The sequence below is a fragment of the Halichoeres trimaculatus genome, unplaced genomic scaffold, assembly GCF_033239565.1.
Source record: "Halichoeres trimaculatus isolate MK-OKI-2021-1 unplaced genomic scaffold, fHalTri1.1 fHalTri1_scaffold_5, whole genome shotgun sequence".
Lineage (NCBI taxonomy): Eukaryota > Metazoa > Chordata > Actinopteri > Labriformes > Labridae > Halichoeres > Halichoeres trimaculatus.
In genome coordinates, this window is record NW_027437183.1 from 38,853,964 (window position 1) to 38,926,052 (window position 72,089).

The window sequence follows — 72,089 nt, forward strand, 5'->3', positions numbered from 1 at the left end:
ACTCCCGCGACACCATGACCAGCCTGTGTCTGTGTCGCCTGGCATCTAAGCAAAGACCATGGATCCACCTCTGCAAAGGGCGCAGTGCAAGCAAGCCCAGCTGAATCACTGGGGCAGCTGCCGTCAATTTGCCCATGAGCTGCAGGAACCGGGCATAAGGTAACCTCCTGCCCCCTTTGAAGTGGGACAGTGAGTCTAGGATGCTGTCCACATACTGAGGGGATAGCTGGGCCTGCATACAGCTTGAGTCCAGGTCTAGCCCCAAATACATTATCTGCTAGAAAATGGCCAGACAACTCTTCTTCATGTTCACTGTCAGCCCCAGGCGGGACTCATGGGTCAGCAGACGGGCTGTATCATGGACTGGCTGAGTCTGAGATGGTGCACAAATCAGCCAATTGTCAAGGTAGGGCGGGACCTTTACACCCACTGACTGCAGAGGTGCCAGAGCCGCTGCCATACACTGGGTAAAAACCCTCGGAGAGAGGGACAGCCCAAAGGAGAGAACCCTGAATTGAAAATGCTGCCCCTAAAATGCAAACCGCAGGAACTGCCTGTGAATCGGCACAATTGGAATGTGAAAGTATGCATCCTTGAGGTCTACTAGTGTGAACCATTCCTGATGACTTACCACAGGCAGCACCTTGGCTGTAGTCAACATTTGCGACGGCAGGGTCTTCAGGAACCTGTCGAGTCCCCTTAGATCCAGGATCGGGTGCAACCCTCCGTCCTTCTTTGGTATGAGGAAATATGTGGAATAGAATCCTCCCGGCTGAAGGTGAGGGTCCACTGGCTCGATAACACCCTTGGCCAGGAGGGTGGATAACTCCTGGCTCAGCACCAGAGCTTTTGCCTGGTCTCTCATTGTGGTGACCCTGACCCTGGCCAGAGGCTAAGGGCCTGCGTCAAAACTGCAGAGCATACCCCTGGGTGAGGGTGGAAATTACCTAGGGGTCCGGCATGCATGCAGCCCAATAATCGAGCTGCTGCCGGGAAAAACAGCTGACCACTGGCCCCAGTCAGTATCTGCATCCCTGTCCCTCAGAAGTCCTGGGAGGGCGGGGGGCAGACGTGGTACCCCTAAACTGTTGCGGAGGCAGGCTGCTGGGGACATGGAAATCATGTGCAGGCCTCTGAATGGCCTACTGAGGCTGTTGAAGGCTACTAGAGGATGATGACCTAGCACAACGCCCAAGAGCCGCTGGGGTGACCCTGGCCCTGTGGGCGAATGCCGTTCTCTGGAGGCTAGCCAGCTGCTGCGCTCTAAGACCTCCACTGCTGCAGTGCCAAAGAGCTCCCCTGGCTCCACAGGCACCGAGCAGAGAACTCTCCGACATGAATCTGTCAGGCGTGACTGGGCAAGCCACACCTGGCGCCAAGCCTGAATCAATGTAGACATCAAACGCCCCAGCTCCCTAGTCATGAAGGCAAAAGCCTGCAAAGAGGCCTCACTGAAGCCCAGCACAGACGCATCCACAGGCGCCTGCAGTAAAGAGGAGGACAGGGCCAACATAAGGTGGGAGAGGGAGTCCCCGATACAGCCAATGCGGGCCCCCGCATCATACGCCTTGGACAGAAGTTTGTCCGTGACCCTGCACTGAGGTTTAGGATACCTGGCATCTGACCTTAGAGTCTCATCAGGAGAGACTATCAGAGATGCAATAGCTGGGTCCACCGCAGGCATGCGACCCAAGCCATGCCTAGCCGCATCCTGCATAGCTGCTAGAGCCTGGGCGTCAGAGGTTGAGTGGGAGAAGGCCTTAGAGTCTCTCCAGTAGGCATGCAACTCCCTAATGTAGTCCTTGGATGGAGGAACAGCAAAAGTAGTCTGAAGAGGCTGACATCTGAAAAAAGTACTGACTGGTACTCGCCCTTAGACTTTTTCTACAGCGGGGCACCCAAAGCCTCTGCGGCCGGACGCTTGGGCCCCTCAGTCTGCCCGGAGGAACCGGGCCCAGAGAGGGAGTGTCTGCACCACCTGACAAACACTCCACCTCCTGCAACCTAGCTACTCGCACAGCCCAGGGCATACACCCACAATTCATGCAGGGATCTCCTGAGATTCCTGCCCTCAAATGATCTGTGCGAGCCCCACCTACCACTGACAGCTTGAGCAAGAGCACTGCTGCCGACCGCGTCGTACCCAGTACAGGTCAAAGGGGCTGCACCAGTCCACCAACAAAAGAGGGCGTAGGCGTGAACACCGTAGCCTCCTGTCAACATGTTACCACAAAAACTAAGGGCAAGCGGGAGCACTGCCCCAATCAGAATAACTAAATTAAAAACAGAACCAGGCTAAGGTAATGAGGTGTACTCTACCACCGCACAGTAGCAGAGCTCGGACGCGAGCGTCTACTGAACAAAAAAGCAAAATACATGTATTTACGTGTATTAATAAATTAAGTCATTATCAAATAATGATAATTATATAGAATATTTAAAATCACAAATAAAATTGGCTACTGACAAAAAATACAACTAACAAGATAGGCTCACTCACCATAATTGATTGGAGTAAGAACATTGTAAATTCTACAACAAGTTGCATGACGACGACAGAAGGCCAGTCCAATGGGGTCAAGGTGTTGCAAGCAACGTCTCAGATGCCAGGGCTGTATTCTGGTGTTGCGTGAGTGAAGGCTTCCTAGAACATACCCTTCTCCTGCATTTGGTGTAATTTGAAGGATCTCATTGGTAATATCAGTCAAGGCTTCATCAGACATTGCTGTGTAGGCCAGTGATCCAATCTGAAGCTGGTGTCTATGGCTGTACCATGTCCTCCTACTGATTCCAAAGCATACAGCTGTTCTTTGCCAACTCATTCCGAGGGACAAACAGTGGGTAATTTGTCCATGCAATATATCGTATTGAGGGTGGCTAGGATGGCCAGTTCTGATTGTTGGTGGGACTCTTGTGGTAAAAATATCCCTTTGTCTCATTTCAACTGGTCTTGAGTTTTCATATTAATTTAAAATGGAAGAAAAACATGTATAAAGTGCCTCTATACACACCTCAGTGTATCCATGAAAACAGCAACATCCTCTTTATTATGTTGAAATGCTGACTCAGCATTTCAACATATTGTTATCCTGTGACTTTATTATGTTGAAATGCTGATTCAGCATTTCAACATATTGTTATCCTGTGACTTTATTCCACTACTTCTTCTTCTTCTTATTCTTCCGTACGTTTTTTGGACCTTTTCACAGCCTTCAAATTTTGTCCGATTTTCACCGTTCAACTTTTAAACTATTCAGCTTGTTTAGGACATGTGTGCTATATCTTTTCACTTTTCTAACTATTAAACTTTTTTATTTATTCAGCTTTTTCCAAAAAAATTTCTCTATGTTAAACAGATGGGAAATGTCAGCTCCTTCCTTTAAATCTCCTTCAACTTTAACAAGCTCTAACTTCAGCTTACTTCCACTTACAGACTTCAATTAAACTTTAAAATGTTCAGCTATCTTTCCACTCTTCAGGTTTTTATCTGCTCTTCAACAGCTTTTACTGTTTTTGAGATTTCACTCTTCAAGCAACATAAACTTTGCCCACTTTGCCCTAAAATCGAAGCTGCTAGACTGCGGAATGTTTTCAAATAGAGTGAGAGAGGCTGCTGCAGTAAGGTTGTGCTAATCTCGATCGAATTGTCATAACTTCCAAAATCTTCACAGCAGAAAAATAAAAAGTACATGTCAACGTTCACTGAAGGCTCCTGCTTCTTACAAAGGCAGTATTTTACCAAAGAAATGTACAGTTTTGCCAAAAAACACCTCAGTGTGAGAGTAACGCTCATATCCCTGTAACCTGAAGTAATGTTAAAATCTGACCTATATTTCTCATCAACTTGATTCCTAACTACTTTTATACATCACCCTCCTGCGGTCAGTTTTAATCCTACTATCTTGTAAAGCATATCATCTTGTTCACCAGAGTCTCCAGATTCTTACAATGTTTTTGTTTTTCTTCTAGCCCATAGGGTTTCAGCATAAATGCAGTTTGTTCGGACCTATGTCTAGCCCAAAAATCCAGCTTAAGATCAGTGGATACAGAGGAGTTCCAAAGTTCAACTGCCATGTCACACTCATTATGACATCATGATGATCACCATGGTAACCACACAGCTGTGGATAATCACTGATTAGGTCTTTGAAGGACAGAGAAACACATGTGTTTCTTTATTATGCCTAAACAGCCAACCCAAACTCTCTTACACGAACACATACAGCCAACCCAAACACACACACACAAATACACATACAGCCAACACACACACACACACACACACACACACACACACACACACACACACACACACACACACACACACAAACATTTTACCATCCAAAACGGTGACAAGGCAGCAGAAGATTCAAACATGACAACCCTTTCATCACACACAGCTGGTAACACGAAGTAATCAAAACATCCAGGAACAAAGACACACATGTACTTCAGTTACTTATAATACCATACCTCCCCCTTTGACTTAATCTACATGCTCCACTATTTATACAGCTTTGTCCCACACCTAATAATTGTCAAACTGCTACTTTTTCTTCTTCTTTCTTCCTTTCTTCTTACTAGTGCTTCATTAATCTCTGTACTGTTTTTTCCCCTATTTCTTCTACTTCTTCTCTCCATTCCACATTTTCAGCTCTAGTTCACATCATAACCCCCTTTTTAACTTTTAAATGATTAAACTTTATTTAAAACATTTTACCATCAAAAACAGAGACTGCAATAATATTCTGATCCCCTGCAACTCCTTCAACTTCAACTGCTTCTACCTTTTGCAGACTTTGACGAGAGACTCTGTTCACACATTAAACTGGTCCTATTCTCTTCATCCCATTAACACATTAGTCATAGATTTCTGCTGTCTTCTACATTTTTGAGATTTCACTGTTTGGTTTCTCTCTCTTTGTATTTATTTATTTTAACTTTTAAAGGCTGATTTACATTTCCACTGTATCCACGTTCTTAATCCACTCCTTTATTTTACATTTTCAGCTTTTTCCACTTTTATGCAAACTTTTCCAGCTTCAGCATTTCAACGCATTTGCTGCAAGGAAATGCAACTTCTCTAGTTATGTTGAAATGCTGACTCAGCATTTCATTATGTTGAAATGCTGACTCAGCATTTCAACATATTGTTATCCTGTGACTTTATTAAACTTCTTATTCTTCCGTACGTTTTTTGGCTCTTTTCACAGCCTTCAAATTTTGTCCGATTTTCACCGTTCAACTTTTAAACTATTCAGCTTGTTTAGGAATAGTGTGCTATATCTTTTCACTTTTCTAACTATTAAACTTTTTGATTTATTCAGCTTTTTCCAAAAAAATTTCTCTATGTTAAACAGATGGGAAATTTCAGCTCCTCTGACTAAAATCTGCTTCAACTTCAACAAGCTCTAACTTCAGCTTACTTCCACTTACAGACTTCATTTTTGCTTTAAAATGTTCACTGATCTTTCCACTACTGATATCTGTAATAACTTTTTTAATATCTTCAACTGTTTTTGAGATTTCACTGTATAAGCGACACAAACTTTTTACTCTTTTCACCTCTCCTCCTGCTCTCAGAGGGCGGAATGTTTTCAATTTGACTGAGAGAAGCAGCTGCTGCTACTGAAAAAAACTGCCGATTAACCTGCCATAAAATTCTCAAACTTGACTCAAATCAAACAAAAAAGGCTGCTACTCCTTCAACTTCAACTGCTTCTACCTTTTGCAGACTTTGACTCGAGACTCTGTTCACACATTAAACTGGTCCTATTCTCCTCATCTCATTTACACATTAATCATAGATTTCTGCTTTCTTCTACATTTTTGAGATTTCACTGTTTGGTTTCTCTCTCTTTTTATTTAATTATTTTAACTTTTGTAGGCTGATTTACATTTCCACTGTATCCACTTTCTTTATCCACTCATTGTCTTTTCCTCATTTCTCTTAACATTTTTTTTTTCCTTTATTTTACATTTTCAGTTTTTTCCACTTTTATTCAAACTTTTCCAGCTTCAGCATTTCAACGCATTTGCTGCAAGGAAATGCAACTTCTCTAGTTATGTTGAAATGCTGACTCAGCATTTCAACATATTGTTATCCTGTGACTTTATTAAACTTCTTATTCTTCCGTACGTTTTTTGGCTCTTTTCACAGCCTTCAAATTTTGTCCGATTTTCACCGTTCAACTTTTAAACTATTCAGCTTGTTTAGGAATAGTGTGCTATATCTTTTCACTTTTCTAACTATTAAACTTTTTGATTTATTCAGCTTTTTCCAAAAAAATTTCTCTATGTTAAACAGATGGGAAATTTCAGCTCCTCTGACTAAAATCTGCTTCAACTTCAACAAGCTCTAACTTCAGCTTACTCCCACTTACAGACTTCATTTTTGCTTTAAAATGTTCACTGATCTTTCCACTACTGATATCTGTAATAACTTTTTTAATATCTTCAACTGTTTTTGAGATTTCACTGTATAAGCGACACAAACTTTTCACTCTTTTCACCTCTCCTCCTGCTCTCAGAGGGCGGAATGTTTTCAATTTGACTGAGAGAAGCAGCTGCTGCTACTGAAAAAAACTGCCGATTAACCTGCCATAAAATTCTCAAACTTGACTCAAATCAAACAAAAAAGGCTGCTACTCCTTCAACTTCAACTGCTTCTACCTTTTGCAGACTTTGACTCGAGACTCTGTTCACACATTAAACTGGTCCTATTCTCCTCATCTCATTTACACATTAATCATAGATTTCTGCTTTCTTCTACATTTTTGAGATTTCACTGTTTGGTTTCTCTCTCTTTTTATTTAATTATTTTAACTTTTGTAGGCTGATTTACATTTCCACTGTATCCACTTTCTTTATCCACTCATTGTCTTTTCCTCATTTCTCTTAACATTTTTTTTTCTCCTTTATTTTACATTTTCAGTTTTTTCCACTTTTATTCAAACTTTTCCAGCTTCAGCATTTCAACGCATTTGCTGCAAGGAAATGCAACTTCTCTAGTTAAACTTCTTATTCTTCCGTACGTTTTTTGGCTCTTTTCACAGCCTTCAAATTTTGTCCGATTTTCACCGTTCAACTTTTAAACTATTCAGCTTGTTTAGGAATAGTGTGCTATATCTTTTCACTTTTCTAACTATTAAACTTTTTGATTTATTCAGCTTTTTCCAAAAAAATTTCTCTATGTTAAACAGATGGGAAATTTCAGCTCCTCTGACTAAAATCTGCTTCAACTTCAACAAGCTCTAACTTCAGCTTACTTCCACTTACAGACTTCATTTTTGCTTTAAAATGTTCACTGATCTTTCCACTACTGATATCTGTAATAACTTTTTTAATATCTTCAACTGTTTTTGAGATTTCACTGTATAAGCGACACAAACTTTTCACTCTTTTCACCTCTCCTCCTGCTCTCAGAGGGCGGATTGTTTTCAATTTGACTGAGAGAAGCAGCTGCTGCTACTGAAAAAAACTGCCGATTAACCTGCCATAAAATTCTCAAACTTGACTCAAATCAAACAAAAAAGGCTGCTACTCCTTCAACTTCAACTGTTTCTACCTTTTGCAGACTTTGACTCGAGACTCTGTTCACACATTAAACTGGTCCTATTCTCCTCATCTCATTTACACATTAATCATAGATTTCTGCTTTCTTCTACATTTTTGAGATTTCACTGTTTGGTTTCTCTCTCTTTTTATTTAATTATTTTAACTTTTGTAGGCTGATTTACATTTCCACTGTATCCACTTTCTTTATCCACTCATTGTCTTTTCCTCATTTCTCTTAACATTTTTTTTTCCTTTATTTTACATTTTCAGTTTTTTCCACTTTTATTCAAACTTTTCCAGCTTCAGCATTTCAACGCATTTGCTGCAAGGAAATGCAACTTCTCTAGTTGCCATTTACTTCCCCAAACAATAACTGACCTTGAAAAAAAAGGTACAAATATCATGTTAATCTTTCTAATGTTCTAACAAAGCCATTGTACTTACAATTACCACTGTTTTATTTAAGTGCTCCTTGTGATTCCAAATTAGCCAGCCAGCAGTGCCTTCAGTGGATGCAGGTTTGTTTTGAGGGTTGCAAACACATGTGGGAAGGCGAATTCAGACTTCCTGTTGGATCAAACTAACTTCCTGTAGAGTTATCCAATAAGACTACGTTTTTTCGGTATGAAGGGAAGAACTTCTCAGACATACGTTTAAGTAGTAGTGGAAATAAAAAGGAGGGAAAACCAAAACCATTTGTCCTTAGAGCTTGGATGCGGTGACCCGTTTATTATTCACCAAAAAAGAAAACAAATAATCCACGATAAAACAAATAACTAAAACGTTCACCGCCCGTTACAACAAACCATGGTCGAAAACTGTATGCCTCCCATTCCATACACACCTGGCTCAATCACTCAGGCTTCTTAAATTCATTTAAAACACCACCTACAGGCAAAAAAAAAAAATGCATACACAAAATGTTCTTGAACAAACAAACAAAAGAAACCAAGAAGAAAACAAAACTAAATTACCGGCTTTTGGGTCTTTTGGCTCTGTGGGCAGGTGTCAAACCCTGCTGGAAGATGAAATCAGCATTTCCTAAAGCTTGTAGCAAAAGCTTCAACTATTCCTTGTTGATTTTGAAACTATTTGACCCAAGTCTGTACAAAGCACACAGAGGAGCAGGCTCCCCAGTCAAAGCTGGCTGTTGAAAGAGACCAGGAAAGGCTAGAATTGCCTTGGAGAGGCAGAAAGTAATTAAGAAAACTAAGTTCAGTATTCAGGTTTCTGTTTTAGACTTAAGTATGGACTCAAATTTTTAAAACAAAGTGTTTAACTATTCGATCATGAATAAAGTAACACAGAGTAACGCCGAGCTCACATTGGCTCCGGAACGGTTGCAGTCCAGATACAGTGCGGATTTTCAGCAAGCTGCCACTCACATCAGCTCCAGATAGAGGCTCCGGCTGGCTCCGGCTGGCTCCGGCTGGCTCCGGCTGGCTCCGGCTGGCTCCGGCTGGCTCCGGCTGGCTCCGGTGCCGGGTGCGGAAAAGGCACTCGGGAGAGTAGAAGCTCACGTGGGTTCACATTCTTGTCTGGACTTGCGCGAGAGCTTTATTCTTCTAATGTTTATTGTTTTTAATGTTACTTTTTTCTTTTCTTTTATTATCCTTATAATAGTATGGGATGTGTCATATAAAATGGGATGACTTTCCACTTCAAGGATGAGTCTCTCGTCGTCCCTTGTTGTCAAAATGTGTCACCGGGTGTCATGTAATGTTTACATTTGCTACTAACGCAACTGTGCTGTCAAAGAAGAGTCAAGCTACATTTGTTTGTTCACTGATTTTAATTAAAAAATCATGCCACCCGGAAATTCACTTCCTGTATAGCTCGTCATATTTCATTCAGCTTGACGCAGACCCTCTTCGGCATCCAGAAAAGATAGACTTCTTGCGGAATCTTTCCGTTGTGCCGTACTGCTCCGGCAACTGGACTCGCACCGTGCAGGGCTGCACCGGATTCAGTGTGTCCCCAGGCTCGGATTCAGTGTGAGCCTGGGGACACACTGAGTCCGGTGCGGCTTCTGCATGTAATCCGTATCATTAAAATCACTGTTGTAGGCTCAATTTAGCCCCGCGCGGTGCAGACAGAACGTGAACCCACGTGAGCCTCTACTCTCGAGAGTGCCCTTTTGGCACGTGGTGCCGGAGCCAGCCGCAGCCTTTATCTGGAGCTGATGTGAGTGGCAGCTTGTGGAAAATCCGCACGGTACCTGGACTGCAATTGTTCCGGAGCCAATGTGAGCTCGGCGTGAGCCTGGGGTAAGCCAGAAAGGCTTCACAGTTTGGGGGTGCTGACAACAAAAAGTAAAATTCATATTAACATCTGTTTTGAATCTTTTCATACTATAGCTTTGAGCTGGATGAAATCTACTGATGAGCCTAACCCTCTATGGTATGCTCTATGATGCCAGCTGGGGGAAAAAAAAAAGAAAAGATTTGCGTGTTTTTTAGCATAGTTTACCGTCTACCATAATGGTCAGTAACAAAAAAGAGAGCTTCTCATTTAGATTTTCAACACATTTTATTTAAAAAATATGAGTAATACTTGATGGCCTCAACAGTTTACAATGCACGCCATATAAAGTGTAAAAAAAACTTAAAAAACAATAACTCCTTATAAGATTTAATGTCTGAACATTGCCTGCAGGCAACACTTCACCCCTGTGGAGCATTGTAGCTGATTTAATGTATCAGTGAGTCTAAACATATTTCATCTAACTTTACATGGAACAACTTCACAAATGTGCTGTCAGAGTCTGCATCAACATCCTCCTTGTCACCAAGGCTCACAGTCACTTTCACTTTCTTTTGTTATGTCGCTGCTCCTTGTCCTCACTGACATCACCTGAAAGTGCTAGTTTCCCTCCTGTCTCCTTGAGAAGCCACAGAGTGATGCGAGGCTCATTCTGCATATGCTGGAAAAATGTGTGGAGGATATAGGCATGTGCTCTGCAAGGAGGGATCACAGAGTTCACTGTAGGTAGCTAGTAGCTGAGAGCAGTGTACATTATTAGCCTGAACTTTACTAAACCTAACATCATATTAAGCCTAGGGGGGTAATACAATGACTGGTATGCATTGTAACCATTTGTGTACCAAAAGACACAATACCAAAATGTTGTCATGGTGAATCTGTAATACAATGTTGCCTCAGTGATGCTTTTTTACATGTTTCCATTAATTAATTATCAACTAAAGTACATTAAACTATTAGAAATAGAGCTTTACTTTTGTATTAATATGCAAATATTCTCTTCTAGACTGAGAAAGGCCCAGTAAAAATAGTTTACAGTTTTGGAGAAAATTGGCCGAGGTGGTCCTTACAAATGAAACAAAGGGATTCAGAATGGCCTCCAGAGGGTCATAAGGCAAATTCAAACACAGCTATTAGTCACTCAAGGTTTTTTCTTCATTTTTTAATTTTTTTTTTTTTTTAAGTATTTTATGACAACTTTGTAATGTGTGATTGTAAAAGGACAGAAATGGGTATGTTGCCATGAAGCAACAAGGCAGCTCCGTCCGTGGGTCATTGTGAACCCCGTCTCTGGCGCCCTCCAGTGGTCTGTGGTTCTTACTGACTCAGGATCAGGTGGAAAGTCAGCTGATCGATTCCTCCACAAACAGGAAGGGGAAGTCACAGTTTAACCAGCAAGTCATGTAATAATAGCTCAGTGGTTTTGTGCTTTTCTTTAATTTAACAGAAACGGGTTTAAGACTCGGAAGATGTTTGCCGGAGACGACGAGGACGGGGACTTTCTGTCTCCTGCTGGAGGGTGAGTTTAACCCTATTATTTATTTATAAGGCTGCCAGCCTCACAGCGAGCTAACTAGCTTAGCCACTTGACATATGTGACAAATTTCAATTGAATCTGCTGAATTATGCGACTGTATTCTGAGGTTTTCCTCTGGGTGAAAGACTCAACACCCAGATGTCTCCTCCAATGTCACTTTATGCGATTTGATTCACACTGACGTGTGAAGCGTTTTATGTAAGCATTTCAAACAATTGTTGCTCCCCCTTAAATTAGTCTGTCGGAATAAAGACAGAATTAATGAGAAAATATCACGTAAGATTTATTGAATTCATCTTTATTAGGAAATTTATCCCTGAATTTACGGTTTAATGTTCGATCAGACGAAAAATAAAAAAAAATAATAATAGAATATTAATTTGTTTTTAAACTAGGCTACATTGTGCGGTTATTATCAATTAATTTCTTAACGCTCCGTGTTGTGTAAGCCATTACGAATAAATCTAATTCTGAAATGAGTTTAAAAGTATTGTATCTGTGTCAAATTTATGAGTGTTATTCCATGGGTCATTATTCAGATTCAATCCAGTGATTTCATACGGTCTGCATGAGCTATCACATGCCTGCCGTCATCCCCTGCAGCCTAGTTTTTTTGTGTTCAGGTCTGCCATGAAATTTAATCACTAAGCATCTAAGCCTTTCGTTCCTCTTGTAAATGCAGTTATTTGATGTTAATCATGGCCAAACTTTGCTGAGAGATTGAGGAACAAGTCAGATAAATGTCAGGTTTACATGTTTACTTCCAGTTTGTCTGCAGAATTGGAGTAAAAATCGAAGCTGTAGTGGTGTTGACAAACAAACAAGATGTTTTATGAATGGTAACTGGGCTCCTCTTGTCTCTACACTGACTCACTAGTAATACAACTCCACTATAGACTGTGAGGCATTCAGTCACAGCTTTGCCACATTTTCAGCCAGACCATGATGTGTGATGGCATTGTGTGATAGCAGCAGCCTCAGTGTACATGCTCGGCCTGAGGGAGGGCTGCTATGGCGGCTAATTCCTCTCACATGCTGCCAGTTAGAGGAGTAAGGTGAAGGCTGCCACAGCCCAGCTCTGCTCAGTGGAGAGGAAGAGGGAGCTGCTTGGACGGTTTCTCCCTCTGCTTTGCTGTTGAATGTACCATGGTGGTGTGAGAGCACCAGGGGACGAGAGAGCAGCTCGAGACGCAGGGTGTTGGAACAAACATTAGGAGGATTTTGACTCACACATGCAAAGGGACTCCCTGTTTTCATCCCAGCTCCTTACCTTCAAGGATGAGGGCCTGAAGGCTCTCAACATGGCTGTTCTTGGAGATCCCAGCGATTACCATTGGAGGGAGTTACCGGGGTCAGTACGCTGAGCCAGGCAGATTTTAAGCGCTTCCTTTTTTGTGGAACAATGGAAAAGTTTGCAGAAGTTTTCTTGTCTGGTGCTCTTTGATGCATGGAGTGTAGTCCCATAGTCACAGTTACAGCGTGGCAGTGTATTACTGCGTGGTATGACTCTGGTTGGCTAACTTTGAGGGAAGCCAGGTTTTCACTACTTGCAGTTCCCGAAATGAGCGTGCCCTCTTTGTTTCAAGCCATGCAAATGATTAATAAGAATCATTAGTGCATAAAAGCCCATAATGATGTGGATAACAGGAGTTTAAAGTGATGCTGGTTAGCAGTCATGATTCATTTTCATCACGACTCCCCCTGCAGATAAGTTTTGTGCGCATTTGTTTGGAAATTGAATGCAAAAGGAGGCAAAACAAATATTTTGATAAACTAAAACTTTGATTTATTAGCCTTTATTTTCACCCCTAGCTTCCAGCTAACAGATTCAGGTGATCGGTATTAGAAATACTTTGCCAAAGCTAAAACTTAACATTCCCAGAAAAGTTAGGACTTTATAACAACACGTCAGCTCTGATGTAGCTCTGTAGCAAGGCCAGTGTGAATATTTGATTTTTAAAAAGTTGTCAAAAGAAGACAGAAAACCTTGCAGTGAATCTGATCAATGAGGAGAGAAATCACTGACCAGTGGAGAGCCAGGGGAAGGATTCCGGGTCATTCCTCCCCACTCAGGCTCTACTGCAGCTTTGTGTTTTCTTCTGTGCTCTACATTTATCCCTGTCTTGGTTCCCTTCTTTACATTTACTCTTCATGTGTGATTAGTTTTCTCTTCAGAAGAATCCCCCTGCTTCATTTTAACAGCACCACTGACTCTGGAGCTAGGCTGAGAAAATGTAAAAAAAAGACTCTTCAGTCTGCTGTGTATCTCCTCACCAGTGTCTGACCCAGTGATGGCGTGCAGAGGCAGTCCTCCTCCATGATGCCTGTCTCAGTTAGTTGTTGTTTTCCTGCATCATATTGTAACTGACAGCTTCATAACTGGCTTAAAACTCAACTTGAAAAAGTCAGATAAGTTATTTCTGGCAGAAGACTATCCCCAAATCTGAGAGATGAGATTCATACCTCATTTTTTACCCTTTCACACAGCTAATGAGGTTTGTCATGGAGCTGAGCTGACTCTGTCAGCTGAGAAAGAAAGCTCCTGTTTTCTACCTGAGAGTGTTTGCAGGGTAAGAAGGATTTTTAAAAGTTTTCATTGCTTCATTCAGATCTCTTATTAACATAAAGGAACCATGATAAAGGAAGCAGAAAAAGGAGTTTTGTTTTTTTTTAATGCCAAACAATCATTTCTTGGTTTGTGGTGGCACAGTCATGCAGTGGTTAGTGCCGTTTCAGTGTTAACTTCCATTTCCCAAAACTGAAAGCCAGCTCCAAAACAGATCCAATAGAACAGTCACACTACATTCAAAAGTGGTTCCAGGTTTGAATTCCTGGTTGGACAGGGGCCTTGCAGTGAGAAGTTAGCAGGTTCTCTCCAGTTTGGTTCATCAGTCCAAAAACATGCTCATCTGGAAATCTCTGTATTCAATGGTTAACCAAGATGCACAGTGCTCACGTTGTTTATTTTCTTCTTCCATTTATGAAGGGGGGTAGCAGTAATGAGAAAGAAGTCCATCTAAATTCTTATTCATACAGTTTAGTTATTCTGAAGATTTAAAAAACATTGATGAATCCTGAACTAAGGAACTGATGAAGCTTCTTTTGTGAGGCTCTGTGCAGTCCAGTTGCCTTGTTTTTTTGACTCTTCAGGATAATGAGTGAGAAACGCTGGTGAATCTTTTCACTTCTAGGTGTTAGAGTACAAAGCAGGATTAAGATAAGATTAATCTCATAAATTTATGTGAATAAACTCATCATCTCAGTCTACAGCTATAGACTATCAGAACATCTGAGAAATGAAGTCTGAAAATGTGAGATCACATGTGTAAAATGATTCTGGTGACCCTGCCCCTCTCCTGGGTGAAGTTATTTAATGTTTCTAGATCATATTTTATCAGTGCTGTAATTTGCACAGGTTTCATGGCACAAGAGCCACTTTGCATAGAGGACAATGTAAGTTCCCCAGCACTGAGGACTGTTCATTTAGAGGAAAATACATTTGTAGCTCTTAGTCTACCTTGCTGTGATTCCAGAGAGGTGTGGATTTGTAAAATCAGTGTTCATCTAATGAGTTATTGATCAAGGAAAGACCAATCTGTGAATGTCTGTTTAACTTTTCATAAATCAAGCCACATTTTTTTAGCAATCCTTACAGGGTCCTTATACTAATGCCAGTGTTCTTAACAAAGCCCCAATTTCTGATCTTCTTTTTTAGGGCCCTTACTTATGACAATATTATACTGATTAGCCAAAAGATGAAATATTTCCTTATTTGTGAAACCCATACCCATTTAACCTATATAACTTGACAAGATGCTCCAAGCTCCTCATTGTTGTACAGGCAGCCGCGGCTAGCTGTAGAGAAAAACAACCAGTTTATTCTTGTAAATTTATGACTTTTTCTAAATTTAAGAGATTAATCTGTAATTTTTTTTTAACATCGCCCTAATCCTCTGTTCTATAGGGGATACCCATCTCATAGGTAAATGTTTATTTCTATAAAAAAGTTTAAAGCCCATGAAAATTACACTTATTTACTCAGAAGTTTTATTTCAGCTTTATCTCCAAAACTTCTAAAACTGAAAACAAGGTCGCAAAATGACCTCCAAAATTAGAAAAACCTAGTTTTTTCATTGTAAAAGTATATCCAAAAATAGGTTTTAAATTTGATATAAAATAATGATTAAAGAAAACGCTTTATCTGTTTTCTTTGTCAAAGATCCTGAGATTACTGAACCGGGATAATGATGGTGCCAGTGGAGACAGATTAATTTAGAAACACAGCAACACGTGACCATAAGAAGTCTTATCGTATGCAGAGCAGCTAAATTAAGTAGCACTTTTTTGTTAAAGTAAAAATCAAATGATCTATTTTAATCAAAGTCCCTGTGAGGAGTTTTTAAGTGATCTTAAAAAGAGTCTTCCTTCTAGATACATGCCTGATCATAATCCACACGTTGAAGTTACATTTTCAGCACCAATATAGATTATTTTAAAATCCTACTTTGTAGCTTCCCAATCGGGTAGAGCAGGACTGGACTGATTTACGGCATGTCTAAATTTCTATGACAACACCACGCCAGCTGAAGAAGTTTAGTAGTGAGAAAAGAGATCTGTGTTGTTTTCTGCTGAAAACAATTACTGTGATTAATTTTATAGTGATAGTGGACACTGGAGCCTAACTGTCAGACAGAAAAAGGACAAAAGAGCAGAAGAAAGCTACACAGGAGAGAGATAGAGCACAAGCTACAGGCTAACACAGGGGCTAAAGGCTATAACATGGGTTAATCTGTTTGTGCTAATGTTGATTCCAACCCACAGTCAGCAGTTATTCTGCAGTGGTCTCTTCAAACTTGAGAGTCTATAAATAAAACAAAGAGCCAGGTTACGTGTCTTGTTGTGAAAGATGCTTGGTGTACATGATGTGTCTTTTGGTTTGAAATCAGGCCTAGCGTGTGAATTACACCAATGAGAGCATCAACTGTCTCTGCAATGGAGATAAAAACAAATCGTGAAAGTGTATCCAAATTAGTAATGTCGAAAAATAAGTCAGAAAGTTTTCACAACCTTATATTGACCAGAAAAAAAGCATTTTATTTTATTCTAAAGCTTTGTCTGACATTATCTTTAGAGCCGGAGAAGTGACGTGGTCTTTTAAGAAATATTTCTGGAGCCTTATGACAAAAATCACATATTTAAAAAAAAACAAACAAACAAACAAAACCAATAATAACTAAAAATAATCATTTATTGTGTAGCACTTTTTACATAGGTAACAAAGTGCTCCACGGGACAATTGAAGCAGATCATAAAAGCAGAAAAGCAATAACCAGAGAGAATGATCGAGTATCTGGGCTCAGATGTGGATGGATGTGTTAGTTGCAGGTTTTTTCAACCTGATTTGAGTAGACATTTTGCACATAATGCAGCCCATTGTGACTTTTAAGCCTGAATGGGGATTATTTCGGTTAAGGGGCTCGTGAAGTTTGGAGGGCAGCCACAGAAACCAGAGAGATCCCTGAGATGAGAGTGAAAGTGTAAAATATGAGCAGCTTTAAGAGGCCGTGCCAAAGGCTGGATCTTATTCCTGAGGCTGGAGTTTTTCCTCTTATCTACCTCTGTCCATAAGGTGTGTATATAGGCATTTCACGACAAACTATAAATATCTGAGATCGTTCCACTTGTTTCCATGACAGGGCCAAGCTGGCCTCTCTGTTCGGACTGGACCAGGAAGCCAGTCAGGGGAACGACTCGTTTCAGTACACGGCTCCAAAACAGCCCAGAAAGAGCTCCAACGCAGGTAAATCAGAAGAACCCGTTACCTCAGGATAAGCTCCGGGATCATGGGGCCAAACTGATTGTCTCCCCTGTCTGTTTGCAGCACCACTCACCCACAAACCTGCTCCCCCACCTGGGGCTCCTGCCGTTTTATTCGCCACAGCAGTCCAAGCCTTCAGATAGTAAGCATCCCTGGTTATGGTTTCCATTTTTAACCCCCTGACTAATCCATTTGTCTTAAAAAAATGTTAAGTTTCCAGGCTGCAAATAGCCTCACATGGTCTGGAAAAAGCTGAAAAGCCTTTAAACAAATCAGGTATAGAGTCGGATTCACATCACCCTGCCTTCTATCCCTCTGCAGCATTAACGGACAGTATGTAAAGCAGGGCAAGCTGGGAGCAGCTGTACTGGGCAGCCACACAACTAAGGAGGTCTGAACTTTCTATAAACTGGTCATTGGTTTGAGATTATTTGTATGGCTTTTGATTTTTTCCCCCTTTTTTCCTGCAGTACAAACTTCTTCTGTACTTGAGCCAACAGAAGCAAGTGACCGCTGCCAAGATTCACGTGGGCTTTGTATTCACGGTGAGTTGAGATGTAAAGGATAGGGAATGCATACTGACAAACACGTAACATGATGCTTTACACTTCACACTGAGTACATTATGCATCGGTTATGAGGTTCGACAAGGTATGGAAGTAGATCGAGATCATATCTAGAAGAACTGTATCCCTGAAAAATGTCCTCTTATTTTATGATTTGGCTCTAAAAGAGGCAGGTGCATGTTATTAATCTCTAACTCCAGCCAGATGGTAGTAAGTGCCACCAGCTTCTCTTCCTGTCCTCCTCCTAATCCTTCTCTTACACCCTCATCCTGTTAGACACAGACTGGTAAGAGCTGATGTTTCATATTTAAAGATTACAGCAACACTGCTGCTTATTTGTTAGGAAAGTTGTATTTTTGATGATTAGTTTGATTTTTGTAACAACCTCAGCCTTTTTGACCAGTCCAAAATGTCAATAAAGCTCAACCCTGGTTATTCAGAAAGTAAAAGTCAGGTTTTGTCTTTCTTCAGAAAATATCTTAGTGTGCACAGATATTTGGCTAATACCGGTACACAGAACTATTAAGCCCTTTTTCCACCGAGCAGTCCAGTTCACTTTATCTCAGTACAGCAGGAAATTTGTGTTGTTTCCTCCAACTAAAACTAGGACAGGTCCCCAAATTACGACCCCCACTTTTTGGTACCCTACTGCTGGGGGGTCCAGACATAGCGATCCGACCCCAAAAGGTGGAGTAAGAACACTGCAGTCCATTGATTGGTTGAAAGAATCGTCACTTCCTGTGTGACAGCGGTAATAAAGAACAACTCATAACCCTGCCATGTTTTGATCTCTTGTCCACTCCCCAAAGAGAACTTTCTGTTTGTTTGGAAAATGGCATCATGAACAGTGTGAAACTGCTGTTTAAACCAAACTGTGTCACATTTTTCTTCTTTTTTTGGATTTATTAGCAGTGTTCATAATAATGATAATAATACATTTTATTTAAAAGCGCCTTTCTCAGCACTAAAGTACACTTTACAGTTCATTAAAAACACAGTTAAAAAGACAAGTACCACTAAGAGACAAACAGGAGTGACAGGAGGCTAAAAGGAATCAGAGAGGTTGGAAAATAGCTGATTGGAACAGATGTGTTATGAGTTCACTGTCACGCTGCTATGGTGTCTCTCTGTTATGTAGCTAATGCAGCTATCAGCACCCAACTTACACGTCCCCTACCAAGAAGGGCATGGTTGGCTGTGGAAACACAAACAGGGTCAGGCTTTACTGATCTGACCCGTACCAAACTGTACTGATCCAAACTGTCAGACCACTTGATGGAAACAGGGCTTTAGGCTAAACAAAGAAAAACAAATATTTTTCCACTGCACTGGGTTATTTTCATCTTTTAAAAGGTAAATAATGAACAGTCAACTAAAAATGTGAAAAGTAACATTTCCAAAATTTCTACCAAAAAAAAAGAAGAAAAGCAGTGATCAATATAGCCGCCCTTTTTTTTAACAACCTTAACAAGCCATCCATCTATGGAGTTGGTCAGTTTTTTGCAGCAGAAACCACAGCCTGTTTTTCTTTATGCTCAATCTCCTGTTTTAGGAAGAGCCTACAAGTAGGGTTGAAGTCAGGTAAGGAGGGAAGCCAAGACATTTTCCTGCCATTGTAAGGCCTTCACTGGCGAGCTGTGCAGTGGCGTACTGGGGTACATGTGATAGAGGGATGTCCTGCATCATAAATCATGGTCTTCTTGAAGGATGCAGGTTTTTATTCTGAACCACTGCCTGAGGAAAGTTTCCTCTGAGCACTGGCAGTTGTTCTGGGAGTTGATCTCAAGTCAACCCGAAAAGGTCCAACTGGCTCATGTTTAATGATACCTGCCCATACCAGAAGCCCACCTCCAGCCTGCCTGGATGAGCTGCATGTGAAAGAGTTCTGAGCATGCTGTGATAGAAACGAGCAGAAAGACTCCCTGAAGGTGTGTGTTTTATCTCCTGCAGGTACAGCCAAACAATTACTGCACCTTTTATGACGACCAGAGACAGAACTGGTCGCTGATGTTTGAGTCGGACAAAGCTTCATCAGATTTCTGCAAAGAGGTAAAAAGGACAGAAGCAGACCTAACTGTGAGGTGTGTGAGATCCACACTGTCACAGGGTGTATCATGTGACGTCTGAGATCACCTCTTTCACTCTCCAGGTGTGTTTGGCCAAAGCCAACAGTGTGGCCTCGTTGGACATCGTGGTGGTACAGGATCTGAGTCTGGGTGAGGGTCAGATGGTGGAGAATGGAGACTCTTTGGAGGTAGTGTACACAGGCTGGCTCCTGCAGAACCACAGCGTTGGACAGGTCAGGACCTATTACCTTTTATCCTTTGGGCTCTTTCTTTCCTGCTCTTTCTCTTGCCTGTTTGAACAAAACTCATTCAGTCTGAACTGTTTCAGATGTTTGACTCTAACCAGAACAAGGACAAGCTGCTACGGCTGAAAGTTGGGGCGGGGAAAGTGATCAAGGTAAGTTCAAACAGCTCAAAATCAACCCCAGAAAACAGCTTTATGAGAAAATATGAATGTCTTTGCAGAGAGAGACATGGATGTAGGGCTGGGGGATATATCGAATATACTCGATGTATCGCGGGCTTTTGCACGTGAGATGTATAAAACAGCAATATCGCAATCATTGAGTATAAAAAGATAACTAAATGTTTTCAGTTGTGAGAACGTAAATCTCTTCGGTGATTCGCTCGTTTCACTCTCTGCTTCTCAGCCGGTGCTCCTCTCACAGCGAGCACCACGCTCCCCCGCCCACCCAGAAGAAATTCTCCTGCGCATGCGTGTTGTGATAGGAGAGGACAGAAGAAAAGTCGCTTGCACGTCTTATCAGTCTTGGGTTGCAGGTTCCCGGGGCTGGTTTTCCAGAGTTTTGTTGCTTATTTGGGTTTGCTTTGCTGCCTGTATGATCCCTGATTCTCTCCCAGCCCCCCACAACGAGAAACAAACGCAGAATGTTCTTAACTTTCACCTTCGCTTTTCTACTCACTCTGCCCCCCCCTCTCTGAGTGCCTTCGATCTCAGCAATCAGCTGTGCACTGCTCAAAACATGACTGCAGATGAGTTTGATGCTATTTTACAGCTGAATACCAAAATGCTGCAAGCTGGGAAATTATCAGAAGACAAACCCAAATCCAATACAAGTCAACCAGACCCCAGGCTCAGAGACAGTAATCACTAGAGTCCTTTCAGCATGATCAACATTATCCAGGTAGCTGTTTTATGGAAATAAAAGTAATATTATCTCCAACTCTAATTCATATTTTGAAAGTATAATATAATGTAATAGAATATAATACAATATTATATTATATCATATTATAAATTATAATAAAATCAGCCAGTTGAATCAATCTGAATGAATTATTTTACTGGAACTAAAAACATGGAACTACATAAAGTTTGGTTAAAAATAAAAGGTTTGCTGATTGAGATTTCCCATTCTTGCATTTAAATTTTAAAAATCCAACTAAAAGGTCTGCTTAAATCATTATACTGATGTCATTTTATGCATCAAAGGGTTGGATTTAACATTAACATAGTGATTTAGAGGAGAAATCAGAATATCGAGATCATGTATCGAGATATAGCCTACAAATATTGAGATATTGGATTTTGGCCTTTTCGTGCAGCCCTACATGGATGTGTGAGTTGAAACCTGGTCCTTCTTTCTGTTTCAGGGCTGGGAGGAAGGAATGCTCGGGATGAAGAAGGGAGGACGTCGTCTCATAATCATCCCACCCAACCTCGCTTACGGATCCAAAGGAGTCCCAAACCGAGTCCCAGCTAACAGCACGCTTATTTTTGAAGCAGAGCCTCGGCGGGTAAAGCACACGTTAAAAATTACAGCAGCTCTTCCTCGCCTGCTCCTTTCTGAAGAGCTCTAAAACCCCCCTCTAGGGACATCAACTGAAGATCTTTTGTTCTTTAGGTCAAGTTTGCTCGGGACAGCGGCTCTGACCGAGCCAGCGCCTGCTCCAGAGACTCAGCTGCCCCCTCCCTTGCTCCCTCCCTTGCTCCTTCCCCAGCTCCTAGTGTGGAGAATCTGGCTCCAGAGCCCCCAGCACAGACCCCCACCACAGGCCCAGGCAGACCAGGGTAAGATATAAGCCTGAGGAAAGTTCTGACACATTATCCTTGCCCTTCTATCCTATTGATGTGCTTCAACTGTTTTTTTTCCAGGGAGCCACCAGTTCGTGTGAAGTCGAACTCGCTCAGTGAGCAGCTAGCTGTAAGTTTAATTTATGCAAGGACAGTAAAGCTCCCGGAACTGTCTCTAGTTATTTTCCAGCTCTATTGACCTTTGGTTTCTTTTTTTTTTGACCTAAGAATCCAGATGCCACAAAAGCAAAGCTGATCTCTCGAATGGCCAAGATGGGTCAGCCCATGTTGCCTTTCCTGACAGGAGCAGCAGGCCAGCCTGAGTCCAGCGACTCTGAGCTGGAGGTAAGTTTACAGAGTTCTCTGAAGGACGTTCATCAGTCAAAATTGAAGAAACTTTGAAATGTTTCTGATTAAGATGCACTAGATCCGACACCTCTTCCTTCTTTCAGCAGGACACCAGTGGCAGCCGGGCGAAGGACCAGCCTGCAGCCCCCTCCCCAGTACCCATCTCCACGGCTGCTCCTGCTCCTGTTCTTACTTCAACTTCAGGCCCAGCTTCTGCTCCTGCTCCAGCTCCAGCACACGGTAACCCTCGACCCTGTGAGTGTGCTGTAAAGCTTCTAGAGAAATCCCCTGAATCTATCTGTGTTCCTCCTGCAGCACATCCTCATCCTCACACTGCTCAACCCTCGACCTTACTTCCCATTTTGAGCACTTCTGCCCCTCAGTCTGGGCTGCCAGGCAGCAGCCATGCCTTTCAGGTAACATCCCATCACATATTGTACCAACAAATGTGGCCAGTGAGTGTGTACCTGACAAGCTATCTGTTTTAAATGTATCTTGTTGTTTCATAGCCTTACCTGTACACACAGACCTCTGTAGCTCCATCTCAGCTGCAGCCTGTCAGCCAGGTTTACCCTGCACCAGCTGTATCCTACATGGGTAAGAGTCCATCTCTTTTACCTTATTTTAAACACACAGCTTTAAATCCTGGTGTAAAGGTTTACAGTGCTTTCAAATTGGATCAGCAAATAAATTCAGTTGTTAAATCCATTTTTTATCACCTTAGGCTTTTATCCAAAATTAAGTCGGTTTATTATTTAACGACTCTGAGCAAGTAATTCATGTTTTTTTTTCTACATGGTTGGACGACTGTAACACTCTGTACGTTGGTGTCAGCCAGGCTTCTCTTGCCATTACAGTTAGTCCAAAATGCTGCTGCTCACACACAAAACCAAGACCACATCATGCTGATCCTGGCATACCTCCATTGGCTCCCCATTCATTTGAAAATTCATTTAAAAATGTTATTGTTTGTTTCTAAGTCTTTAAATGGATCAGCACCCCAGTGCATCTGACCTTTTAAATGTCTACGGTCCCTTGTGGTCCTTAGGGTCTGCTGATCGCCTTCACCTTGTTGTACCAAAATCCACAGGTGATTCAACCTTCTCCTGGTGGCTCTCAAGTTCATCCCTACCCTACTGACTTTTAAATCGTAGCTTAAAACTTATTTTTACTTTTCTGCTTTTAGTTCAGCATGAAAGTTGTGTGATCTCTGTACTTGTATATCTTTTACGGTCCTAACCCCTGAGTTTTTATGGCTTTTATTTGTTTTTATTACATTTTATTTGTTTTATTGATGTTCTTATTTGATTTTACTGTGCAGCGCGTTGTTAACTAAACTTGATTGGTTTTAAAATGTGCTGAATATTAAAGTGGAATGGATTGGATTAGATTGGCTCATGCGTCAGTCCAACCATGAGGAATACATTAAGATCAAAGACTAACATGTTATTCTTCCTGAATGCTTTGTAAACCCGACGAGTGCCAGTATTTTCTTTTCCCTGATGCTACTGATGGGTCCTAAGCACTCTGAAGGTTTAGAGACAGAGCTGTATGAACACTGTCCATTTGACATTTACTCTTCAAGGCCAGTTTAACCTGAGAAGGTGAAAAAGTGTCTCATTAAATGAGAGAGAAAGAAAGTCCATGCTCCTCAAACTGTAGCAAACAGGATATCTACAGTGGTGGGAAAAAGTTGTTTGGATGCTCTAAAAGTTTTAATCTTGAGATATTTGTGGATTTTTCCTTTGTGTGTGTGTCTTTCAAAAGTTGTAGCTGCATTAGACAGATACAAGCAAACAAATACACCCCTTTACTGTTTGTAAACAGTTACGGCTGTGCACATTTTAAATGCAGAAGCATTGTGGAGGACAGTGGTTTTCCAAGCGACTCTAGAAGTTTACCACCAAAAAATTACAGTTTTGTAACTCGATATCACCAACTTTGGCGGATGGGAAACAACTCCAGGTTGGTGAAAAATCTGTGAGCGGATGGAAGAGTTTGGCAAGTGGTCAGACATTTTAAGTGGAAAAATCCAGCATCAGAGCTCTGATCCTGACTGACATGTTCCCACTGGCCTCTGCTGAGGACTCATCTGGTCCCAGTCTTCTCAAATTACTGCTTCAATTCTTCTTTCTTCTTTGGTTTATGCTTTGAAACAGACCTTCACAAAAGAGGATTAGAGAGAAAGAGAAAACAGTAAATTACAGACAATAAAGTCATGAATTTATGAGAATAAACTCATTATTTCAGTCTTTATCTGAAGGCTATCAGAAGATCTAAGAAATGAAGTCTGAAAAATGTGAGATCACATGTGTACAATGACTTTGATGATCCTACACCTCTTCTCGGTGAAGTTATTTAATGTTTCTGGATCGTATTTTATCAGTGATTCCAGAGAGGTGTGGATTTGTAAAAACAGTCTTCCTCTAATGAGTTATTGATCAAGGAAAGACCAATCTGTGAATGTCTTTTTAGATTTACAGAAGTCAAGCCCCAGTTTCTTAGCTATCTTTACAGTGTCCTTATACTGCCAGTGTGACACTGTTGAGCCAAAAGATGAACTATTTCCTTATTTGTGAAACCCATAGTATAAAACTTTACAAGAAGCTCCGTGCTCCTCTTTATTACACAGGTGGCTTGCCCTCCTGTCAGCAGCTATAGAGGAAAACAACCAGTTTATACTTGTCAATTTTTGACATTAATCTTGTAAATAAACTCTTTGCCTTTTAACGTTGACCTAACAATCCTCAATCATGGTTCTTAAATACTCCTCCACAGATATATATATATTTATATATTTTTCTACTTCTTTTTTGTTTTATAACAAATACATGACAGAAAACTTAAGACAGACAGCTTAAGACAAACAGGCCCATCATAAGTGAGATGGGTTCACTTGAAGTCTTTAGAGTGATTCTAGACAGTAATTTACAAATGCATGGGGTGTCTGAAAACTTTCATTAATCACTGTAAAGACTTTGCTGCAAATTATCTCTATTTTTTTTAATGCGAGTTTATTTTTCTCCAACTTCAATAAGGCATATAAAGGTCATAAATAATTCAGCTCATAAACAGCCTGGGCACAACACGTCTGTAATAATTCTTCCCTGGACACCAAACATCAACATGTGGAAGTGACAGTGTTATACACCAGTAAACACAGAAGGTGGAGCTTTGTATCAGTCATATTTTTATTTTGTTTGTGATGCTGCACAAACGTTTAGCATTCCAACTCAAACAAATAAAAGTGAATCTCTATGTAAATATGTTTCCAGGCTCCAGCGAGGTGACCTCATTCCTGATGACAGAGGCCCGACAGCACAACACAGAGATACGGTTATCAGTTGGAAAAGTGGCAGATAAAGTAGATCAGCTGGCCTCAAAGGTACAGATCAGTAAGACCCAGTAATAAATAAAGAGAAAGGAAGTCATACTGTCCTCATACCATTGCCTTTTTTTCACCAACAGATAGACGAGCTTCAGAAGCAGGGAAGTCTCTCCATTGGTGTGCCCAACATGTCGATGGAAACCTCCATGATCATGCACAATATCCAAAGAATAGTCCAGGTAAGCACACCTTAAACGGCCTGGATATTCTTATCACAGCAACACATCTCTCTGTGTTTCTCAACTTCTCAGAAATCCAAATGTGTTTTTGTGCGTGTGTGTGTGTGTGTGTGTGTGTGTGTGTGTGTGTGTGCTTCTGTTTCATAGGAAAATGAATGTTTAAAAAAGGAGGTGTTTGAGAAAAGCTCTCGCGTTGAGGAGCAGAACCGTAAGATTGGAGAGCTCATCAATGAGAACCAGAGGTCAGTCCCATTCAGGAGATTATTCACGGCAAAAAAGTCCAGTGTGTAGATTTTTTTACTCATTCCCAGTAATTCAGGCATCATTTTTGTCTTTTGGTGTCTATAAATAAGACATGCCTCTGAACTTGTCCAGTGTAAGTGACTCATTTAAGGTGTAATAATACATCTTTCCTGAAAATAAGACTCAGCACTAGCTTAGAGTTTACTTTAAAATAGAGCTGTCACTTTATCGCCCTAATTAATTAATTTATTACACCGCAAATTAATGTGTTATGACAATTAACCCATTGGCTACCAACCATTTTCAGAGCATCTTGATTGATATTTCAAGACCCAAATAATATTGTTTTCTATGAATATGTTAACACCAATATTACCTAAGGAGAGTGGATTCTCCTCTTTCATGTCCCTCTTCCTGTTCTTGATCAAAAATGAACAGACCTAACAAACTTTTTTTTTATCCTGTTCATCTCGGCGCTCCATCCTTTGATCCTCTCCATGATCTCTGTCGTCTTTTCTCATCATTGCGCTGCTCTTTCTCACTGAACTACCGTGACACATGCTTAGTTGGAGTGTGAGCTGCCTGAACTTTTCTGACTTGCAGCACCTTGCTATGTCTTTGTCATCTTCTCCTCATACCCATGTTAAGTATTCAGTCCTGTTCTGTTTATAAGCAAAAGGGGGCGCACCTTGCTTTTGCATATTGTAGCTCTACTTAAAACTTCATTAAGATCCAAATGTGCAAAAGATAAATTCTAGCAAGTTTTCAACTGGTCTTAAGATTTTCAGGTCTGTACTGTTTGAGATTTGGTTTGGATCTGGTTTTTGTTCTTGTTACAGGTGTATGGAGCAGAGCCATCTGCTGTTGGAACAGAGGAACGACACCCTGAAGTCATCCAGTGAACAGAACCAAGCCAGACTGCTGCAGGCTGAGCAGGACAAGGTGACACTTGCTCTTTGTTTCATGAATAACTGAGCTGAGTGCTCGCTGTTCAGCAGCACAGAGAAGAAAAAGTACTCATGAAAAAGCTTCACTCTAAAACTCCAGCTTTCAAATAAGAGCAGAGTTGCTGTTTAAGTGACTTAATGAAAAGTTTAATTCTATGCTCGACGTAAATTAAACTGATTCAGCATGCATCCATCCTCTGAGCCTGACATTTGAACATTTCCAAAGTTTTTCTTCTTGGTACTGAATTAGCCAACTGTTGAGGAGCAAGGAAATATGCACATCAGTATGAGGACAGTGAAAGAATGGCTTGCACCTGATAAGCAGAGTATATGACAAGGCACACCTCTGTCAGGCACCTAGCTGGCCCTGGCCTATCTGTCTGTTTTAGCAGAGATCTCATGTTGTCCATAAAGAAGAGAGACACACAGCTAATATCTACTCTCCAAAAACCTGACCCAAGCTCTCTTCCTCGTAATTTTCTTGCCTTCTCTCAAATGTGTGATTCCGATGTGAAAAACAGTCTACAACTCTCTCTAAGCACACATCCAGAGAGAAGACAGCTCAAAGAAACCCCCAGAGGCGAATTTGGCATGTTGTGTAGAAAAACACAGAGTCAAATAACAGAAAGAAGAAAGAGACTGTAACAGGCTTGGATCATGGATGGTGCACATGTGCATCGTCAGAGTTATTTTGTATTTAGGTCAGTATGTTTTATCATTGGGGGTGTGGCACCCTTAACAGCACAGCTGGTCTGGAAACATAAAGATAGTTAAAAATGGACGACTTAAAGAGTCTGTGTGAAGGTACCTCAGGGGAGACAGGTTGAAGTGTTTCTCTGGCTGAGCTGTGTGTCAACTCACAATACGTCTTTGGTTCACAATATCACAGAAAAGATTCTCATTTGAAAACACAGCAGCTATTTTCTTTTTCCCCTCATGCTTGTTCTTTCACTACTTCCTCTTGCTAACAAAACTGGCATCGTTTTATTTGCAATTAGGAATAAAATTCAGATTTATGATAAATTCATTGTATTACAGCACAAAGGTACGATAGAGGATTAGGGCCATGTCAAAGGGAAAAAAGAGTAAATTTACCAGATTAGTGTCATAAATTTACAAAAAAGGACATATATATATATATATATATATATATATATATATATATATATATATATATATATATATATATATATATATATATTTATTTATATATTATTTATATATGTAACCCTGGAACTCCTTTTGTAAAAGAGGCAGAATGGTGTTTTTGTAATATTCAAAGCTACCCTTGTGCCTTTTGATCCTCTAACGCTGTTTTCTGAATCTGAATCTCTTTATTGTCACCTTAATGGAAATCAGTTTTGCGGCAGGAATACACAAAAGCCAAGGTACACAATGAGAATATAAGCAGTAAGAATACAACATGATCAAAAGTCTGAAAGTCAGACATAATAAGCAACAACACAGTTCTATCAGAAACCCTATACACAAGATCTAAGTGAAATAAGTGTTTGGTCCAGAGCTCAAGCCAAAAATGGAAACCATGTTTTGCAAAAAGTCCAATGTGCGAATAAGCGATGGTAATGCTAGAGGAACATGGACAACTCGGGGACTAATTGCCATTAAATAAACAAGTTGCACAGTACATAAATGAGACCTGAAGTCTTTTGGTCCTCCTTAGTGGAGCCCTGAAACAACAACCTGGGGACAAAAGCTCAAACTGGTTTTAATGTGGATGATTGGAACAATCCAGAATTTTAGACCCGTGGCCTCGTCTTGAATGTCATGAAATGCTTTAAAAAATACATGGTATCCCTGCCAGGAGCCGAGGTCAACTCAACACTTGAACCACTCCAGTTCCCTTACAGGCAGGGCAGGGGCACTGATGATGCTATTAATAGCATCACCACCTCACTGTTAAGCATTGACAATGAACAAGTGTACTCATATAAGTATCTTGGTGTGCTCCTGGACTATACATTTAGCTTCCAAAGTCATGTCGACACTGTGTGCTCCCGTCTACAGCAGAGACTTTACTTTTTGCGTAGACTCAGAGTGTATGGTGTGGTCCAGAAGATTGTGTTTTTATTCTGTTAGGCTGTATGGGAAAGTGTGCTCAGATGTGGCATGTCTGCATGGGAACCTCACGCAGTCAGAAACTAAGCTAGCCCATCTGGTTCACACAGCAATGAAGGTGATAGGGAGAAAGGAATACCAGCCCCCCCAGTCAATCTATGAGCAGTCTGTTCTTCAGCAAGCTCAGAGGATTGTGACTGATTCACCACACATCCTGCACATGGAATATGAGCTTTTTGCCCTCTTTCAGACAATACAGAGTCCCCAACTGTAAACTAAACGGATATAAAAACTCATTTGTTCCTTCTTCCATTAAGCTTTTAAATAGTGCTTTTTAAGGCTGCAGGGATTGTGCAATATTTACATGGTTTTCTTTATTTTATAGCTAGGTATGTGCAATATTTGCAATTTCTGTAATGTGTAATATGTGCCTGTATGTGCAATACTGGCAATGTGCAATTTTGTGTACATCACACGCTCACACAGTATAAGAGAGCTGTTTGGTCCAAAGTTTAAAGGGGGCACAGCAGCTGAACTTCTTCTGAGCACTGTGGAGCAATCTGTGTTTAAAAGTAAAATGTTTGATTGACAGAGTATCTGGCATGTTTGGAGAAAGCTGGAAAGCAGGATTCAACAGAACGTGTCATCAGACGGATAGAACCCAGTATTTAGTGATTGCTCTGAAAGTAGAACCTGATGTTTAACAACAGAGGACAAGGGCCAATAAAAAAAAGGTAAATTTACAAGAATAGAGAAAATAAATAGAAGAATAAAGCCATAAATGAATAAGATAAACCTCATACATGTACTAGAAAAAAAGTCATACATTTACGAGAATAAAGTCATAAATTCATAAGAAGATCTCAAAATCCTTATACATATGCCAGTGTTCTGCTGATGTGCCAAAAAATGAAAATAATTCCTTGTTTTAAATCCTATACTAAAGTTTAACTTCACGAGATGCTCCATGGAGATCATTTTTGTACAGGCGGCTGCTGCTCTCCTGGAAGTGTATAGCTTAAGAGTAAAACAAGAAGTTATTCTCATACATTTATGACTTTTGTCTTGTTCATTTACAACTGTGTTCTTGTAATTTTATGACTTTATTGTCATAAATTTGTGAGATTAATCTTATAAATTATCTTTTCCTTTTTTCTTTTTTTACGTGGCCCTAATCCTCTGTCGTAGATGTATAACATGGATGATGCTGAAGGCTGAGTTTGGTTTAGAGATGTCGAAGGTTTGTTGCAGATGTAGAGTTTGTCCACCACAGATCATTGTTGTGTCCTTTTAAACTTTGAGATTCCTGCTCTGAGCAGAAGTTAAAATTCAGAAGCTAACTTAAATTTTAGGGTCTGCAGGAGTTTTTGTTTCTTGTTAGTAAACACAACATTCAAACTAGGATCAGTAAAGCCAACTTGTGTCGCTCTTTGTCCCATGCTACTCTCCAAGTTCCTGAAAGTGAGTGAAAGTCAAGCCAAGCTTCACCCTCATTCAGTAATAAGCTTTATCTGTTTGGTGTTTTGTTTCACTTTGGTTGTTTTTCTTCCTCGGTGCTAAATCCACTATTGTAATTGCTCTGATTAGCTTCTTCCACTTGCTATTATCAAAATGCAGAGTCACTTGTGCACTGGGCGGCCTGTGATTGGCTGATGTAAGCACGCTTACTAGCCGCCCAGAAACATCCTGAAACAACCAAAACATCAACAAACAGCATGGGGAGGGGGTTGAGGCAGACACAGACACTGACACACGTGTATAGAGGCCCGGATGAGACGATTGATTAGGATTATTCCTGTAAAAGTTCCCTTTTTACTTTTTAGGAAAATCCTGCAGACTCTACCTTTAAATGACCTTTAGGTGGTCTTTTAAAAAATGTGTCACAGCTCCTTTTTTAAAATAGAAAATGTATCTCTGTAGACACTTGTGTTTAACACGATTCTGGTGTAAAATAAGTTTGTAAGACGAATGTGTCCGCACATTTACGTTTTTTATGTTCCTAAGTCTTCCTCCTTTTTTTCTGTTGAAACCCTGAGCCCATATTTTGGGTTTAAAAAAAAATAGTGACCTGGGTCGTGCTCTTGGTAATCATGGCTGTACCTAAAAACTGGTATCATGTGTTTCCTGATACAGATATGTATTAAGCTTGATGTGCCTCGCTCTTTGTAAATTGCTCTCTGCCCTTCTGAGGAAAATCTAGCCTTTCCTGGTCTCTTTCCCCAGCAGGCTCTGCCTCAGGACCTGAGCTCCGGCCAGGTGAGCCTGCTCCTCTGTGTGCCTCTTCCAGACTGGGGTCAAATAGTAGCCGCTGGATAAAAGAAGATAACAGTGGGGGAGTAAAAGCGTTGTGAAATGTATTCTTTAAAAAAAGCCCCTGTTTGGAACAAAGAAAAGTCCGTGTGACGCTGAATTTGTCATGAAGTGTGGATACAGATCTCTTTTAGTGGGGGACCAGCGCAGACTGGTGCCCGTGAGAGTAAAGATGAGTAAAACTGGTGTCCAGAACGTGAGGCATCTTGTGAAACTGCTATTTGACCCCCTTCTCCTGGAATCATCCTGTTTAAAGCCACATGTCATTCAGTTTGACTAACTTTATTTGACCTTCTTTTCCTCTTATGGCTCTTTTTCCATCAGCCATCACTCATTGTTTTACTCCCACAGGGTCATAAAACTAGCACCAGTAGACTCCATCCAGGCCGTCAGTCTGTTGTTCTGTGTTGTCAGGCTTCAGTCTACTGCCTTCAGGTTTCACCCCTCCCTTCCTGTTTCTCTATCAGGTTCGTCTGACTGAGGATCTTGCTTCGACTGCAGCTCGGCTGTCTCAGCTGCAGCTGGAGGCTACAGCTCATCAGCAGAAGGTTCTGGAGCTGCAGGGGAAACTGAGCTCAGCGCTGCAGGACACAGAGAGTCAGAACCAACGCAGCGCTGCTCTGGAGGCCCAGCTGGAAGGTTTGAAAACTTCAAAATAAAAGTTGCTTTCAAAATTACGTTGGATAGACACTTGCTGTTTTCCTGTGTTCTGATGACCTTGGTTAACCTGATTCCTGGACAGTGTTGCCTTGCAAAAGGAAATGTCTAAAAGTCACACCATCAATAACATGACATGAATAAAAATGATATATAGCAGAGAATACAGAACTCACTGAGGTCAACTTTTACTCATTCTGAAGTAAATGTAGTGATGCATATGGAGAACTGGTTCCTGTTAAAAACTGATTATAAATGGTTCAGTCCATCGACATCATTAGCCTTAATGTTTGATGATTCCTCGGTGGATTATGTACATTATACCGAAGCAGCTGGACCCAAGCTTAGCTGACAATGACAGTTTTCAAAGAAAAGTCTGACTCAGGATTTTTTTTCTTGAAGTTTGACTGAAGAACTGAACACACAATGAAATTATTCTCTCACACCAGATTTTTATTATATACACTCAACAATCAACATCTTCTAATGGACCAAAAACCATAGAGCAAACATAGCACTAGCTTTATGCTAACAATTTGGGAAATTGCATTGATATCCTAGGTTTTAGCATACAGCGGTTTAACTTTAGTTATAGAATAGAGTTTCAACTTTCATCACAGAAATGGATCACAGTTAATGTCTGCTCTGTGCCACTTCCAGACACTAGATGGCCTACTCCAGTCAGTAACATATAACAAAACAGTACTTCGACATCAGGTGACTTTTACTTATTTTTATTTAATGATGTCCAGACATGTCCAGATCCACTGACCAATTTCATATTTATTCAATTGTAAACTCATAAAGCCAAATCAAATGCCGATTTTTTTTTTAAACTTCACATCTTGATGTCACTTCCTTCTTACAGTGGAGAGAATCTTAGAGTGGAGCCAAGAGAGTTGGTTGTGAGTGGAGGTCTGCAGCTGGACTCCTTTCACTTCATAGTCAAAGTCCCTGTGAGGAGTTTCTTCTTGAAAAACACTCCCTTTTAGATATAAACCTTATTGTGATCCACACTTTAAAATGAGATTATCAGCTCCGAAATGTGTTATTTCTGAACACTAGTTCTGAGCTTCCCCATTGGGTGGGACAGAAACAGATTGATTTGCAGTGAAAAGTTGTCTTGAACAAAGAATAGTGGAGTTAAAAAGATCTGCTCTCCTTTCATTTGCTTCAAGACACACACATGCCCCGAGGGGAGTCACGTCTGTATGACAGTGGGTGCAGGTGTTCATGGGAAACAGAGTCTTTAACCTGGAAAAACTCTAGCATTCCACATTTTCCTCACAGCCCCTTTAAAGTCAGCACGTGTATTGAAATGAGAGTGCAGTCCAACAGGGTGAACTTGATGTGTTTGTTCAAAGATGAACTTTTATTTTATCTGGTGTTAAATCCAAGGGAATCCATGTTTGAGGAAAATTACCTTTTTTCTATCCTACACTGACTCAGAGCAGTGATTATAAGTTGAATTGATTCTTCTTTGTGTGATCTAGAGCTGAAGGAGGCAGTAGAGAGGTCTCAGGCTCAGTATCGCTCAGAAAAGCAGAGACGCAAAGAGATGGAGCTGAGACTCAGCAACTTAGAGGAGGAAACTCAGGACCTGAGGAGCGACAAAGAGAGCCTAGAGCGAGTGAGTAGACTTATTGTTTTTGGTCCCTCCATCCTCTGAGAGGAGAATCCGGCAGTCACCAGGCACACAGTGGTCATATCTACATGACATCTTCACCAAACAAATGCTGAAGGATGTTCATTTCCTTAAACCAAAGAATCTCTTAGAGAGGAAGAGGAAGTGGCAGGATGAGCGACAGCGTCGGGATGAGGAGATGGAGGAGCTCCGCAGGAGCAGTCAGCAGGAAGTGGACAGTCTCCGAGCTCAGCTACGCAAGGCCAGGATCAGCACTGACAGCGCCACATCTGAACAGGTTAGCTCCCTCAGAGGAACCGCTCAGCAGAGGATGTAGAAACTACTAACGTCATTTTATTCTGCTGATAATTATAACGCTACAATATTTCAATCAGGTATGAGATAAAAAATAACTATCAAATTATTCTAAATTGCATTTGCAGCAAAGTCTTAAGCCCTATTTGCACAAGATTCGTTTTAATGACTGTGGAGGAACTCTGTGTTTTTTAATCCTGTGTAAATCGAGAACGCCCATAATCTGAAGATTAAAAAATCCAAGGAAAACCATATTTCACCAACCATGTTTCAGACACACATATGTCCTCTAATAATACTGATCCAGTCTGAATCTGTACCTCTGTAATTTGACCGTCCCTGCAGCTTTTTCAGATCATCTTTTGCTGAAAATGGTGAAGGCAGTGTCGGTCTAAACGAAGGTTTCAGCACCAATTTTGATCAACAAGAAGGAAGGACACTAGGGTTGCACAATATATCGATAATGAGAAAGTATCGATACCCCCTGTTTTCTAAAAGTAAACAATTCCATGTGTTTTAAGTATTGATACTCCAAGGCAATTTTTCGTTGAGAAAAAAAAAATGAGTTCAGGTTCCCTCTAGGAATTGATTCTGCATGTAATCTATAAAACTTTGTGAGTGTGTGTGTGTGTGTGTGTGTGTGTGTGTGTGTGTGTGTGTGTGTGTGTGTGTGTGTGTGTGTGTGTGTGTGTGTGTGTGTGTGTGTGTGTGTGTGTGTGTGTGTGTGTGTGTGTGTGTGTGTGTGTGTTTTCTGAAATATAATCCCAATTAACAAATCTCCCTTAGCCCCACAGACACACAAACAGATGTCATAAAATCACTTGAGGCAGCCTTCTCTTCAAGCTGTTTATTTTATTAGTTTTCTGATGTTTTAAGTTTGCGATGGTATCGATTAAGTATTGATATTGAAATTTTTTAGGCAGGTATCATATCGAATCTTACTTTTGGTATCGTGACAACACTAAAGGACACTGGCTATGTGCTCCTTTATCATCAGTTAATCAGCTCTGAATAGCCTAATCTATGGACGTAAATATAACAGTGAAAAAAAAAAAGCACTTCACAAGCTGCCAGGTGCGGAAGAGGATTGGGGCCACTGGAAAAAAAAAAGTCAAGGTTCTTTTTTTACTACTTATTTTCTGAGATTTAAGCCAGAATTCTGATTTTTTTTTCTCAGAAAGTATTAACTTTTTTGACTTTTTTTTCTGTGGCCCTAATCCTCTTCCATAATTAGACAACACAACCATGATAAGAACAAATGAAACACACCACAGCCAAATATTTAAACAGCTTCATAACCTGCAGTGCATGTCAAAGCTCCAAAGTTCTATCCTTCCTTCCTCCACCTGTGTCTTTCACTTGCGTTGTTCACTAGTGTTGTTCACCAGCGTCGTTCACTTGCGTCTTAGTCCCTCCCACCAGATGATGGAGAGACAAGAAGAAATGAAGGAGATTTCTTTTTAGAGAGGACATCCTCTCCTCTGGAGCATCACATGAAGCGACGTGTTTCATTGATGATGGCATCAGCTGATCACCTCTGGATCATCTGTCAGTCAGCTCTAACAGCTGTTTGTGTGTCTGCACATGTGCGCTGTAATAACTGATAAAACATACACAGTAACAGAGCTTTGTCTTGTTCCATTAATAACAAACACGTTACCATGAAGAAAACCTGCTCCCTGTTTATTCTGTGAGCTGTTTAGAAGCTCACTGATCACTTTCCGGGTAAAATGTGTAATTGTTAGATTATTTATGAACTAGACAATTTTCACGGAAGTTGCGTGAGGGGTTCGGGCGGCGGCAGACCTTACACTAGCATTGACATGCTACAGGCTGCTAACAGCTGAGTTCACATGTAAACAATGCTGCCATGGTTACATGTAGGATCTCCAGACAAACACAGGAGAAAAGTAGTAAAAAATATCACTGAAGACACAAAAAGTTTGGTGTCCATGACCAACAAATGAACCATACAAAGTAATGATCCTCTCCATGACCGAAAGCCCAAAAGAGCATCTGAAAACAATGAGCTGTGGTTTCCAAAGCATGACAGGAGAGTGTGTGAAAGCTTTGGAGATCACAATCAATGCCTGCTGCCTCTCCCTGGTAATCCACCTCCACCAGCCCTGCCTGGCTGTTCCCTACGATCTCATCCTCGATCCCCCGAACCCTCGACCACCCGAACCCCTGACCCACGTTCCCGGAGGTCTCCCTGGGGGTAATTAAGGGGTTGAGGAAAGAGAGGACCGCAGAGAACTTCCATCTTTTTCCTGGCTCTGCCCCTGCCCCACTCTTTCCTCCTCTCTATCAGGCTCAAAACTCCGCTGAGGAAAACACAGTCGGACTCAGTTATAACCCGTGCAGGCAATTTATTTATTTTTTTTTCCGTTGCTAGGCGCTGCCCAAGTAGCTGCCTGGTGCAGCAGCTCTCGTCTTTGTCCGTTTCTTGTAATTTTTTTCGTCTCTTTTTCGTCATCAATGTATTTGGAGTGGATCATCAGTTTGTGTCAGAATCAGAATCAGAATCAGTATCAGAATCAGAATCGGTTTTTATTGCCAAGTATGCAACACATACAAGGAATTTGACTCCGGCAGTTGTTATCTCTAGCACAAGAGGTACACACAAACAGACATATAAACATGACAATAAAAAAAAGATAAATAAAAAGATGTGGGTGTAAAAAAGGGCTAGGATAAAATGTGCATCAGAAATATTTACAGAATAATGGGATATTTACAATTGAAGGTGGAAAAGTGCAACTGTGCGGTCCATAGTGCAGCTGTAAACTGTTTTAAAAAGGTGCCAGTGTTAATTGCAATTTTTATTATTTAATATGGAGACTGCAGACGGATAGAAACCACTCCTGTGCCGGCTTGTCCTGGTCCGCAGAGCTCTGAGGCGCTTGCCGGAGCAGTTCAAAGAGTCCGTGAGCAGGGTGAGTGGAGTCCCTCACAATGTTTCCTGCTCTCCTCTGAGTCCTAGAGCAGTAGAGGTCCTGGATGGAGGGCAGGGGGACACCAATGATGCGCTCAGCAGTCCTCACAGTGCGCTGCAGTCTGAATCGGTCCTGCCTGGTGGCAGCTCCAAACCACACAGTGATGGAGGAGCACAGAACGGACTCGATGACTGCAGTGTAGAACTGCAGCAGCAGCTCAGGGGGCAGTCCATGTCTCCTCAGGAGGCGCAGGAAGTACATCCGCTAGTGAGCCTTCTTGAGGATGGAGCTGATGTTCTGCTCCCACTTCGGATCCTGCGTGATGATCGTGCCCAAGAGTCTGAAGCTCTCCACAATGGACACCGGGCTGTTGAGGACTGTGAGGGGGGACAGGGCGGGGGGATGTCTCCTAAAGTCCACTATCATCTCCACCGTCTTGAGTGAGTTCAGCTCCAGGTTGTTCTGACTACACCAGAGCACCAGCTGATCCACTTGCTGTCTGTAAGCAGTCTCATCACCGTCCTGGATGAGACCGATGATGGTGGTGTCGTCTGCGAACTTCAGCAGCTTCACAGAGGCGTCTGTGGAGGTGCACTCATTGGTGTAGAGGGAGAAGAGTACCGTAAAAAAACAAATAGTAGCCGGGGCGTTTATTTGTTTCAATCACTGAGCAGACCAGGCGTTTATTTGGGACGGGCGACTATTTGGGACAGGCGTTTAATTCCTTTCCCAGAAAATAACATTCAGCGGAAGTGGTAACATCTTCTTTTTTAACTCTTCAAAGCCTCCTCATCTTTACGTTGTCATTGCATAATTCGTCCTGGCAGACTACCTGCGTTTGTTCATATCTGGCACGCCACGCGTGGACTGATACACTAAGCGGCGAGCGCCTCGTACCCAGCTGTGGCTATGCAGCAGAGGTAGCGCCGTTTTACGACACGATGAGAACTAGAGCCTTATTTAGCGATGTTTTTGTGTGAAAGTAACACGCTGAAAATTCTCTAAACAAAGCGTGAATGCAGACAGATATCAGACTTTTTCGGTGGGAGTCCATTTATTTGTGTTTTGGGTCAAGTAATATATGGCCCCGTCTGAGTCTGCACTCAGACGGGGCAGACAGCAAACGAGCAGGGAGGGGGTGTTTGGTGCGAGTGCTCTGGGCTTCTGCTGCACAAAAACACTGCTGTAGGGTCATGTGTGTGCCCAACCGATTACATCGATCCGAACGGATCACAGATCAATCATGATCCGTTGCACCACTACTAATAAGGTACAGTCTGATTATGTTTCTTTTACAAAAATCAGTTTCAAAGAGTCAACTGTCAGATGTGAGCTCCGCGTTTGCATGTGTGTATCTACGACCGTGGAATGAAAAAAAAAAAAAACAAAAGAAATTGACTGTGGCTCGTAGGCTGCGCCGAGTAACTTACCATACCCCCGGCGTTTATTTGGAACGGGCGTCTATTTTTCTAAACGTGCTGCTTCACCCGGCGTTTATTTGGAACCCGGCGTTTAATTGGAACTCGGCGTTTATTTGTTATTTTACGGTAGTGGAGAAAGGACACATCCTTGGGGAGTCCCTGTGCTGGTGGTCCGAATATCCGAAGTGGCCTGCCCCAGCCTCACCTGCTGACTTCTGTCAGTCAGAAAGCTGTAGATCCACTGACAGAGTGCAGGAGGCACAGTGAGCTGGGCCAGTTTGGAGCAGAGGGAGGGGGGGACCACAGTGTTGAAGGCCGAGCTGAAGTCCACAAAAAGGACAAGTGCATAGGTCCCAGGACGATCCAGGTGCTGCAGGATGTAATGCAGCCCCAAGTTGACAGCGTCGTCCACTGATCTGTTTGCCCGGTAGGCAAACTGCAGGGGGTCCAGCAGGTCCTTTGTGAGGGTCTTCAGGTGGGCCAACACCAGCCGCTCAAAGGTCTTCATGACCACAGATGTCAGCGTGACAGGCCTGTAGTCATTTAGTCCTGAGATGGTGAGTTTCTTGGGGACGGGGATGATGGTGGAGCGCTTGAAGCAGGAGGGGGCCACACCCAGCTCCAGGGACCGGTTGAAGAGCTGGGTGAAGACAGGAGCTAGCTGGTCTGCACAGGCTCGCAGACAGGAGGGGGAAACCTCGTCAGGGCCTGGAGCTTTCCTGTTTTTTTGTCCCTACTGCAGCCGGGTCACTTACGGGTCACTCCTCGCTCACTTGGAGGGTCTGGGGGGTGGGTGTGCTGGAGCCCTGGGGGTGAGGTGGAGTTGAGATGAGGGGCTCAGTGTCAGTGGGTGGTGGCAGAGTGACTGCAGAGAGGAGAGGGGCAGGTGTGAAGTGGTCCCTTTCCAATCTGCAGTAGAAGGAGTAGAAGGTGTTGAGGTCGTCAGCCAGGGCTTTGTTGTCTGCAGCAGTGGGGGCTGGGCGTCTCCTGTAGTTGGTGATCTCCTGCAGGCCTTTCCACACTGACGATGGGTCGTTGGCTGAAAACCTGTTTTTCAGCTTTTCAGAGTAGCTCTTCTTGGCCACTCTGATCTCTTTGGTCAGTGTGTTTCTGGCCTGCCGGTAAAGGGCCCTGTCTCCACTTCTGTAGGCGTCCTCCTTGGCACGACCAAGGTGGCTGAGTTTAGATGTGAACCAGGGTTTATTGTTGTTGTATGTCCTGAAGGTCTTTGTAGTCACACAAACATCTTCACAAAAGCTGATGTATGATATCACAGTGTCTGCCAGTTCGTCTATGTTGGTGGCTGCAGCTTCAAAAACCCTCCAGTCAGTGGAGTCAAAACAGTCTTGAAGTTCCTGCTTTGCCTCACTTGTCCACTTCTTCACTGTCTTGACCACTGGCTTGGCAGATTTTAGTTTTTGCCTGTAAGCTGGTATCAGATGGACCAGACAGTGGTCAGAGTGCCCTAAAGCTGCCCGGGGTACAGAGCGATAAGTGTGTTTTGAAATTGTGTAGCAGTGGTCCAGAGTGTTTTTGTCCCTGGTGGGACAATTAATACATTGTCTGTATTTTGGCAGTTGGTGGTCAAGTTTTGCTCTGATAAAATCCCCCAGAATAATAAGCAGAGAGTCCGTGTATTCTCGCTCTAAAAGTGTGATCTGCTCAGCCAGCAGCTGCACAGCCTCGCTCACGTTGGCCCGAGGGGGGATGTAAACACCGATGAGAATAAAAGAGGAAAACTCCTAAAGCTGACTTTAAAAAATTGTGTGAAATCACGCTGTCGTTAAAAGTAAAGGCCATGCTGCTGCCATTGACAGGGCTTGACATTAACTTTTTTGCTCAGTAGCCACTGTGGCTAGTGGTTTCCCAGAGTTGCTAGCCACTCAGCAGTTTCATGAGCCACAATTTTGTTGTTGAATAATTATGTAAAGCCGACAAACACGTGCAGAAGTTTACTTGAACTAGATTAAAAACTTTTTTAAATGTAAACGACCCCTGTTTACTCTCAAATCAAGACTACATAAATCTATAAAGCTACGGCTCTTTATCAGGTATTCAGTTTTGAAACAGTTGTGTGTAAGGTTGATCTTTGATATGAAAATATGCAGTCTATTAAAACAAAGTCATAAAGGCAGTAGTTTATTATTGAATTTAATGAAAGTTTTTGCTTTAAGGTTAGCTGGAAAGATCAAAACTAAACTGAGAAAAATAGTAAGAAACACTGTCTGCTTAAATATGTATTTACAACTGTAATTTTTCAGTGACAAACCAAGTACCATACTTTCTGGACTTTAAGTAACTCTGTAGTATAATCAGACATTTTTTGAAGTCATATCCGTCAAAAAATGCGTCATGAAGAGGACAACAACATATAAAAGTTACTACACATCAGATTTGTTTATTGGTTTACAGTATTTCCAGCGTGAACTTTTTACATCAGCCTTTGATAAGTGTTTGTACATTAGGAGGTTTAAATATTGTTCCTACTGCTCCCTAAATCTGTGACCAGTTTCTCTTCTCTTCGTGCGCTCCTCTCCTCTCCTCTCCCCTCCCCTCCCCTCCCCTCCTCTGCTCCAGGTGAGTTTTGCTGGTGAGATCGGTGCAGCGTGAGCTTAAATGAGCTCTATCCCCTGAATGTCCTCACTTTTAAAAAGTTAAGGGAGTTTAGACGCTAGTTTGTGACTCAAATCTCGGGATCTGTTTACATTGGAGAGTCAAAAAGACGCAAGTGAAGTTTTAAATGACATTATCTGGTGCTAAACACCAGGAGCTGTCAAGTTGTTCAAGGCGGGGGCTAGAGAGCGCCTGACAGCAGTCACATCAGCAAAAGACTTTGCTAGTGGACCAATGAGCAAACACTGTGTGCAGGCAGTGCTCATGGGAGTTGTAGTGTCATAGTCTCGTACTGCTACGGGTTTAGTATTCTAGATGCATTTCAGAAAACTACAATAAAATAATTCAATCCGCCAAAGTGGCTAGTAGGAGTGACAGTGTTACCCGCCACAGCTAAAATCCACCCACATTTTGCGGGTTGACGGGTGTTCATGCCAAGCCCAGGCCATTGAAATCAAGAAGAGGAGGGCTTGGGATGCCAAGAACCTCTAAGTGATCAGAATTTGGACAGAACTGGGTTCAGGCCTTCCTCTTTGAGACATGGAGGAAAGTCTAGGCTCAAGCAAAGTGATTATCTCCATTACGTCTTCTTTGTACATACGAAAGCTGTCTTGGAAAGTCATTTCATCAGACTGATTCAATGGATTACTCCGATCTGCAGCAGATATTGTTCTTCATTTGAATATTCCAAATACTCCATGCTCCCAAACCACTTGTGTGCTCCCTTTCACAAACTAAGGGAACTAAAGGCACTAAGCTGAAGTTAAAGCTGCCTCTTTGCAGGATTAATATAAACTTCAATTTAGTCCTGGAGTAGCTCTAATCAACCGTCTTGAAATTGGCTTTTTTTAATCCAGAACAGACAAAATCTATGACTATTTTAGGATTAATCTGTGCAAGTGACTTAAAGTTAAACAAGCTCAAACTACGTTTTAGTCTTGGACAAGGCTCAAGTCTTGTCTGTGAAATCGGGCCTTTAAGTTTTATTTCATACTCCCATAAGTTTTCAATGCACATTGTTTGACTGAAGCCAGATGTGGATGTCTTATTTTATCAGAATTTGCGGCTGGTTGTACCCTGCAGAGCGAGGTCCCTGTACCAATCCCTTGTGTAAAGGCCTTTATTTCATGTCCTATCAGAGGAAAAGCTACTCAAACTTGGCATAGGTGTGAATCTACAGCAGCAGCACTGTCCATTTTTCAGCCTCATTAAGGTCCGCTGCGTCTCAGCTCTTGGTAGCTTGCGGATGGTGTATTCAAGAGTACTAGATTTGTGAAATATTTGCATTTTTGCATGTAAAAAATAAAAAAAAAACGTTTTGCATTTTTTTACTTCTTTTGCAATTTTTTTGCCGTTTTTATTTTTGTGATTTTTTTGCAAATTTTTGTAAATTCAAAATTTTTAGAATAATTTCAACTTCTTGAAATAAATTTAAAAAAGAGGATTTTTAAAAAAATTCATTTAATTTCAAATTCAGCAACTTTTTTCCATTTTTTAATTTCATATTTTTAAAACTTCTGTGCTTTTTTGAAATGCCAAACATTTGCAAAAGTGTTGCAAATGTTTGGGATTTGAAATGTTTTGCAATTTTTTGGAAAGTTTTGCATTTTCTTTTTTTTTTTTATTTCAATAGTTTTGAAATATTTGCAAATTCATCAAAAATAAAAAATAAGACATCACATGTATGATGTTTTCAATACAAAAAACTTTTGGTTTATATGATTATTCTCTCGATTTTAATTAAATTTAGGATTTTATACACTTTTTAGTCTTTATTGTGAGGATAAAGTGCATTTTGTGGCTCCGGAATGACATCAATCAAGGTGAGCTGAGGAAAAATGGCTCCTACGAGACTAAAGGTTGCAGACCCTGCACATGACAGATTTGTGTGTGCCGGGGACAAAATGACCGCTGACAAAAGGGGAGGTGCACATCCCAAGCCCCCCCCTTCCAAACTGATGCCTATGGTTTTATGAGCCAGCTGTTATCTGAAGCGCAAACATAATTTTGTGAACCCAGCGTGATGAATTGTTCTATGGGTTGACTGGGTGAGTCTAATGAAGTGTGAACAGGAGGACACACAGCTCCGATTGAACACACTGTTTGTGTTACAGCTGTCTCAGCTGCAGGCTGACCTGGAGGACGAGTGGAAGAGGAAGAGCGAGCAGATGTTGGCTTCAGCTAAAGAGCAGCACAGCCGAGAGTCAGACGAGCTCAGCGAGCAAAGGGATGCTCTGCGGGACGAGCTAACACAGCTACAGGAGAAGGTATGCAAGCCAGCCGTAAACACAGACCTGTGCCATCAGCTGCAAACAAACCATTAAAGAAAACCAGACACAATGATTTATGTTTTTATGTTTTCTAGTTCACGGCTTTGAAGCAGACCAGAGATTCAGAAGGACAGAGTTTGCAGAGTGAGGCGCTTCAGGCGCTGCAGGAAAAAGTAAGATGTGTGGAAAAATGGAACAGGATTGTAAAGGAGTCTTAAAGAAAATCATGTTTATGAAGCACTGTGCTTAGTTATTTCTCAATCACGTGTTTCTGTTTATGTGCACCTCCCTTCACTCCTTGTGTGGTTTTCTCTCGAAGTACGCCGCTCTGGAGCAACAGGGAAGCGCTGTGAAGGAGAAACTGGAAAAGAGAGTGGCTGAACTCGAGAAGAAGCTGGAAGAGCTAGAGACGTCAGGAGATACTTCAGCTGACACTGCAACAGAGGTAAGAGGACTAAGGGCTTGGTCACACTGGCCAACAAAACCGTGCCATACTCGAGCACAATTGTGGCTATGCCAGATTAAGGCCCCCTTTACATGACGCCGAAAACGGTCAATTCTGCAAATATTTTGTTGCGTTTTGCCTTCCGTTTAGACGAGACCACGTTGCGTTTTCAGTGAAAACGCAAACTTTTGAAAACGCTCCCCAGAGTGGAAAGATCTGAATCCACTCCTCCATCCAGCTTCGTGTAAACACAGAGCGGAGTGTCTCAGGGTGAAACGCTGACGTCATCGCGTGCGTACTCGCAGTTTCAGGTGAAGGCTCCGCGCTCAGCCACATTTCCAGTTGAGCCATTCCTGTCCAGTAGGTGGCGGTAATGCGCGTCATGGTTGGATTGAAAGAACAGAAGAAGTGACCTGTCCTCCTAGAGTCGTATGAACGGGGATCGTTTTCATGCCGTCCTCATGTAAACGCGGGTGGCTTTTGAAAACGCAAAGGAAGAATCTTTGCGGGAGTCTCCGGGTAAACGGGCCTAAGTGTCTGTTTACAGGAAGGACAATCTCATCAAAGTCAGCACAATCAGACACCAACTTTAGAGACTTTCTAGCTCATGTTAAGTCGTTTTGGTCTGACTCCGCCCTCTAACACCCCACATTGTTTAAAATGATTGTTTAGAGGAGCAGTCCCAGCGATCATCTTGTCTTTGAGCTTGTGCATGAAGTGAACCGTGCTAAAGACCACTTCTCTGAAGCGTGCCAAAGCAGATAAGTGAGGTTTACCCAAGCACAGCACACTTGCGGTCACACTTGCCAAATGAACTGGACCTCAGGGTTGAAGCATGCTGGGGCACAATTCCAATGGCCAGTGTGACTGGGCTCTAAAATTAAGACACCAAAACAGTCCATCTGCAGACCTCCACTCTCAGCCCACTCTCTTGCAGGCTCCACTCTGAGATCAAAGAAGGCCTTCACAGTGGATGACTGTTGACATGCAGAAAACATTGTGTGTCAGTTATGTAACATTAAAGAATAAAGTGACTTAGGCCAATTTTTCTAACATTCTAGTCTGACTCAGGCAACTTTAACCCTGGCTTAAACTGCCCTCGTATTACATAGAGCAAATTACAAAACTGAAATTACCCTGAGTTAAATTAAACAATTGGCAGGTAAATCAGATTGGTCAGGAGGCAGTCCCTTTCCTCGCTTCTCCAGGGGTCCGTTTCACAAAGCAGTTTCAATAAACTCTGAGTCTAATTCTGAACTGTGAGTTGATCTACTTTGAGATAGAAAACTCTGAGTTTTCGGTTTCAGAACAGCTGATTTGAGTTAGTTTAATTAACTCAGAGTAGTTTCACCTGGAGTTAAGCATGTGCAGCCCAACCATAGAAAGCCATCATCAATGGAGCCCAGATTCAATGTTAGACCATGTTAACAGAGAGGGGAAGGGACGCGTTTTTCACCCCAATTCATCCAGAAATTTTAATGCACTTATTTGAAGAGTTCGAGCATGTTTTTAGAAAAAAAGAGCAACACAGCTGCAGCTGCAAGAGAGGGAGACAGCATGGGAGAACATTGCTGCTGGGGTCAATGTGTAAGTATAAATGTAGTCCTTTGCAATCTCAATAACATAATGGGAGCAATCTGTTTAAATTAAATACATTAAACTTATCAAAATGTGCATAGGAATTAGTTTAATTTATTTAATTTAGATGCAATCCTATGGGGCTGAAGCACACTTGGCAGCAGCTAAGAAAGAAACATCATCACATTGTTCAAGCAAGTAAAATCTCAGCATAATGTCATGGAGGGTACCTCATACCCCAACATGCTTCACATTGTAGAGTAAATATGAAGTGGCTGTTTGACTGTGCAGGGGTTTTATCCCCAAAATAAGGCTGTTTTCACACATATAAATGGCTTTCTCATCAATATTACATTCTGTTAAATAACTAAGCCCAATTAAACTAACACAGGCTTCTACTCAGCCAACAGAAAGAAAGGGAAAACCACAAAGACTGGTAAAAGCCGTGTCATGGCAAGGCACACTTTTCTGCTTGCTCTGCGTACAGTTGCCTTACTTAAATGCTCATCATCTCTGATATTGAACAAAAAACTTCAGTTTGCAAAGAAACGCCGTGCAACACACAATATATGCAAGGAAGTGAGTGCATGACTGTGAGCAGTGATGTGGCAAATGTGAAGGACAGATTAAGTTGTGTGTAAATGATTGACTGAGATGTGAAACAGTCCCGCTCAAAAAGGTACTGTCTGAAATTGCGAGTACATCTGTATGCGGTCTGATAATCAACTCCTGACTTCTCTGCGCAGTAATGCTACACCTTCATCCACGGGATTGTTCACAAAAGGATGTCAGTGAAAAAGGTCAGCAGCATGCACTGTGCCTGATGAACTACTGACTCTGTTTTTTTAAAGAATTTCTTCAATGACAGACGGCTAAACAAATCTACATCAAAACTCGCTGCTGACTGAATGAATGAGGAAATGAAATGGCCCGTGGCTCTGAAAGAGTGCGGAGACAGTGAAAAACTAAAAGTTCATTGAGAAAAACCTGCTCCCAACCAGGTTAGATCCAGAGACTCAGTTTCCAGAGTAACTGACACAGAGTTTTAGTTGCACCTCTTTGTCAAACAGGCTTGAGTTAACCCTCTTTGTCAGGTTTGATTTACCTCCCTTTGTGAGACCAAAAACCCAGAATTTCCCCTATTTCAGTGTTAATAGACTCAAAGTTTTCATGAAACCTGCTTCGTGAAACGGACCCCTGGTTTTCTTTGCTGAGTTTTTTATTGAACTTGACCCATTTCCAACATTTAGTTTTGACACCTTTTTGAAACTTGACCATTAACTGTCCTTTAATTCAATAAAGTTAACTCAAAAGTTAAATAACTCCAACCTAAATTGAACAAATGTCAGGTCAATCATATGCTGAGTATGCCTACTCATACATCTCCTACCAAAAAGCAAAAACATTTCTTTATTTTAAAACTTTGAGGGGTATTGTGCTCATTTATGTTTGGTTACAGAAATAAGTGGGCCTAGTCAGGATTAGGTAGCTAGCTAAAACGAGGCAAATTTTTACTTAAACTTACACAAGATTACCCTAGCCTTTATGATAGTGAACATAATCTCTCACCAGTTGAAACTGATTCAAGAAACACGTTTACAGCTTCTTCTGCACTAAAGATTTTGTTTCTTCTTGAAGCAGCTGCCATCATGGAAGCTTGTTAAATCGCCCAAGTCACATATTTTATCCTAAAATATCCAAAATTTTGACTTGGGCTAGAAGTAATATGGCCTAAGTCACCCTCTTGACATAGGCCATTATCCCATAGGGCAGGGATCTCCAACTCCTACCCTGGAGGGCCGAGACGCTGCAGGTTTTCTTTCCAACCCAAAACTCCACCAGCTGATTTCACTGATAAGTCCCTGCTCTCTGCTTGAAGGTGAGGTAATCAGTGAAATCAGTCGGTGGATTTTTTGGTTGGAAAGAAGACCTGTAGCCTCTCAGACCTCCAGGGTAGGAGTTGGAGATCCCTGCCATAGGGCATGAAGAGCATGATCCTTTAAGCTAAAGCTTTCAGCCGTTTTATTTTATTTTCAAGTGAGCATAAAGAAAATGAACATTACTCTCTCACACCACATCCATACTCACAACATTCAACATGTTCTCCTAATGGACCAAAAAGAAAAAAAAGTGCAGCTCAATGCTAATGTGTATGGAAAATTGCATTTATATGCTTCCTTTAGCAAACATTGCTATATGTTTGTTTTTAATCCAGAATTTCAGCTTTCATCACAGAAATAGATTATAGTTACTCTCTGTTAACAGTACTGAAAACTACAAATGTCAGAACTCTAACAGGTAAATGTTTTCAACAGGAAGAGAGAAGAAAAGTTATGTACAGGTCAAGCGGCAACTTTTGGTCTAAAAATATGACACAATGCTGAAGTGCTAAAATCTGCTGTTTCTCCAGTGTCCTCTTTAGACTGGCCTAGAATTACAGGAAGTCACATACACACCAAGCCAGAAAAAGCTGTTTCCACAGTAGAAATAAACCCTTTTTACAGCCGTCTCTAGTCTGAATTGCTTATTTTACTATCAGCACACTCTGACCAGGCGTCAATTTATTTCTAAATCTACAGTTTGGAGGATATTAAGATCCTAAGTTCACCCAATCACAGGCACAGCTTAGCTCACATGACCAATGGGCGCCCTATTGCTGTTAGTGTGGAAGTGACAGATGATATGCTTCAAACTCTGTTCCAGAAACAGATGGGTGACGTCAGGGAGACCACATCCATTTATTATACAGTCTATGTGGTGCAGGCTCATGGCTGACTTCATGACTACAGCTCAAAGCATTGCTATAACCACTTTGAGACACTAAATGGCCTACTTCAGTCAATACGTATAACAAAACAATATGTCATCACTTATTTTTATTTATTTACATCCAGATCCAGTGACTTTCATATTTATTGAAAGTAAACTCAGTATAATGTTGTTTATTTTGTATATATCATACTGTATATCCTGATGTCACCTCCTTCTGACAGTGAAGTGGATCTAAGAGTGGAGGTCTGCCACTGGAGCTCCTCAAATGAAGACACATAAACCTGTGTGTCTGCATCACATTTCAAATCACCTGACACAAATCTTTGACCCTGACTCTTGGCACTTTAAAGCTTATCCACTTCGTCTCCTTTCTGATGCCCCCTGTGACCTCCTTCATTCCTTCACTCATTCACTCCTTCACTCATTCACTCTGTCCTGGAACCTCCAGTCATCGCGCAAAGATCAGGAGCCCATCCCATTAACAAATCTACCAAAGCACCACCTGTTCACCTGTTCCTCAACATAGCAGCAAAACTTTCTGAGGTGAAACACCCTGTGTGTGTGTGTGTGTGTGTGTGTGTGTGTGTGTGTGTGTGTGTGTGTGTGTGTGTGTGTGTGTGTGTGTGTGTGTGTGTGTGTGTGTGTGTGTGTGTTTACAGGTGAAGCGTGTGATGAACGGAGTGTTCCATTCCCTACGAGGAGAGTTTGATGTCAGCGAGTTGTACAGTGGTCGGGCTGTGCTGGGAGTTATTGTTACAACCATCAAGGTGAGTTTCTCTTCCATGGACAAGGGTTAGTCCTGCAGTGTCAGTTTTTCTCAACATGGACTGAAAACTGGGCTTTTTAGAAAGACAGAGCAAATCAGAAGTAAATAATTCAAATGTAATGTGGTGTGTGTTTTGTTGACCTTCTCTCTGTCATGGATTTCTTTTGTAGAATGTCACGCTGCAGCTGCTCGACGGCACAGACGGAAAATCTCAAATACTCAGGATGAGGGAAGAGGGAGCAGGGAAAGAAGAAGAAAGCAATGACATGAAGCAACAAGAGGAGAAGTCTCAGCAGACTGTGCGTGTGAATGGAGAGGAGAAGGAGAAGGAGAAGGAGGAAGATGAAGAAGAGACGGAAGGTCACAGCATCAGTGAGGAAGTGAAGGATGAAAGAGAAGCAACAGAGAAGGAGTCGCAGATTATGAACAAGTCAATGACACAAAGTCAGGATTTAAAGGACACAGATCCCAAACCAGTGTTGACCTCTGACCCCATAGAACCGGAGACACCAGCAGAACCCGAAGCTGTAGAGAAGCCAACAGAGCACCCTGCTCCTGAGGAGAAAAAAGACAGCAGGGAGGAACCAGAGGAGAGACCACCACCTGCAGAGGCTACAGGCTCTGCACCAGAAATACCAGCTGCAGTGAGCGCTGAGGAAGTGGACGGAGAGTCTGTGGAGAACAGACACCACAGAGGAAAGGTCAACGCTGCCTCTCAGATGACCTTCACACCCCCAGTGAACCCTCCTCCTCCACCAAGCACACTGCAGAAGAGTTCAGGAGATGACAGCAGGTGAGTCCTGAGAGATGTTGAGTCCGAGAAAAGTCCAGCCTCCAATGATTCACACGCTCCATGGAATTAAAGAAAACTTCTGGAGTACAGTAGATTGCGTCTCTTTTTCTCATCTGCCTTTTTCTCCTCTTCTCCTCCCCTGTGCAACTTGCCCCTCTCCCCTAAACTCCTCCTGTCCTCTCAGTCCAACAGGGAGAACGAGTGAGGAAAATGGAGAGGAGCCCTTTTTCCAGAACACAGCTCCTGCCCAACCCATAGCAGCTCCCAGTGAGAAGGAGGAGGAGGAGGAGGAAGAGGAGCTGGTGAGGATGGATCTGCTCTTTAAATTTTATGCTGAGGCCTGTCTTACCCTAAAGTTGTACCTTCTTCATAAGCACCTGCTCATTATACAGGATCTGTCTTAATACACAGCCTCTTTGTTTAGAAAGAATCATGTTCATTAAAAATGGTGCTCTGCTGTCAGGAAATGCCAGACCACTGCTGTTGCGCTGTATGTAAAAACTGACGTGGTCTATCCTGGTGCTGTTCCAGAGCCTGAAGGGCCGTCCTCCACCAGCCCCTCTGTTTGGTGACGATGAGGAGGACGATGATGATCTGGACTGGCTGAACTGAAGGAGCCAGGATGAAACACTAAAGAAGGCTTGTGCTACTTGAGCAGCTTGGTCTGAAGACAACAGGAAACGTGTGCTGCTGAACCGGAACAGACCGTCAGAGCTCTTCCTGTCAGCTTGGTCGTCCTGCAGACTGACTCCCGGAGAACAAAGCTGCAGCTCCAGACTCTTTTGGTTAAAATGACGAGCCTGTAACTCACAGAAGAATCAAAAGCCGATGCATTTCATTTGTTGTGTGACACCTGTTGATGATACAGTTAAATTCTTGTTTTCACACGGCGCTGTAGACGATTAGTTTGTTGAATCAGCAGTGATCCTGTGGTCAGACTGTAAACCATTAAATGGTTCTTGATTTTTAGCCTGCTGCAGCAGCTGCTGCTTTAGTACCAGAACTTTTAATAAAACTTTTGCTAACCTGAAAATTCATTCCAACAATAAAAACTGTCAAAATGTGCTCTTGATCTTGTCTTGTCTGCAGTTACTGATAATCCAGGTTTATATTGGATATCTGAAGAACTGTTGAAACACAAGCTCAACACAGGGTGACTTCAGGTATGAGGAAGTTAAGTTTAAGACTTTTTAAGACCTTTTTAATACCACCTTAAAGAAAATTTAAGACCAAACTTGCAATGGAAATATGGCCCAAATATTCTTCTACAATTAAAGGCATTGACGTCTGTTAAACTGTAAAATGAGGAAAAATGAAAATAATCAGTTGTTCAACATCCTTCAAATGTTTTTATTAATGTGGACAGAGAATAGTTATTTAAGAAGCTGTAAATCACTAGAATGAAACTGTCTTTTGAAGAAAATAATAACAACAAATATAATTCCAGCAAAGAAGCCACTGTACCTTACTACTTACTAATGTGACTTGTCACTGACCAACCCACAATAGCAGCTTAATATCTGTCCTGGCTCACGAAATCGTATATTTCTATTATAGGCCCACCTTAGACATAACAATGTGAACACACAATTTTCATTTGAAAAACAGGAACATGAGTCTGGTTCTGTCCGAGGTTTCTGCCCGTTAAAGGGAAGTTTTTCCTCTCCATTGTAACTTGCTAAATGCTGCAAAGTCCTGTACTCATGGTGGATTAAGATGAGATTAGACTCCTTATCTTGTCTTGATGTTGGGTTTCTGCTAATCAAATTGTATTAACATTTACGGGTCTAGACCTGTAAATGTTTTTGTAAAGTGTCTTGAAATAACATTTGTTATGATTTGGCGCTATATAAATAAAGATTGATTGATTGATTGATTGATTGAATTCTGAGGTGAGGTAAAAGAGGAAGGTGGGAAGGTAAAGGAAAGAGAAATTGTCTGACTGGACATCAAGGCATGTGCCTGAGTTCTGCTGATTTATCTTCCAGCTCTCTCACAACCTCTTTCAGTTCTGCAACTTTGTCTTTGTAACTCTTTCTGAGTTCACTGAACTTGGTGATCAGCTGGGCCATGAGTGTGCCTGAGTAGCCCTCAGCTTTCTCTGCCAGTTTATATGCATCTTTTTCCAGGCTGTTTGCTACCTCACTCAGTGACACAGACAGAACATAGTCGCATATCATTCTCTGAGCAACAACTGTGTCCTCCTGCATGTTATCAGCCTCTACCTCCTTGTTTACGGAAAAGCCTCTCTCAACTGTTACATGACCATGAGACAGGAGCAGAAGTTTCTTGCAGAAAGTCCAGAGCTCAGGGTAGGACTGATGGAGGAGTCCATGCAGGAAAACATCCAGTCTTGTCCAGACAGGTTGGAAAGAAGAGAAGGATTCAGCTTTTGCCTCCAGAGACAAGAAGTTTCCAGAGGGGCGTCGGTGGCGCAGTTGGAGAATGCGCTTCCGGTGATCGGAAGGTTGCAGGTTCAAGCCCAGCTCTGGGCGACACGTGGCGATGTGTCCTTGGGCAAGACACTTAACCCCTAGTTGCTCCCACTGCTGCGTCAGTGGTGTGTGAATGGGTATGAAAGGGTGTGACTGTGTTACACATACTGATGGATAGCTATCATAGTAAAAATTGGATCCATCAGTGTGTGAATGTGAGTGCGAATGGGTGTGGATGGGTAAGTGTGACCTGTGGTATAAAGCAGCTTTGAGTGGTCTATGACTAGAAAAGCGCTATATAAGCTCAAGTCCATTTACCATTTACCAAAGTGCTTGACAATCGTGTTACCTGCGCATCACTTACCGAGAGGCTGCCTTGTGGGCAGGTCTGCTCTGCGCGTGCACACACACATAGAGAGTGAGAGGATCAGAGAGAAGGCGAGAGAGAGAGAGAGAGAGAGAGAGACGGAGAGCGGAGAAGACACGGATGTTTAGACAGCGGAGCTGTATTGCACGGAAGATGGGTGCAGCTTCAAAGATGAACTGCAAAAAAAAATTTCCGACATACCGTTCCGGTCGGGGCAAGTGGGAGGCGGAGTGAACCGTGTGCAAAGCTGGCACATATGTCTCAGTGTCCAATTAAGGTGCTGGAGATCTGAAAGCTCACATGGACACCGAAATACATAAAAAAGCTGTGCGAGGTGAGAGTTCTTCTGCAAAGTTGACTGAGTTCTTTGTTAGACCTGGGCAAACAGAGGTTCCTGTAAATGCAGCGGAGGGTGCAATGGCATTTCATATTGTAAAAAAACAACAACAACAGCAACAGGTCCATGGATTGCACCAGTGCCTTGCTAAAAAAAGACATTTCCTGACTCTGACATTGCTAAAAAGTTTAGTGGTGCTGGCACCAAGACTGAAGCCATTGTCAATGGTGTTATTAGGGATGGGTACCTTTCACATTTGAAACGATACGGTACCAATGCCCGGTACCTGGCAATCGGTACCAGTACTCAATGGTACTAATTTTAGGCACTTTTTTGTAGTTATGTGGTAAAAAATATCAATTTCTTTAACAATATTATATATATCTATATATCTATATCTATCTATATATCTATATCTATCTATATATCTATATCTATCTATATATCTTTATCTATATATATATATATATATATATGTGTGTGTGTGTATATATATATATATATATATATATATATATATATATATATATATATTTCAATTTAACATATATATCCTTCAGTAAATACCCTTGCAATGCTGTGTTCATGTCCATCATGGAAAATCGACTATTCTTTCACTTCCTCACAGTCACAAGGATGTGTTCAGGTACCTAAACTTTTGATTTTACATGAATCGGTACTCGGTACTTTTGACAGAATTCGGCCAGTACCTTTTGAAGTACCTGATTCGGTACCCATCCCTAGGTGTTATAGCCCCCCATTCTGTTGAAGTCACTCATGAAGTACCCAAAAAAATCCAGTACTGTGGTGTTTCCACAGACGGGAGTAACCATGGGGCAGTGAAAATATTAAGAATATAAGAGGCCTGTCTGAATTTGTGCCTCGAGGCCGGTGCCGTTGTCCTCTTTTTTGGAAATCAAAATATGGTCACCCTATTTTAGTTGAATTTGAAAAAACACAGAGTTCAATTTCAATTCACAAAAAGTAGATTCAGTTTTAAAATTCAATTTCAATTCACCAATAGCAGATTCAGTTTTAAAATTCAGTTTCAATTCACAAAAAGCAAATTCAGTTTTCAGAGTTTCGGAGGTCACTCGGCACGTGACCGATACACGCTCCGGCACAGTGCTTCGATACGTTTGCTTCATGAGCTACGGCGCATGTGTCGGAGCCTCGGGTATCAGCAGACCATCACTAACCAGCGGTTGAATAATCAAGTTAGAAATCACATAATACACATGGTTGTCTGTCCACTATGTTACCCTGCGATCGACTGGCGACCGGTACCACTCTCTACTACCTCTCTGCTACCCTCTCTCGCCCAGTGACAGCTGCACCCGCCCCGCAACCCTGAAAGGGAAAGTCGGTATAGAAATGAATGAATCACATACACCCCCCTCACCACCCCCGAGTTGACAATCGAAGATGGCTGCCTCCCGTTCTAAACAGTTATCAAGCTCCTGTAATAATCAGTCCATTGTTATGATTCTGTTTTGGCTTTGTTTTTGTTGTAGGGTTTCGTTCTGTTTTTCCTCCTCCCCCTCCCCTTTCTGTTCTTTCTCCTGCAGGTAGGTGAATGGCAGGGGGTGTGGCTGGCTTCTCTTCTCGGCAGCAGAGGCACACCTGGGTCCACTCAGCTAATCTACTCACCTATAAAAGCCTGGTCTTCACGTCACTGCTCTGCCAGATAATTCCGTTCACCTTGATGTCCCGGTGTGCCTCGCGGCGTTTTTTCGGTTTCACCTGTACCTGTGCTCCTGTTTGTCTTCGGAGGATTCTCGTCGGCCAGCCAGCTCCCTGCCTTCACTGCCTGACTTTTTGAGTTATTAAAGACTTCTGGTTTTTTGACCTTACTTACCTGTGTCAGTCTCTGCTTTGGGGTCAGTTTGAACTAAGACCTAACATCCATAAGCACTTCTGACAAATGTTTGTAACTCTAAATCAGCCATATACATAGTATTGTTCAACTTATATTCGTAGAAATGCTACCTCAGTGTTATTTGAATGAATCTGCTCGATTAGTCTCCCCGACGGGCACAAGATGACGTAACGGTCGTGCCACTGAATTGAAATTGAATTTTAAAACTGAATCTGCTTTTTGTGATTTGAAATTGTAGCTTTACTCAACGTAACCATATAGAACCTCGCTAAAACATTACAGGTCCTATAGACATGAGCAGTGATGTTCTGCAAGTGAAATCCCAGTGATATTCCATAACTAGAATAGTGATTATTAGCCATAATGTGGAATTTATTGCTGATCCCTGATTTAATACTTACATATAAAATAATAAAGTTGAAAACAAGACCTTTCACCCCCTGAACTTTCAAAAAATGAGATCTTGTATTTTTTCCGATATCCTAGAACGAGATTTGATGCCTCTGAAAATAGGTCATCAAGAGCCGACTGACTGAGTGCTGGATTCACGGACTCTGCTCTGCTGAGCAGCTTGGCTTTACATGGTGAATTAGCAGTTAAAACACTGTAGTTTTAGTAGACGTTGTAATGATGCCCTGTGTTCTAATGTTGATGACCTGTTGAGCTCTTACACGTCAAGTGTTTTAAATGTTTTGGAAACCATTGCTCCAGTCAAGGTTAGAATGGTTAAAGATAGGCAAAAGGCGCCATGGAGAAAAGAAGACTCAGTAATGGCACAGAAAAAGGGAGTGCCGTAGAGCTGAGCGGAAATGGCGCAAGTCAAAGCTCCAGGTTCATTATGAGATCTACATAGAAAAGTTATGTGTGTTTAACCAGACTTTACGCAGAACAAGGGAGAACTATTTTTATCAAATCATCAAAAACTACAGTAACAACTCTCGTGTCCTGTTTGCTACAGTCAACAGATTAACAAATCCTCCAGCTTCACTGCCCCCAGAACAAATTTCTACATCTAAATGCAACGAGTTCGCAATATTCTTTAACGACAAAGTTCAAGCCATTAAAAGTACAATAATTTCATCAATACAAGGAACTACTCTGCAGCCACTTAGACACCCAGAGCTGACACATTTCTCATTAGTAACTGACAAAACAGTCGAAGAGATCATCTGCAGTCTGAGTCCATCAACGTGCTGCCTTGACGAGTTACCCACTAGATTTCTCAAGTCTGTGTTGAGCAGTTTGTTACCACAACTCGCTCATTTGGTCAACATCTCACTTCAGACTGGAACATTTCCAAAGGCCTTAAAAAATGCTGTCATTAAGCCTCTCCTGAAGAAGAGCAGTCTTGGAAATACTACCATATAAGTCCAGTGCTCAGGTCTCTGCACTGGCTTCCTGTGGCTCAGAGAATAGACTTTAAAACATCTCTGCTTGTTTACAAGTCCCTTCATGGTCTAGCACCAAAGTACATCTCTGACATGCTGGAACCATATGAACCAACTTGGTCTCTGAGACTTGCCTTGCCTACTTGTGAGACTGTGATATTTGCATGCTTGTTCTGACATGCACTGTGAACCTGGACCACAATAATGCTGCAGTAATAACATAGTGAGGAACTGACGGTAGAGGTGATCTTTAGACTACACTTTCAGCATGATGGATAAAACAGACAGAGAAAAGTGAAGGAGCAGGATGGAGCCCTGTTATAGAAATAGTTTATTGATGAAGTCTGCCTATATTTCCACGTATAAACTATACATGTTACAGTACCGGTTTGACTCACCACTCTGAAGCGTCCTGAGATGATCTGTGTCCAGGTGGATTTTCTTCCTCCTGAGCTGCAGAACCGTCCGGGTCTGACTCGGGGTCCAATACAAAAGGACGTATCCTACACTCTGCCATTTTATTACTGCTATCAATGCCTTACAGTGAAGTTTTGGCAAACAGCAAACTCGCTCGGTCTGCCCCATTCAATGTGTCGATTTTGTAAATACTGCCATGCTGCAAAAACCGCCCCCTGGCTCTACCCCCTCTGCCCCTCTGATAGAACTGACCAATCAGAGCACAAAGGGCTGTGACATTGCGAGGTTACTGGAGGTCATTCTCCAAACGGAGCGTTTCAAGGAGATCTTCAGAATGGCCTAAAATGAGGATATTGAGAACGCGATTGTGGGGCAATGAAGGAACTAAATGACTTGTACTGAGGGCAGAAATGCTTTACAGGCATCCTAGTCTGGCATAGGGAAAAGGAGAAACAAGCATGATATGTCCCCTTTAAAGGTAGACTGACCACGAGCTATGAGATGTGAAAAAAATCTGCTCCAGAAGAAGCTACAAGTCTGTACCAAATCAACCTTGTTTTAAGGGAAATGAGTTTTTTCACGATGCCATGGAAGTACTTCACTACCCAAATCCTAACATCTCTGGTTGGTGGAGTGCCCTGCTACCTTGGATACGTTTACTGCGCCTGCATGTCTCTGTCGGCTTGTGTATTACGTCAGCAATGAAAGAAGCACCAGCTGTGTCTGTCTACCAGAAATAATAACAATATGAAACACTAATAAAAGATTTGGCAGCTTCTGAGGCCTGAGCCACCTTGCTGAGGGTGATCTAGGGGTTTGCTGCTGAGATTATCAATAGAGCTGTGAGCTTCTGTATTCCACTGAAAAGAAAGGGTGTGTGGCTGTCAGAAAAAACTAGGATCCTAGGGTTTATAAAGAAAGCTAAATGGAAGGAGAGATGCAGAGCAAAGACACTGAGTTGGATTTGAACAGGTGTAAGACAAGGAAAAAAATAAAAGGCACAATTTAAAACTGAAATAGTGATTATTTATTTCATTTTTAGATTCATATCTTCCAATGGTTGGCTGTGCAGCATTTGGATGCACCAGTCGTTTCAAGAAGGGGACCCCCAAGTATGGCTTCCCCAAAGACATGGACAGGAGAAAAAAATGGTTGGCCAAAGTGAGCAGATGCAACCTAAACATAAAAAAAGTTACAAAAACAAAAAACTGTGTGCTGTAAGTAATACTGAAGCTACAAATGTGTAAATGGAGTTATATCAAATTTTCATCCAATATGATGACACTCACTGACATTGTATGTCTTAGTCAAGAGGTAATATCTGGAATATGTAATTCAATTGTACTACTAGAAGCAGCTCTGTGCTAACTGTTGTTGTGATTGGTCACAAAATGATTAAAACTGACACAACTCTGCAGGTACATTTTGAGGGAGACACATTAAAAAAAAAAAAAGAACTGGTCAGCTAAGATTGAGGGCTGATGCCAATCCCACAATATTTGTGCATTGCCCTGAGCCTAAAAGGAGGAGAGTCCCTGTAGTAAGGATGACCACAGAACATCAACATGAAAACATGGTGGCCAATGACCATCAATACTATAAAGAAATCAACTGTGGTATGAATAATGAAAATTGCACAGAAAAAAAAACAAAGTTTCAACAAATAGTCTATATATTTTCTCTTTAACAATAATAATGTGGTATCTTCTTTTCAGAATTTGAGGGAGAAAGTCAGAATAATAAGAGAAAGGAAAGAGAGGAAGGGGAAGATTCTGAGAAAAATAAGTGGTACCAAGGGCCAGGAACCAGTTTGCAGGTGCAAGACGAGCCAGGAAACAGAGTGCAGGAGCAAGATGAGCCAAAAATCAGCGAGACAGCCCTGAGGAAACAATTGTAAAATAAAAAAGCTGAGATACTGAGGTTGAAAAGAGACCTAATGTGACAGAAACAAAATAGTGCTTGCCTGTGAAAAAAGCAGTTAAAGCAGTTGGAAAATCAGATAAGCGGAGCATGAGATGGAGAAATGAAACTGTGAAAAAAGCCTTACAGCTTAGTTTTGGCACAGGCTCCACTGGCTACAGGCTGCTCCAAGAAATGAATATTCTTCTCCCTGACATCATCAGAACCCTGCAAAGAAGAATGCAGCACATTCAGATGGAACCAGGACTGTTAGGGGAGGTTTTTGAGATGATGAGGCTGAAGGTACAAGGGCTGGCAGAGATGGAGAGAGTGTGTGCTTACCCTGGATGAGATGGCCATCACACCAGGTTCTGACCTGCACTTAGGAACAGGAAGGAAGCCTGGGAGTCGAATTACCGCGCCACACAGGGGCGGCAATACGCGCTATTGTTTTTATGTTGGCAGGGAGCACTACAAGATGGAAGCAGCTAGTGGCTTATCATTACAGTGGCAACTCCACAAATGGCTCAGTGTATAAAGCACTCATTCTAGAGATTACTCACAAGGAAAGTTCTATAGGGCTTCATGGGATTAATGTCACAACAGACAAGGGAAGTCCTAATCGGGCAATGTCAAAGGCCTTTGGAGATGATCAGGACAAAACATCTGTCCCACATCCAGCCAGACCAGACAGGAGACTGCACTTCATGCCAGACGTCCCACATCTGGTGAAGAACCTGAAAAGTGCCCTGATTCTTGGTCAGACATTTTTTTATTCCAACAGATTTGGTAGAAAGGGAGGGGCTGTCTTGTAATGAGGTCTGTGTTGGCCCACTGAAAGATATGGGGGAATTTCAAGATGGTATGGCACTGAAAATTGCACCAAATACTTAAAAAAAAAAAAAAACCTTCAGCCTAGCCACTTTGAGAAGATGGAGGTGGGCCCTGCAATGAACATCTTCAGCAAGGCAACTAGTGCAGGCCTAAAATACCTGGTAGCACAGGAACAATGACTTCTTCTTACCTGACAACGGCATGGTTTCTAGAGCAGGTTTGACCTCATGTTGTCTCACCACCCAGTGATGGCACTTAGCAGACACAAGATGGTGGAGTATTGCAAGGCCATCAAGTTTTTGCAGGACATCATCCAACGGTTTAGTAAGATGAAAATTAGACCAACAGGCAGCTGGAAACCTGTGCAAACAGGAATTTTGATGGCAACAAGAGCAGTTCTTGCAATCCAAGAAGAAATGCTGACGCAAGGTCACCTGCTTGTGTTGACAAGCAGGTTTAGTCAAGACTGTCTTGAAAATCTATTCAGCTGCATACCACAGAGAAATCCTGCTCCAACTCCAGTGGAATTCCACCAAGCACTATGGTCAGTGTCAGTTGGGCAGTTTCTGTCAGTAGTAAAATCAGGAAGCTATCAGGAGGATGACAATAGCTATTTGGCAGACTTCCTGTCCACAAGGGAAACATCTCACAGTCCTGGCCTCATAGTGCAGCAGCTGGTGGAACAAACAGGTGTTTCTGACCTTACGAAAACGGAAACATGTGCTCTCTACCATCTCACAGGGTACATCATGAGTAAGATCATCAAAAGCTCCAAAATTTGTGAAACATGCAAAAGTGCAATATCAAACACAGATGACAATCCTGAGGAAGAGAACAGCAGTTTACTGAGGCTGAAGGAATACAAACCAGGTGTGCTTTGTCGACCATCACAAGAGGCCTTCACTCCAGTCAGGGGAGTTGAGGAGCTGTTCCGAAGCAAGACCAGTGCCTCGTTCATGGAGCTACCAAATGCCATGGACTTACTTGAAAGGGAGGCTAGCCTTTTGGACAGCAGGCTTCCTTCATGTCACAGTCTAAAAAAAAAACAAGACGATCCATCAGGCTGAGATTGAGGATTGCAGCAAAGCAAATCCATGCTGAAAGAAAGGCAGAGCTGTCCTATGACGGGCACTTTGGCAGCAAAAGCAAAACAGAAAGAGCAAAGAAAAAACAGCTTAGCCAAAGAACAACCAAACACCAAACATTCTGGTTGTTGTTATGGAGGAGCAACCAGCTCATGTAGCTTTGACTACAGCAGATTAGAAATGTAACTTTCTCCTAATTTTAAATGTAACCGGCAAATGGTTTTGCTGTAATTAATCATATGATTTTTTTTCCCGTCATATGGGTAGTTAACTACAAAGAAATACTATATTAGCGTCACTACAGAAAATGTTTACTTTCAAAATTAGAAATTTTACTTTAAGGAGGTAACAGGCCCAGTTTCTATCTGCATTGATAACCACACTGAAGAGATGCAGTTCTTCCTTATTGAGGCTCCAGGGTTGCTGCTTATTTTGGGACACCCCTGGTTGGTGGAACATACTCCACATATTGATTGTGTAGCAGGACGAGCCTTCTCATCTCTGCCTCTGGTGTCAGTGCCTTTGCACCTGCTTGTTATCCAATCAGGGCTGGGGGATACTCTATATAGGCAGGCTCTGTCCTGCTGTTCTCCCTCTTGCTGCTTGGCTCTGGGGTCCCGCCCATTCCCTGGCTGCCTCACTTCCGCCTCCTCGGCTGCACGGTTGCAGATCGGCATATCCGCTGCAGCCGCTTATGGGGATTCCCCATTTTCGCTGCCCATGCAGACGCCTGGAAGCTCCTCTCTCCTCCCTGAAGGTGATCTTGTAGGCTGGACTTGACTGAGATTACGGCAGCGACAGTGCAGGTAATTTCCAATTTGCCTTAGATTTAGGGTAATAGTTTGATGGGCTGTGATTTTATGTTATTGTGGCGGGGGGGGGGGTGGGGGTAGTCCCTAAACACTGGTGTATGCTAAGTAGGAAAGCAACCTGACAACCAAATTGACCCGACAACGCCACTGGGGAGGTGTGCCCCAGGAACTAAATGAACACCTCAAAAAGCTAAAGGCAACACAAGTTCAACAACTGAATTAAGACAGAGATGTGGTTCCAAAGAAAATTGTAAATTTTATTAATTATTAAGACTGGAAGTATCTGTGAAGAAAAGGGGGGGTAGTTATTGCTGTGAAAAAAAGGTTAAATAGTCGATTTGAGAAAATATCAAAGTTTATTACAATATAAATAGTTGGTTTTGGAGACTAAAATGACACTTCCAATCACTAGTTAATTAAAAATCCTAAATACTGAAAGAGGAAGTGAGGGGTGCCAGCAGAGGGGAGGCAGCCTAACATCAATGGGTGTGTTCCAGGAGTGCAACTATTCACCACTCGTGAACTCACAGCAAACAGCAATCACAGCAAACAGGTGCAAGACTATAGTGTCCCGGTGCGCTTACCACTACAAGACAGTGCAGGGAACCACCTAGAGTGCCTAGCCTCCACCACAGCCGGCAACCACTTCACTGTAGAAGGAAACAACGAAAGTATTAAACAAAGAAAAGTCTAAACCAGTTGGTCCAATATAAAAGATACCTAAAAGCTAAAACAACTTCACAGGCAAAACAGCAGCCGATATCCGGCCAGCTCACTGGGACAATGAGAGAGCCAGGTCTCAAATCTTGTGCCACAAGGTGAAGGCCAACAGAAAACAGGCTAGATAAAGACATAACATGAGTTCTTTGAAAAATTGTTACATCTCAGCAAGGCTTGATGTTCGAATGAACCAACCTCAGTGAACCAGAACCAGAACCAGAGTTCCCACAAGGCAAAGAGGCAGACAGGCAGACACACAGGCAGGAGGAACTATGTAAGAACCAGTCAAACTGTTAATTTCAAGTGAATGCACAATTACTTGGAACCAGCTTGAAATCCTTTGATTCTCAGCCTACCTCCACACAAACCAAGTAGCAACCAACAAGCAGGCAAGACAAAAAGGGGAGCCATGTGGTCACAGGTGCTTTATATCTGGTTCAGCTAATTAAGGAGGAGGAGCTGACCTACTTCCAGAAGGCTGCATTCAAGTGCAGCAAAAGGGACAACCAAACCTGGAGCCTCTGCTCCCACTACATTATATTTATGTTCCTTTTGGCCTGTTTGCAGTTCAGTGTTCGCCAAAGCGGCTAACGGGGTATTCCCCGCTCCAACTCTCCCTGCTGCTGCTGCTGGCTGTGGTTTGCTGCTCCTATATGTAAGCAGGCAGCACTTTTCTTCTCCTGTCTGCATGCGATCCGGTATGTGGGCCAGAACTGCGGTGTTGGTGTTAAGAAAAAAAAAGAGAAGCTGCTGCTTTGCCTTGCCTTGTTTTACTTTGATTGGTTTCGTCTTGCTTCGCCCTGCCTTTGTTTGCTCCGCTGCTTCGCCTTCCTGCTGGTCTGCTGCGCTCTTCTCCGCTGGGCTTCACTGTGCGTTGCTCCGCCGTGCTTGGCGTTGCTGGGCTCGGCGGTGCTTTGCGTAGTGTGGCTTAGCTGCACGCATTGGTGTAGCGGTGGGTGAATAGCCTTGGGAGTAAGCCGGGCAGTTACGCCGCTTATGTATTGTGACATTTTTCTTTCTTTCTTGTGCCTGTATGTATTTTTAATGCCTGTTTGTGGCGGGGTTGGCTCCCGTTAACTATTATTATTTTGAAACCTGGTTAAGGTAAATTCCATTTGCTTTGTGTTTTTGTTCTTTTGTTCTGTTCTTTTTGTGCTGGTGCCCTCAGCTTGCACCGAACACCACCCAAAATTCTTTTGTTAGGTTTAGAATTTTGGTTGCAATTCAATTTTGGTAAATTGTTTTTGTTGGGTAATTACGTTGTAAGTCTGATTTTGGCAATTTGTTTCTTTAATTGACTGTTAACCCGTTCATTGAGTAGTTATTTCCTTTTTTTCCTTTCTGCAGCTCGCTGCTTTAGTTATATTTCTTTAATTATGTTGTTTTGGAATGTTTTCTTATTTTGATTTGTGTCCAACCCCACTAACTTCCCTCTCCTTGCAGGACTGGAGTCTTACGGTGGTGGTCGTGGTGTCCCGGTGGTGGTGTCCCTTCCCCTGTGTGCTGTGGACCCCGTGGTTTTGATTTGTGTTTTTTTTTCTCTCCTTCACTATTGAGTGCGTGTGTGCGTGAGTCACGAACCCGGGTGTTCTTCTTTGGGGGTTCCCCTCCCCCCTCATGGTCTCCAGTCCCCCTACCGGTGAGCTCCAGCCCTGCCAGGTCTTATCTCCCTTCCTGTATGAGTGAGGTTGCTTTTTAAATAAGAAAGTCCATTTTAAACCTGTGTCTTGAAAATAAAGTTGGGTATTTTTGTACAAAGGACCACGTCTCCTGCTCTCGCTCTCTTCAGTAGAACGAACCTGAGTGCCTTAGTCAATATTTGATATCTACAGTTCCTTGGGTGTAACTCCTGGGGTGGCGTTGCCCGGCTCTTTTCTAAGAGTCTCAGTTATAAATTTATCAGAGTTGGTGTAGAGTGGTACAGATCCACACTTTGGGGTAGCGTGTGTGTTTATCGCCCCCCTCTCGCCTCCCGCTCGCCACAATCGGAAGGCAGGGGAGGTGCTGAGTTGGGGTCCAGATTGTGCATCACACCTGGTCACCTCTCAATCTGTGCTCAGTGCTTTACATCTTGAGCCCGCCACTGCCTCTAAGCCTCCCTTGTGTGAAAATTCTACCTCACCTGTTGCTTCCTGCTCTGTAGAATCTCTTCCCAAGCCCCTGAATTCAAAGCCTCTCAAACCCTTACCCACTTGTAACTCTACCTCTTGTGTGTCTGAGAAGTCCTCTTCCTAGTGGGGTTCCTGTAGAATATGCAGAGGTTAGTGAGGTCTTTAGTAAACAGAAGGCTTCTGTCCTCCCACCGCACAGGCCCTATGATTGTGCGATCGATCTCCTCCCGGGTACCACACCTCCTAGGGGCCGCCTGTAATCTTTGTCAGGGCCTGAGACATTGGCAATGAAAAACTATGTGGATGGGCGTCGGTGGCGCAGTTGGAGAATGCGCTTGGTCGGTGATTGCGATGTATCCTTGGGCAAGACACTTAACCCCTAGTTCAGTCAGACAACTCACGTTTGAATTGTTTATTTAGCAGCAAATATATTTTATGTTTGGCGTCCAGGCTCCGGCCTCATCACCCCTCACAATAAATTTACATGGTGACATTGAGGAGTGATGAGCAAAACATACTGAACATAATCCCCCCGGAGCCTGCAGGTGGTTGCTGGGGTGGTGGTGGGGGCGAAGAAACATGCAGCATTACAAACGCAGGGCAGCCAAGGTATTGACAGGCAGAGAGGGATGAGAGACTCCCGGTTTAAATAGACCGCCCAATTGAGAGAGTGTGATTGCAAGATGGTTATGACGTGTGAGACACGTGGTATGTGTATAGCAGTGCTGCTCGAGTTGACTGCCTGAACTAGCTCGCGGGCTCGCCCCATTTCAGTCAGACAACTCGAGTTTGAATTGTTTATTTAGCAGCAAATATATTTTATGTTTGGCGTCCAGGCTCCGGCCTCATCACCCCTCACAATAAATTTACATGGTGACATTGAGGAGTGATGAGCAAAACATACTGAACATAATCCCCCAAAACAAAATTTAGGAGCCTGGGCAAGAATGTAGAGTCTACTATGTGTGGCCATGGCACCAGCCGCCGTGAGGCCATTCCCCGCCAGTACAGCGCCTGTCGGGGAATATACTATCTAGTGTTCTCTTCTATGTGTGACCATGGCACCAGCCGCCGTGAGGCCATTCCCCGCCAGTACAGCGCCTGTCGGGGAATACACTATCTAGTGTTCTCTTCTATGTGTGACCATGGCACCAGCCGCCGTGAGGCCATTCCCTGCCAGTACAGCGCCTGTCGGGGAATATACTATCTAGTGTTCTCTACTATGTGTGACAATGGCACCAGCCGCCGTGAGGCCATTCCCCGCCAGTACAGCGCCTGTCGGGGAATATACTATCTAGTGTTCTCTTCTATGTGAGGCCATTCTCTGTTAGCACTGTGGCCGCAAGGGAACATTCTACGTTGAAGATGCAGACCTATAGCATTTATTAGATACTTTCTTTAACCCAGCAAACCACCTGATATGCATTGACAGTATTAAGCAGCAAGTAAAATCACTTTTCTTTCATTAACACTTTCAAGCAGAAGTTCAAGGGCTTTTGAGCAAGCTGGATCTCTTGAGAACCATCATAGCATTGCTAGCAGAAGACAACTAGCAACCCAGGGATTTGAGTGTTGAGGCAGACAGATGAGCAGCAATGGGCATCCTTGATCGTCAGGGACTGAGGGGACTGGAGTTCGTCTGGCAGGCAGTAGCACAGGCAGAGAGCAAGCAGCTTTTGGAGAACCACGATCTCATCATAGGTTGTGACCATCGATGATGAACAGGAGGACAATTGATGGGTTGAGGGATGATAATGCCAATATTCCATCATAAAAACAAAGAACAAATAATGGTATTAGTTTCAGCAATAACCAGTGGCAAGATCTATCAGAGTTTCAAGAATATGGAATACATGTGCTCTTCTAAGTTGAATCAGAATAGTGAGCTCAAATGATAATATAGGAGAGGCCTAGATTTGGATTTGCCACTGAGCAACTATAAAGCCATGAAGAGAACTGCTTCTCGAAGAAGAACAATAGAAGTCAAATAGGTCTTAATCTCAACACTGACTTATGCACCAGTGATTTAAAGAGGGGCATTCTTTATCATTGCTTGGAGGATATGCCTTAAGTCATTGAGAGCAGCAGAATGGAAGGGTCCCCAAGAAGAATCTGAAGTCTTAGCATCTAATGTAAAACTAAAGCCAGACGAGCAAACCCTTAACCATAAAGAATCCCCCAAAACCAACTAATGGAGCAGGATCATTATAAACTAGAGAGAATCTTAAGTCTCCACAAAGTCATTGCAACTGAAGAGAGATCTAATGAAACCTATATTATTATTAAAACTTCATTGAACATTCCTTGTGGCAACACCATAGCTCTTGCTCCGAATAGAGAAAGGAGTTTGACCTTAACTTACTGAGAATTTGACAAGGTTGTTTAAAGAGCACAGGACTGCTAAAATCTTTTACTAAACCAGTACTCAGATGATTCACAAAACATCTATTGGGGAGAATAAACAGAGCTTTGGAAAAGCCAGCACGTCACTGGAGTTGAAAGATGCTTCCTATTAATTCCTCGATTCAGCAGGAGTGAGCCTCCTGAAAGACAGAGCGAGGGTGGCTGTCTGCACACCAACTCCACATAGGCATTATTTAACAATTAGGACAAGTATATCATTTTCATTTATAATTAAATTTATTATTATTGTGTATTATTATCATCCTGAATTCATTCATTTGTTATCTTTATTAATAAATAAATTATTATTATTATTATTATTTATTTTATTATATTTCTAATTGTCATGAGTATTATATTTGTTCTTATTTTTTATTTTTTATTTTTAATGCCACAATAGATATAACTTAAAACCCAATTCACATTTCCACTGGCAAAAGAAGACATAGGACATGACAGATTCAGAGCACGGATTGAAAGAAGAGTCAGATTAAGATTCTTCTTAACATATTAAAGGACTTCCCTGGCTGATGACCAGAAATTAGATGTTTCCACAACATTCATCTGTTAATGAATTATCATTTGCAAGGCATTGATTTTTTTATTATTATTATTTTTATTTATTTATTTATTTATTTATTTTTTATTATTTATTTATTTATTTTTCAATGTTATTATAATAATTATTATTATTTTAATTTTTATTTATTTATTTAATCATTTATTTTTTATTTCATTTTATTATTTATTTATTTATTTATTTTTTAATCATTATTATTCTTTATTTATTCTAATTTTCTTCCGGTCTCACAGTCTGACATAAATGCACTGGCAGAGGTGATAGACAGCAGCACTGCCTTCAAACATACCCCCATGCAGAGGAGCAGCATTGAAACTCTGAAAATTGGTCATAACTGCATGACCTCTCCCAATCAATTAAAAACAACTGAATGCATTGCAATAAAACACTGAATATATGCCTTTTGTTTTATTATTATTATCATTAAACTATTATTTATTATAACTATTATTATTTTATTTCTATCATCATTTATTCCTCTATACCTTTGCTATTTCTTTATCTATTTTATTTATTTATTTATTATAACTATTGTTATTATTATTATTATTGTTATTATTATTATTATTATTATTATTATTATTATTATTATTATTATTTTACTTCTATACCTTTATAGAAGGTAAAGCATATTTCTTGTATCTTATATCCATTTCTTATATCTATTTAATTAATTTATGTATTTTAAAAATATTATAATTCATAAATTTATTTATTATTATTTATTTATTAATTTAGTTTAAATGACACTGAATTGCCTTGCTGCTAAGATAAACTTGCTTTTATCTTTTATTTCTTTATTTTTTTGTTTAGAGAAAATGTCATACATTTCAGCTCTTCACATTCATATTCAGGCATTTTATAAAAAAAAAAAAAAAGAGGATTTAAGGCATTTAAGATCTTAAATTCAAATTATTGGATTTTATGATTAAAGGCTTTTATACCTTGCAGATACCCTGAATCGAATCTCTGAATGTACACGACATCTTGGCTGAAAGATTGAGGTGCTCAAAGAAAGAGCCACCATAGATGAGAATGAGGTCTGATAACATGGCAGAGTAACAAATTCCTCACTGTATTGAGCATAAACTGCAAGCAGGTTTTAAAACGCCTAAAGCCTTATAGATTCTGCCATTGTAAAAGTTTTACAGACCTGGATCACTATTCTCGAGAACCTGCAGAATTTTAAGCAATCTACAAAACTTTTGTCTGCAAATCTGAACCCACGCAACGTAATCTTTACCAATATAATGTCAAAGCCTGTCAGAATAAGAGCAAGGATAATACGCATATATATTAAATGATAAAGTAACTACATCTTGCACAACCCCCGTGTCTGCTCTGATACGACAATGAATAAATAAATAAATATATAAAATGCATCAAATAAGTAAGGAATAATTACAACACAAGCAGGAGAGTGTTGGCTGAGGGGCTTAGACCTGCGTCCTTTGAATGACGGACCAGTGGCGGACTTTTAACTTAACCAGTTATGAAGGCAATTGAAGGCACAACGAGATTACCTGCAGGAATTATTCCCCAAAGAATCAAGAGCGACAGGCAGCAGGGAGCAGGGACCGGGAGTCAAGGCAGGGGCTGGGACTGCAGTTCCCAGGGACCTTTGCGGCGTGTAGGAAAGACCGAGGCAGGTACAGCAGACACGGGAGAGCCCAGGTAGCTCACATGGCGAGAAAGGGAGTCCATGGCATTCAACTAGGCATTTCTGACGATCAGAGACTCCCCCGAGAGGTGAAGACAGAAGGACGCGTCGATGGAGGTGTCAGGACCCGGCAGCTCCGATCTCCGGTTCGGGAGAAGCAGAGTGAGGAGCAGAGCGCGCGCTTAAGCTGGAGCTTTACCTTCCCCCTGGAGGGCCCGCTGTTCGCTGTGCCTTCGACACCCGGCGTCGAGGCATCGGGAAGGTTTGTTGGATCAGCAGATGATCAAAACTGTTAACGGCTGAGGCTGACCAGGAACGTTAAGCTACGGCTTACTGCTCTCCCAGGTTGAGGTGCATGGGCCGCCCGGCAAGTCATTTGCTGGTAATGTAGAAGGATGATTCATTCATGGAGCAAACTTCGCCGACCGAGCCTGGGTTTCAGGAATCAAACCAACGTCCGCCTCTGAAAGTCGAGACTCACCCTTTGAATCAGAAACGGCGAGAGACACCGCGACCTACGCAGCCAGAAGGTAAAATCACAAGCGGCAAAGAAACATGCAGCATTACAAACGCAGGGCAGCCAAGGTATTGACAGGCAGAGAGGGATGAGAGACTCCCGGTTTAAATAGACCGCCCAATTGAGAGAGTGTGATTGCAAGATGGTTATGACGTGTGAGACACGTGGTATGTGTATAGCAGTGCTGCTCGAGTTGACTGCCTGAACTAGCTCGCGGGCTCGCCCCATTTGTTAAGTGGTGTGTGAATGGGTATGAAAGGGCGTGACTGTGTTAGATGTACTGATGGATAGCTGTCATAGTAAAGATTGGATCCATCAGTAAGTGAATGTGAGAGCGAATGGGTGAGGACGGGTAAGTGTGATCTGTGGTGTAAAGCAGCTTTGAGTAGTCCATGACTAGAAAAGCGCTATATAAGCTCAAGTCCATTTACCATTTACCGTGTGGGCCAGCTCCCGGGACAGATTTAATCTGTTCCTTTGTCATTAATAGGAGAACAAAATGAAGAGACAGTTACACAGCTGACTTATCCATTCAGAATACTTTTGATCCACCTGCACTCCTGGTTTGTCATCGCCAAATAGCAGAACCTTTGGTGATATACTGTATACTCTCCCAGTGTCTCCACCTCATCCTCCTTACAATAATGTACTCCATCTTTTTAGATCACGTTAAAAATAAAGACTAAAACAGAGAAATATGGGAAATCACGGGTAAATCTTGAGTGGCATACATTTATTTTGTCTCTTTTTTCTTTGTCTTTTCTCTCCCTCTTTTCTTTGAATTAAATGAAATGAGAGAAGCCAGATATATACTCAGTATCAGATGTTAAGACTGTTTATTGTTTAATTGTAAGATGTGCATCAAACTTCCAGCTGCCGTCAGGTTAACTTTCCATTATGACAAACGGCTTTAATCTGACATCAGATGTGATGGGACAGTTAACATAGTGTTACGTCCCCGGCCTAGGGGTGCCCAGGACACAACATGCAGAGCCCTCTCCGCTTGCCCAACCCAACAAAGGCCAACGAAACAGGTGTTAAATCAGGTCAGGAGGTTTATTGACTACAGCCCAAAACAACAAACAAAATGTTCCTACAAACCTAACCTTACCTGTGGAAAATGAACAAAGGAAAAACAAATGACAAGTATCTCACCTAACTAAATCTAACAAAAACAGGAGAAAAGTAGGCTACCAATAAAAAAAAAACGGGCTTCTCCCTCCTGAAAATTCGTCTGTCAGGCTTCACACAAATCTCAACACGTTACACGAGGACAAACAGGCGGCACACGGCTCTTTGTTCGGCATGGCAAGTCAGAGAGAGAGCGAGGGCGGGGCTTCCTCTGGCTTTTAACGATGGAGACTCCTGATCCCTCCAATCGGAGCTCTCCCCCCTAAAACCCGTCCTCCAGCAGAGCACCAATCACAGCAACCGTCCTCCATCTCCACCTGTTGGGCTCACGCACTCACACACAGAACATATACCAACAAACAAATGACCGAGGGTCTGGTTGCTGTTCTGCATCTGAGTCAAAAACACAAGGGGATTATGATCAGAAAACACAATGGTTGGAACAGGACTGGATCTCAAGTACACCTCAAAGTGCTGCAGCGCCAATAATAATGCCAGGGCCTCTTTTTCAATAGTGCTGTAGTGTAGCTGGTGTTTTAGGAACTTTTTGGAAAAATAACAGACAGGATGATCGATACCACAGTCATCCTCCTGCATTAACACTGCGCCAGCACCGAGCGCGCTGGCATCCACCTCCAGCTTGAAGGGGCGCACAAAGTTTGGAGCGGCGATCACTGGGGCACTGCAAAGCAGGGCTTTGGCAGCTTCAAAAGACAACTGACATTTCTCTGACCACTGGAACGGCATTTTTGGACTCACTAAACTAGTCAGCGGAGCTACAATGTCAGAAAAATTGCGGCAAAACGCTCGATAATAACCGGCCATTCCTAAGAAACGGCGAAGCTCACCGCGTTTGGGGAGTCGGAAATTCTGAGATCGCTTGCACTTTTGCCGCGACCGGGGATACATTACCTTGACCTACCTGTTTGCCTAAGTATGTAACGACTGCCTTCCCAAACTCGCATTTGGCCAGATTTAAAGTTAGGGAAGCAGAACACAAACGGTCAAAAATCTCCTCGAGTGTTTTCACATGCTCTGGCCAAGTGGACGAATAAGCAACAATATCATCCAAACACACTTCACAATTCTTAACACCGCTCAGGACGGTGTTCATCAGCCTTTGAAATGTGGCTGGGGCATTTCTCAAACCGAAGGGCATGACTGTGTACTGAAGAAAAGGGTCGGGGGTTACAAAAGCACACATTTCGGAGGCGCACTCAGTGAGTGGAACCTGCCAGGAGGTCGAGTTTTGTAACAAACTTTGCAGATCCCACACGATCAACACAGTCATCCATGCACGGAAGTGGAAAAGAATCCGATTTAGTGACGGCATTTATCTTACGAAAATCATTACAGAACCGTGGGGTCTGATCTGATTTAGGCACAAGAAGAGAGGGTGAGCTCCAAGGGCTACTGCTTGGGACTGCAAAACCGTGATCTAGAAGATACTTGACCTCTTTTTGCATCATGGCGCGCTTCTCTGGGTGGACTCGGTAGGCGTGCTGTTTAATCGGTTTGTGGTCCCCTACATCGATGTCGTGTTTAAGCACATTTGTTCGCGAGGGTACATCACCGAACAGGCTCGGATGGCTTTTAATGAGCCCAGCAATGTCATGAATCCGACAGATGTGCCAGGTGCACAACGTATGGACCAGAAAACTAAGCTTTCAAGCCAGAGCCAACGACGGGTAACAACACGAGTACCCGGTCACCTGCCTGGAAGGACCGAGTAACGGACTTTTTGTCAAAGTGTGCTTTAATTTTGGTTTGAGTGCAAGCGAGGGCTTCACGGGCCAAATTACACGCGCGGTGTAGTCTCTCTCTGAACGAACTCACGTAGTCTAAAATGTTTTTATCTGATTCTGACTTACCCGAGAGCCACTGCTCTCTCAGCAAACGCAGCGGACCGCGCACAGTGTGGCCAAAGACTAAATCAGCCGGACTAAACCCGAGAGATTCCTGCAGAGTCTCCCTTGCAGCGAACAGCAACAG

General features: G+C 42.2%; 1 protein-coding gene across 4 annotated transcripts; it reads left to right on the forward strand.

Moving 5' to 3' along the window:
- The first annotated feature begins 11,175 nt into the window (after positions 1-11,175).
- On the forward strand, positions 11,176-50,634 carry fkbp15b (FKBP prolyl isomerase family member 15b). 4 transcript variants are annotated; one of them, XM_074670139.1, is made up of 30 exons: positions 11,176-11,338; positions 17,053-17,156; positions 17,238-17,316; positions 17,496-17,565; positions 17,645-17,719; positions 19,691-19,789; positions 19,890-20,039; positions 20,135-20,203; positions 21,421-21,564; positions 21,672-21,838; positions 21,923-21,971; positions 22,070-22,186; positions 22,297-22,429; positions 22,505-22,605; positions 22,699-22,786; positions 25,465-25,574; positions 25,658-25,756; positions 25,904-25,998; positions 26,839-26,941; positions 31,246-31,278; positions 31,800-31,971; positions 33,483-33,619; positions 33,756-33,911; positions 43,013-43,165; positions 43,264-43,341; positions 43,488-43,613; positions 48,623-48,730; positions 48,900-49,522; positions 49,707-49,824; positions 50,054-50,634. In XM_074670139.1, the coding sequence occupies exons 1-30, from the start codon at positions 11,289-11,291 to the stop codon at positions 50,132-50,134; spliced, it is 3,687 nt and encodes a 1,228-aa protein (XP_074526240.1). In that variant the 5' UTR covers positions 11,176-11,288; the 3' UTR covers positions 50,135-50,634. The 4 variants fall into 4 exon arrangements, with proteins under 4 accessions (XP_074526240.1, XP_074526237.1, XP_074526238.1 ...); XM_074670136.1 differs by having other exon boundaries at positions 22,294-22,429; positions 50,054-50,627; XM_074670137.1 differs by having other exon boundaries at positions 22,294-22,429; positions 31,249-31,278; positions 50,054-50,626.
- Positions 50,635-72,089: the final 21,455 nt, after the last annotated feature.

Bases quoted from the DNA above. Each gene is read 5' to 3' on its own strand.
- fkbp15b (XM_074670136.1), top strand. From the start codon at position 11,289: ATGTTTGCCGGAGACGACGAGGACGGGGACTTTCTGTCTCCTGCTGGA. The intron at 20,040-20,134 runs GTCAGGACCTAT...GAACTGTTTCAG, and splicing joins AGAACCACAGCGTTGGACAG to ATGTTTGACTCTAACCAGAA. The intron at 21,839-21,922 runs GTAAGATATAAG...TTTTTTTTCCAG, and splicing joins ACAGGCCCAGGCAGACCAGG to GGAGCCACCAGTTCGTGTGA.